Here is a 61,060-nt window from a genome sequence, read left to right as displayed (position 1 = left end):
AAATCACAAAAGGCAAAACGTTAAAACGATTAACTTAATGAGTAACCAGGTGATTAATCTCGTCCTCGCTCTCGCCACGCCGAGTTAATAGAGCAAACCTTGCACCAACATTTAGACTGTATCCACTGCTGGATGAATGGTTGCCTCCGCAATAAACATGCCACCGTCGGCACATGGTTGGCCCAACGTTAGCGCAACGTTCACACGTGGGTGGGTGGGTGTGTAAGTGAATGAATGTGTGGCTGAGTGGGTGAGCAACTGGGTGCGGGTTCCGACTGAACGAGTGACTCGATGGATGACTGGGTGGGTGAATTTCTGAGTGAGTGGCCGAGTGGGTGACTGACTGCGCGAGTGACTGGGTGGATGACTGGGCGGGTGAATTTCTGAGTGAGTGGCCGAGTGGGTGACTGACTGCGCGAGTGACTGGATGGATGACTGAGTGGGTGAATTTCTGAGTGAGTGGCCGAGTGGGTGACTGACTGCGCGAGTGACTGGATGGATGACTGGGTGGGTGAATTTCTGAGTGAGTGGCCGAGTGGGTGACTGACTGCGCGAGTGACTGGATGGATGACTGGGTGGGTGAATTTCTGAGTGAGTGGCCGAGTGGGTGACTGACTGCGCGAGTGACTGGGTGGATGACTGGGTGGGTGAATTTCTGAGTGAGTGGCCGAGTGGGTGACTGACTGCGCGAGTGACTGGATGGATGACTGACTGACTGACTGCGCGAGTGGGTACCCGCTGCCAGGACGTAGCCGCCTCACCTGGTTTCCGAAGACACCGATGGAACAGGCGGTGGAGACCTCCTTGGGGCCAAACCACACGGAGGCGAGTCGTGACGGCATGCCCAGGATGAACACCTGTGCCACCCCGCAGATGGACTGGGCCATCATGGTGATGCCAAACCCCAGGTGGTCGGGCCTCACGCTGGCCAGCTTCAGCCACGAGCCGCACGCGTTGAGCGCCGATCCGACGATGGCGATGACCCTCAGACCCTTGCTGTCGAGTAGCCACGTGACGGGGAAAATGAGTGGAATGTACACCACCATGTAGACCATGGACAACCAGTCGATGGAGCCCGTGGAGACGTCGTAGTAGCTGGAGAAGACGTGATTGAGGGTGCCGTACTCAATCCACTGGAAGGCGTTGGCCAACGAGTAGCTGCTGAAGAGCAGGACCAGGATCCATCGACGTGGCGAGAGTCCCGTCTCTAGCTGGACATCCGTGGGCCCGGCCGGGGTGATCTCGTCCGCGACCGGTCCGGGCAAGTGAGTGTCTCTCTCCGATGTCTCGTGGCTGCTGGCATCGTCGGTGAACTCTTGGCCCAGCTCGCGAGTGGCCTCGTTCGTGGTCATTGCCAAGAAGCTCTAGGCCACCTTTGGGAGGTGTCTTCTTAAATGTTCTTAAACGTTCCGGCGAAAAGGCAATAATTGCGCAAGTAAAAAAAATGTGTGATTTGTAACCCGCGAGATTTCTGTTCCTGACAGTCACGAGAATGTCCACATGGCCTGGCTACAACTTGACCGCTGCGTGTGTGTGTGTGTGTTTATATATATGGTTAAATACTTGGCAGGTCTAATAGTACAACTATAAATGTTTAATTATTTACGAGATGTACATTTTTTTCCCAATAAAACACGGACTGATAAGAAAGTCTTACGAGTTGCAGGGAGTACTTGCGCAAGAAACGTTACTTAACACGCGCGCACGACTGCTGCTCCAGGCGACTTACGCATGGCTTACATGACGTCAAAGACAAACATTCACACCTACCGGCCTTTAAATAACGTTTCGGGACAAGTTCCGTTAACGAGCAGCGCCTATGGAAGGTCGGGCACGGTGCGTCAAAGGGGCAATTGGCCACAGCATCACGCCCGGCCGCCTTTGTCTCCCTAGTGGCGATGTTTACACACCGCACCAGGTACTCATTGGAGACAGAGTCGCCCAGGAACGGTTTTAGATGATCGCTGTCGCTGGCTGAGAGGGAACGCAACTCGAGTCGCCGGGTTCGTAGCGCAGCGCGCTAACCGCTGCGCCACCGCTCCACGCGGGCAAGCGAGGGACAGAGACGCCCCTATCAATTAACAATGCCGACTAAGCATGAAGTACAGTCCGACGCGCACATGGGTTCTTAAAAATGTTAAATAACCACTTGCAGTATATACACACACAACACACACAAACGCGACTTTAAATTAGACCATCACACAAAAAAGTGCCCACCCCCCCCCCCGTATAGCCTTCACAGACTGTAGGGGCAAGTGCTGTTAGCGAGCACCTATGAAGGCCGGCACGGCACACGAGGGGGTGGGTGGCCAGCGCCACGCCCGACCGCCTTTGTCTCCCCAACAGCTAACCACTACACCACCGCTCCCCGCAAACCATCGCACACGCGCGCGCTCCACACACGACTGCGAACGACCTCAAACCGAAGACACAAACAGGGTCCAAGACTGATCTGGTTAAATATCTACTCGGGGTCGGGGGGGGGGCAATTTCCAACGTTGTCTTCTTCGCTCGCGTAACGTTTACCGCATTAACGAAGAGGGGGGGGGGGACATCAAAGTGCGCATCGAGTGGACGAAGCAGTTCCACCGTTCGGCTCCGTTTTCGTTTTAAAGGGACCCCTCTAACGCTTCCGCATCTTAACCCGAGTAAGGAACGCAGTGCACACCACACACACTACACACATACCCCACACACACTACACACACTACACACACACCGCCACATACACACTACACACACACTACACACACACCCCACACACACCACGCCACATACACACTACACACCACACACACACTACACACACACACACCACGCCACACACACACCACACACACCACGCCACATACACACTACACACACACCGCACACACACCACGCCACATACACACTACACACACACTACACACACACCCCACACACACCACGCCACATACACACTACACACGCCACATACACACTACACACACACCACGCCACATACACACTACACACACACTCCACACACACCACGCCACATACACACTACACACACACCGCACACACACCACGCCATATACACACTACACACACCCCACACACCCCACGCCACATACACACTACACACCACACACACACCACATACACACTACACACACACACTACACACACACACCACATACACACACCACGCCACATACACACACCACACATACACACCAACCACACACACCACATACACACTACACACACCACGCCACATACACACGACACACCACACACACACTACACACCACGCCACATACACACCACAAATACACACCAACCACACACACACACACCCCACGTCACATACACACCACATGCACACCACATACACACAGCACGCACACACACCACACCACACACTACACACACCACATACACACCACATGCACACACCAACCACACACACCAACCACACACACACTACACACACACCCCACACACACCACACACACACCACGCCACATACACACCACAGACGCACCACACACACACCCTACACCCCACACACACCCCACACCCCCCCCACACCGCACACACCGTCACACTCCGCGTGTCACACTCGCACGCCCCTTATCTCTCCACCACGCCGCGCGGAGGGAGCGGTGGCGCAGCGATGAGCGCGACATTGTGAGCTTTGCACCTCTGGTCCAAAAGGGGGACGACTGATGTGCGGCCATCGTAAAACGTCTCGTCGTTTGTAACAACAACGAAAAAGACGATTCATGTGCATACACAGGGTGCGTAAACGTTATACTCTTAGGTTTTTTCGGTAAAGTCACGTAGGTAAAAAATAATAATCATAGAAATAAAATAATAATAAATGAAAATAAATCAATTAAATCACGACGTTTCGGAGGCAACGCAAGTCTCCGTTTTTTTTAAAGCTTCTGAGAATTGGCAACAACACCACAATAAATGTGCCGCCTACGGTCCCTGGAGACCGCCTGGAGAAGATTCCAGGCAATGCGTTGACAGCGATGGCGAACGAGTGGAGCGATCAACATACATCTGTTACCATGTTCACGGTGTATGACTATCCGTTGATTTTCCATTATAAAAACGGGTCCCGCGTCAGTGTTAACACTTTTTTGAAGCACCCTGTACTACGACTTCACCCCTCTCCGCCCGCTCTCCGGCGGACTGAGCAGTAAACTTGCGCTCGAGAGAGACCGGCTCGAATACGCCAAGCGGCCGGTAACAATCCGAACTATTGAAGGCGTAAATTGACCCAAATTGTGAACGGCAGAGGGCACGTGGGTGTGACACAATCTGGCTGTTGACCGGACATCGATTCAAGCAAAAAGGCCAGAGGTGACACCGACTGTGTCGAAACCGGACCAAGAGATTCACACACGAGACAAAATCAGGCGTCGTGCGAGCGAGCGACGGTGGTGGTGGCGGTGGTGGGAAGGGAGCGGTGGTGGTGGTGATGGTGGTGGCGCTGATGGTGGTGGTGGCGGTGGTGGTGGGAAGGGAGCGGTGGTGGTGGTGATGGCGGTGGTGGTGGTGGCGGTGGTGGGAAGGGAGCGGTGGTGGTGGTGACGGTGGTGGTGGTGGCGGGATCTGAGAGCTGGAGACGGTGCAAGGAATGGGAACACGGATTGCGGGGCGATTTTGAAATCACGAACGCCCGAAAGGCGTGCTAAGCCGCGGATACGTAAAACCTCAAAGCCGCTGATACACAAAACTCCACACCACGGATATACAAAACCTCATACCACTGATACACAAAACTCCATACCACGGATACGCAAAACCCATACAGCTGATACAAATACACAAAACTCCATACCACGGATACACAAAACCTCATGCTGCTGATATGGATACACAAAACTCCATATCATGGATACACAAAACCTCATACCGCTGATACTGATACACAAAACTCCACACCACGGATATACAAAACCTCATGCTGCTGATACAGAAAACTCCCTTCCTGATGACGAACGCTTGTGTTGCGATCCAAACTTCGTAGTTTTTTTGTTATTTTATTTGAACCTATCTACGTGACTTTACCGAAAGACCCAAAGAATATCCATACCGCGGTTAGCAAATTGGTATGCCCAAGGAAAACAGTGCACTGCATTCGCAAATACCGCGGATGCTAAGAACGCGGTTGGCGAGGGGTTTTGTATTGTAATTAACGATGCATCGATTATCTGAGAGTTGTTCATAGACATCTTCATGTACCTTGCCGTCTGCTGCTCCACTTACAAGTTTCCTGGGCCCCACCATCATCATCATCCCTTCGAGAGGTGAAGTGTCCTGCTCAAGCCTGCCCCCCCCCCCGACTTCCATTACCAGTTTGATGTCATTACGCCGCGGGCGTTTGTCCGTAGCAAAAGCAAACAGAACCACAATTGCGTCGTTTCCACGTATAAATGAAAACATTGTTTTGGTGCTTCAGCACATTGGCTTTCAGATCAATGATAAACCAGATTTTTGTTTAGAACAAATAAACTACGTTCACATTTTAACCTTGGTCTCATGGCGTGGCTGTTAAAAGTTTTTTTTTCATTAGTTTCTTACTTACCCCTTCATTCACACATGTCAATGCATTATGTGACCAAGTGATAGTCCTTTATTAAGTCACTGATGGATGAATCCCTTTGCCCTGCTATGGGGGGTGGGGTGGAGTTGGGGGGCCGTTTGACCATATTTCACCATGCTGACGCCAGATAAGCATCCCTTCCGGCCATGACGCCACGACTGGGACAATGCACAATTATGCTTCATATACCCTCGGGATTTACCAGGGCGGACGCCGCGCGTGGACTGCGGTGGAGATGCTAACTACTTCGCCTGGTATACAGGAGGTCGTGGGTTCGATCCCGATCCTGACGCTTGTATATTTGGAGTTTGCGTGTCTCTCTCTCATCATCACGGTGGCTAGATGTTAACTACCTCGCCTGGTATACAGGAGGCCGTGGGTTTGATCCCGATCCTGACGCCTGCTGCATATTTGGAGTTTGCGTGATGGTCGCGTGGATTTTTCTCTGAGTCCTCCGGTTTTCCCCCTCCACATTACAAATCAACATAACGCCTTTAGATGATTTGGCTGCTATACATTTCCACGTGATGACAAGCCACTTCGTTGAGCTATCATTTGTGACAGCCGGGACGCTTTTGAAATAGAGCTACGAGGTCGCTCAGTGGGTGCCCTCTTATCTGGCAAAATAAAATAAAAAGTGTTCATGAGAGTTGAGAGAGAACCGCGAACCTCCGCAACAAACGGGGGCAAAAAATCCGCGACACCGCAGGGGCGTGGTCACCGCCCTGGTTGGAGATGGAATTCCTCGACACGCTCCGCGCAAGACGCAGCAATATAGAAGCTTCGAGCGTCGTCGTCGTCAATTTTCACCAACTTTAATCACTCTCTCAAAAAAAGAAAAAACAAACCCAAATACAATGTAAATCATTTGAGCGATTTTTGTCCTGTGAGTTAACGTGTCTCGTGTCATGCAATTCCTTTCAGTTTGTTAGTGACGATTCTAAACGGAAGCCCTCATCCCTAAATCACAATATTTCACTAACGTCTTAATATTACCGTAGGGGAGAGGGAGGGGACGGTGAGGTTTGGGGTGGGCGCAACAAAAATGAGAGCAAGCATCAGATTTATTCCTCAACCATCGCATTGGGAAAATTATCACAAACAACGCAGCTGAAAGTGAATCGCTCTCACCACCCACCCCCCTCCACCCCATTGTCGACAATGGAGGAGAGGGCACTGGGCATGGCAGAGCAAGCGTCTTGGAGGCGAACAGACACGTAGAAGGTTAAAGGTGCAGCCCGCCCTGCCAATGTCTTGCTCGCCACTGCAGACGGAGGGGCCTTCAACGGAGTTCGAGAGCTCCTCCAGAGGGTGTTCGGCCGCAATTCTTTCCAGCGGGGAGTACCCCCCGCACTTTACTCCAGGAGTATAACCCCGTGGGTCAGTACTCACACGCGGGTATACTCCTGGGCGGGCAGAAGCGCGCCGAGTGTAATTCGTGAGCAACCAAATGCCGTTGAAGCGAGACGGGAGTCAAACCGGCGAACTCTGAATTGCAAGTCCAACGTGCCAACAATGACATCGCAACCTCAAACACGACGTGCGTTTTAACCGTACGAATCGATAAAACTGCGGCGAGGTCCCGCAAAAAATGGCATGTTTACAATCCTGGCCAATCCGCGTGCTTCCCATTCTTATCGTCATGAAGCGCGCGGAATCATTTCTCACTTTTCCCCATCACGCTCCTCGTTTTCCCCTTTTAGGTTTGGACTCCGCGTAGCGGTTGAACGCGAGAGCCGTGCTACAATTTGGCCAAAAGCAAAAGTGTGCCGAATATTTTACGTATCGCTTCGCCGACGAGATGAAAGTGTTCAAGTTGGTGCCTCGTCGCATGAAGCCCTACGAGAGTCTAGACTCTAGAGGGCCGGGTCGGTATCACCCAGGGTGGGAAATTTCTACCCAGTGTCCACCATCGGCAGAAGGCGGCTTGTGCACACACTACGTGTTCCATGCAAAGACAAAGATCCCCCCTCGTGTAGCCTTAACAGACTGTAGGGGCAAGTGCTGTTAGCGAGCACCTATGAAGGCCTGAACGGTACACGAGGGGGTGGGTGGCCAGCACCACGCCCGGACTGCCTGTCTTCCCTCGTGGCGACGTTTACACACCGCACCAGGTACACATTTGAGGCCGAGTCGACCTAGGGGAGGCCCAGAACCGGTTCAAATAATCGTCACTGGTGTTGGCCGTGAGCGGGAATCGAACTCGGGTCGCCGGATTCATAGCGCGGCGCGCTAACCGCACACGTCCGAGGTATTCCGTAGAGATTTTCGCCGCGCTAGTTTCTTCCTTCCCAGATTTATATTCTCGAACATACACCGGTAACCACTTTTTTTTTCTTAAATGGCATGTTCCTCATAAAACAAGCTACCACCGTTGTCACCTTTGTCACACGCACATTTGTGATCTAGACATACAACGCTTCAAAAGACAGTCGTTCACCAATTGCCATCCTGGGTGGTACCGATAAAGCATCTGTAACGCCATGCTTTGAAGCGACCAAATGGTACAAAATTCTAATGCTCAATCGGATATATATTTTTTAAAGCCCTGCCCTTTTTTTTTTGGTTATTTAATTTTGTAACTACCAGTTTCAGACACGCGCAGCCAATGGCGGAGCCAGGACTTTCAGGAAGAGGGGGGGGGGCAACCCCTCCAGCAATGAAAAATGAGAGGAGTTGTTAGTAAGGACTTGTCCCTTGCTTTTTATTCGACGCGTGTGCGGCGATAACGCAGCCATTGATCGAGGGTCGAATTCGAACCGCGTTGTGTGATCGGCATCACGCTCGCTGAAGGTGAATGCCTTCAGGGAAGTCGTGAACTGTATACGCAACTGCGCACAATTCTTTGAGTCACTTATAACTGCTTTGCCGTTACTTATTGCCAATTATGGACTCAGACTATTGTCCTATCATCTCATAAGCATCCCTGGCACATAATATGCTACACAGTGGCAGTGGGGGTCGCAAAATGCCGATTTATTACTAATAAACCCCAATGATCCGATCGAAATTAGGGATTTCGATCGGATCATTGGGGGGGGCACGTGCCACCCCACCCCACCCCACTGGCTCCGCCAGTGCGCACAGCTGAAGTGTGAATCCCAACAACAACAACAACTCAACTTCCCCAACACTGCTGCAGTCCGAGAAAAACAACAGCACCAAAACGAGAAAAACATTGTAAGTGAACAACAGACGCGTTAAATTAATGTGCGGTGCGTGCAGTCCGACTCATCCCCCCACCGAGAACCGATGGATTCTGCCCAAAAATTCTAATTCCAAACGGGACGGAGGGGGTTGGTGGGCAAGAGACGAGTAAAAGTGCAGCTCTGCAAGTTGCTTTTCAACGCCACCGTTGACGGAAGGGCCTCCTCTCTCGTCCCTCTGCTGGAGCTTGCTCTTCTCAGGGCACTTGGTCTACTCTTCCCACGTTGACCAGCCGGTGAGAGCAAGAGGCGGGAGTTGCCCGCACTTTAACCCCACCCACGCGCGAGCTGCCCATACCCCGACTGCGGTGAACCCCATCCACACCGTTGCGGGGCGGACAGGCTCGAGAAACTTGCCACGCAGAGAGAATGAATCGAGTTGGCGACCTCAAGTCGTGGGTAGCCAAGCGAGAGAGAGAGAGGGACTGAGATAGAAACAGGACGGGTGGGGACACGTTCCAGATTTAAATATTGCAGACGGGCTCCGTGCTTTTCACACTCCCCCCTCCCCGACCCGTTGACATTTTCGAGGTAATAATCGCGCCGGGGAGAGCGACATCCTTCGATGCCCCGCAGCGCCACTCCGGGCAGGAACGGCACAAGCGTGGCGGAGTGCACGCGGCATCCCACTTGACGACGAATCCCAAAACGGACATTCTTTCGGGGGGAGGAGGAAGCGTCGAGACTTCGTATCCACGCCCTCTCTTTTACAGATTATTGCGAAATTTGGGAGAATCTCCCCACGAGATTGAATCCGATGAAACAAGCGCAGAAATCGGTACCTCCTGACGTAGTACAGATTGCTGTTGTTTTGTTACGCGGATGATACGAGCAAATTATTTGATAGCCCACTCGTTTCAAATGGTCATCACATAATTCACTGTTGGCCAAAACGGAGAGAAATTGGAACTGTTAAAGTGATGCCACCCCAGGTGGTGCTGACGAGCGAGACATCTGCTCTGGGTCATGGACCGATCGCTATGCTATCGAGTGATTAAACATTACACCAGTATTCCTACACCAACGTGGCAGAGCTATCACCTTACCATAATAATACACAATCGCTTGAGTTATAGTGCTCGGCTGGGCATAGCACATGCGTTAAATAGGCTGCTGTGGGGCTACGTAATAGGCTGTGCGGCAAAACCCAAAGTTGTACCGTACTGTGGTGCCATGCCCACTGCTCCACGCCTTCATCCTGCACTGCCCCCTTCGTGAAGCAAGGTCAAATAACCCCTACGAGGGCGTTGAAGGAGGCCTTCATCCAGCAGTGGACTGACAAGGGCTGTACACGTGTAACACGTGGTCAAATGGCCGAGCGAAACCCTGAAAAGCACCACCACCTTCCATGATTCGGGCAGAAACACCGGCTCGTGGTCGTGCGTGTGTGGAAATGCCCATGAGATAGATATTTTTTTCCTTTTAATAGTTTATCTACTTAATTGCTGCAATTTGACGCGTGGACCAGACATCACTTGGCAGGGAGAGATCTCAAGTGTTAGATCTGCGATCTCCACTTCCGTGGGCTATTCTCAGGTGACATGAGAGGGTCCTGACGCCGATAGCATACATCGGGATATCGTGGATTACGATTAACGATTTAACATTACCCAGTGATCAAATGGGTAAATTCTGCCTACATTTGCAAACCGAATACAGTTGGAAAATCATCTTTTTGTAATCATGCGGTGTCAATACGTATCAGTTAAAAATCTACCCAAACAATAAAAAAAAAATCTATATCCCTTTTATAATTAATATTGACAAGAGAGCAAGTGGCATTTGCCGACCTTCACATATCGCACCTATACCTTTGCCCAGTCGGATATGCGATGTCGTAATCCATTCCTCCCCCCTCAAATAGAGGTGGGCCAACAATTCCCGGATTTAAAAAAAATACCTTGACATTTGACAACTAAAATCTGCAATTTAAATTTTCTGGAAAAGGGAGAAACCTGAAAAAGCTCTCGAAGAAAAAGAAAAAAATTATATTTTTGGTGCAGCTGTTCAACAACAAAAAAAATAAAGATAGCAGCCAGAAGTGTAACGTGCCACCGTTCAAAATCGCCAATAAATTCGGAAAGATTACAGCAGCTTCAGCGACGCGGCAATGAGAGATAAAATACAGATCCATACTTTTCCCTCCACTCAGAAGCTCGTAGGTTGTGCGTACATTGCTCTTACAAAAGTTTTGAATCGCTTGAAAGTGTTCAACTAGGATAGCGGTTAAACAGACGGTAGTTCCTGCCGACTCGTAGGAGCGCGAAGCGAGACTGGGTGCGAGCGAATCGAACCAACGCCAAAGGGGGAAGCGCCAATTTATTTTTTTTAAGCTACGCAAGCGGCGGATTCCTTCAGTTAAAACTCGAGCCGACGCTCACGGCGCCGCGTGTCTTCGTCCGCGACGCAACACGTCGTGCGATCGGAGATTTTTCGAATACGTTTGAAGCGCAAGCAGAAGTTGCAGACGTGCCTGCTGTGTTTCAGACAAGCCAAAGCACGCTGCTCGGGTGCTATCTTAGTTTTCTCGCAAAAATCAAGTCATGGTGATGTGAAGAAAGGGGGGGGGGGGGGGGGAGTTGGATGGAAAAGCCAAATAGGGACGGAAAACTGGGAGTTTTGTTTGTTTGTTAAATACGAAAGGGGAGTGAACGAGAGGTCCATGAAAGGGGAAACAAAGCGAAACTGGGAAGTGGTTTCAATTGGAGGCTGTGGGATACAGGTTTTTGTTTTATCCTGCGGCTACGTGAATGGTTAAAAGATTAAACACGAGTGACAACGAACAAAGCGTTTTGTGGGAAAACAGAGCACGGATTAGCCACTTGGCCCGACAACACGGCTCAAGAGCTAGGTTCTTGTGGAGACCTCCGGTGCGCAATGGACCCATCGACCCCTTGCTCCCTGCCACCTCTGCAAGAGCGCAGATACGGACTAAGGGCCCGGGGGAGCATTGTCCACCAGACAGCCTGGTTTTCCAGCAGCCATAGCAAGCAGATGTGTATAGAGCCCTGTGTAAGTAAGTGCAGTAAGGGGGGCAAGGGGTGGGTTGGAAGGGGGAAGCAAGTGCACCTGTCACAGGCCAGACAAAATATTTTCCTGATTTAGGGCACAGTTTGTTCTAAATTCAAGTGTGCAGACGGGTGTGTGGGGGTGGAGGAGAGGCAAGCGAGAGTGGAGAGCGATAGGGGAGACTGGGACCAATGCGTGGAGAGGGTAGCGGTGATGGATGGGGTAGCAGAGAGGATTGTTGGAGAGCCCCAAATCTGGCGAGGCGCCCTGCCGACGGGCATCGTTAGATGTCGAGGAGCATGATGCGGGGATCTTCCACCGCTGCCTTGATCTTGCGCAGGAAAGTCACGGCCTCCCTGCCATCGATGAGCCGGTGGTCGTACGTGAGCGCCACGTACATCATCGGCCTGATTTCAACCTGCGCAGGACGGAAGGGGTGGATGGGGACAAACGCGCAGACGTAACGGCACAGGTCAGACGCGCGCGTGCACAGGTTGATGGGACGCGGTGGCGGCGCAAGCCTGTAATCCGGCACACGGTGACGGCAGCGAGGGTTGGTTGAACGCACAAATGTTGCGAACCTCCCTTCCCCATCGGTGGGCATCGAGGGAGGTGCCACACCCTGGCTTGCCATGAGAAGGCGGGTAGTGTGAAGTCCGAACTAGCACCATCTGTCCATGGAGTGTTGCCCTCTCGCATGCGTGGGTTTTCTCTGGGAGCACCGGCTACCTCCATCACGTATGAATGCTCATGAATTGGCCGAAAACGTCTCAATATACAGAGGACTGCAGAGCTCGGACAATCGTTGGTAGCACCGGCTCGCCGCCGCACTGCTGACTTTCCAGCTCGTCCCGTGGCTCCACGGCGATTGCGAGATGCAATTTGCAAGAAAGGACGATGCGGGTGATGGAGGGATACGGAGCGAGGTGGGCGGAGGAATGCGCGACGTTACCTTGCCGTTGATCGCCACAGGGCGGTCGTTGATGGCGTGCATGCCCAGGATGGCCGACTGCGGCGGGTTGATGATGGGCGTGCCGAAGAGCGAGCCGAACACGCCGCCGTTGCTGATGGTGAAGGTGCCGCCGTCCATGTCTTCGATGGCCAGCTCGTTCTTGCGCGCCTGCGCGATGTGGGCGCCGGGAGGACGAGAGAGAGAGAGAGAGAGAGTTCGCGGCCGGGCAAGATGCAACGCAACAGGCGGGGAGAGGGGGGCGGTGATGGTCGAGCTATAAGACGGTCCAAATTTTGGTCAAATGTGAAAATGTCATGCAAATTACGACTTGTTTGACGAGTGTTTAAACCGGGAAAGCCTCACCGAGTCTCAAGACCGTTTTTCAGGGAGGTTCCTGTCAATTCTTGCGCATGTTACCGCTGTGTGCGTAATCCCATTTGAGTCGTTTGCAGGGAATTTTTCAGCTTTGGGACATTTGGCCAATACCAGTTGCGATTGTGTGGTTTTTACTTTTATAATCTACGACGTTACGGTACAAGATCCGCGATAATCGTTTCGTCCTATTGCGGCGAGGGCATGGCCCACGGACGTGGGGCATCACAGAGCTCCCTCCGAGTTGCCTTCAAATGACCTCTGGTCCGCACAGTAGAGGGCTGCACACTTCCCCACCCACTCTGCATGCGACAGACTGCCGCATGACAGAAAAACCCAATAATTAAATTTATAGCGCTGGAGATTGGCCAAATTAGGCACACAGCCATATTAAATGCGATGGGTTTTTATGGTGTGCAGTTTTTTTACGACTGGGCTGAAACTATCATATCATTCGACTTTATAATGCGGTTTAATCACAAAACAGTCTACGTTAGTCTATGGGTCTTCTACGCGAGTCCACGGGTCTCTATGTGAGTCATTTGTGACCAGGCTAAGACTATCATATCAATAGACTTGAGGACTGGGTTTTAATCACAACTCGCTGCCTGGAATCAAACACGCAGGATCACACAGCCAACAGTCTCAGCTCAGCACTCTGACCTCAGAGCCACCCGGCCCACCTACATTCTTCATATGCTTTAGAAATATCCATTTATTATTACACAAGCTAAGCTTGCATACAGACTCTTATGCCGGCTTACGGAATTGCATTGGAATCTTTGTTAAGCCGACCGGCAAACGGGGTTAGGCCAATGACAATCACCGAGCCCTTTAGATTGTACAGAGGCCCACAGTCTCACGCAGACCAATAGAATGAAACATGGACTCGCAGACTCGTACACTCTCCACTCTCGTTCAAATCCCGGGTTCAACACCTTCTATGTTTCCCCTCTGCTGATAGCTAAATGCTTCTCTCTCTAAAAAAATAATAGTTCCACTTGACATGTAGGTTTTCGCAGCCAATATTACGATTCGTCGTTCATTTTCGGGTTCGGACACCGTTTGTTTGTGTAGAGCGTCATAAGACGCGGTCAAACGAAAAGTATTTTTTTATTTTACCAGGTAAAGCCCAGTGAGCGGTACAGCTCTTTTCAGAAGCAACCTGGCCACAAATGATAGCTCAATGGAGTGGCTTATCACATGGAAATGTATAGCAACCAAATTCTCTAAGAAAAGCACGTGGATTCTAAACGTGGAGGGAAAAACCAGAGGACCGGGAGAAAAATCCACGCGACCACGGGGAAAACATTCAAACTACAAATTTACAAGCGTCACAGGGTCGGTATCAAACCTACGACCCTCTGCATACCAGGTCGAGGGAGTTAACAATTTTCGCCACCGTGGCGATACACAAATGCACGGCGGGCACTGCGTCATACCTTTTCGCCCATCTCGAAGATGGCCCTCTCAATGTCGGCAAAGTTCATGGGGCCCACGTTCCTCAACACGGGCACCACCAGGCCCTGTCGGCAAAAAGTTCAACAACAATCGTCGCCCGAGCAATCAATTTCTGCACCTCCAGATTACATACGGTGCAAAAGAAGTTACACATATATATATATAAAATATACATTTGCAGGCAAGTGTATGCTTTAACCCCGCTTTGTCAGAGCAGGTACCATCTATTACACACACAGGACGTTCTGTTGCTATCTAGTGGCAACATCTGGAAGAAAAAAAACATTGGACACAAGGACTAACCAGGGACATGCCCCGATCATTAATTCGTTCCGAAAAACGACCAAAAATGAAACAAAGTTAATAGAATAAACTTTTAAAAAAGTGTCTCGCTGCGGGGTGATACACGGTTGAAGAGCGCAGTTGTGAAAGAGTTAATTAGTATTACACACGTTGTTACAAGTGTGATATGCAGCACTTTGGACCTGACACGTACGTTGATGGAAGATACAAAATTTTCCCCTTATTTATGCCAAAAACTCACAGAACTTTGGCTGTTTTCCCCACCAAATATTGACGCAAACAGGCCTTGAGCCACCACATAAATGACATCAATAGAGAGATTCACCGCACAACAGATTTTGGTTCTAAAAACCGGTCATGAGCAATTGTGAATACAAATCCCCTGTTGAAGGGAAACCTGGGTAATAAACTGATATAATGGACGGCATACCACATGAACAAATGGGTTACCGAGCATAATAGTACACGGTGGATTTCAAAAGGAGGGGTCAGTTAGAAAGCAAACAAGGAAAAAATTGTCCCCGAAACCGCCAAAGGACGCGTTGAGAAAGAGGAGCAACGTGAAGCGAGAGCTGGGACAGTGAAGATGAAAAGTCCAACGAAATCTTCATCGACATCGTCACCATGGGAGTACGCAAGAAACATTTTCACGTACAGTCCTTGGTCAATCCACTACTGGATGAAGGCCTCCTCCACACCGTTGTTAGTCGTAGGGGTTTGTTCGAGCATACCCAGGTACCACTAGCTTCGCCACTGATGTTGGCCGCGAGGGCTCGGAAACGAAATTAAGGTTGCTTGGTTCGAATTTGCGGTGAGCCAGTGACTGGGCCATCGGCTCCACTCCCAATTTAGTGCTCTGATATTTAAAACACTGTTATAACACTGAATTGAAATCTTGGCGACAGATAATAATCACTCGGACACAGCTCCGTCCAGGATAGGACGTTGACACGGTCAGCGACAGAGAACTCGCATACAAAAACGCTGTGCACGCGGTGTGTTGTTTCACCATCACGCTGTACCCCGGGGAATGCTGTGTGTGCCCACTGTGCCCCACGTTAGCTGTGTATTTCCTATGCGCTTTGAAGAAGGCCCATTGCCCAAAACGTCACCTGCTACATGTTTTGTCTTAGAGCCACACGGTGGTATTAACTAATACGTTTAACAAAAAATGTGTTCTTTGTGCTTGTGCACAACTACCAAAGCAGTATCACCAGAAAACTTGTGCATGTCCGGATCAGGTGCCAACACATATCTTGGGAATAGTTTTTTTTACGCACATGGTAGGAGACTTGGGAGTACCTGGAGAAAGCGCGTTGAAATATGATGACGTTGAAATATTCTAAATTATCTTTTTTTTTACTCGGTTGCCAAGCGCAGGGCCAGAAGGCCCACATTGCCAAGTGGCCAGCAATGAACAGTACCCTCAAAAGTGCAACAGAAAGAGTGCATACTTTTTTGAATCGAGCAAAGATATAAGCGTTTAGGGAGGCGGGGGGGGAAAGCAACAAATATGGTAAGAATTCCAGAGTGGAGCAGTACAAGAGAAAGAAGCAGAAAGAGAAGCGTTGTGGCCTATAGGGTGGTGAATGGGTGGGTGAGTGAGTTGTTGTGATGACATAACATGTGGGGAGTGAGTGGGTGAGCGAGAGAACGAGCCGTTGTGAGCTACAGTGTGGTGAGTGGGTGTATCGTTGTGACCTGCAGTGTGGAGAGTGAGTGAGTGAGTGTGTTATTGTGACCTGCAGTATGGTGAGTGAGCGTGTTATTGTGACCTGCAGTGTGGCGAGTGAGCGAGCGTGCGAGCGTATTGCTGTGACCTTCAGTGTGGCGAGTGGGTGGGTGTGCAGTGTGGTGGTTGAACGTGGTGTGGCTTAGTCTGGTACTCCCGAGTTCTCAACATGGGCTGACGATGAGCACGGTTGGCTACGTACGGGTGTACGAAAGAAGTTCAACGTACGTACGTACATGCGCACGACGGGAAAGTCGGCACGAAACGCGAGCACGCAAAAAACCACAGTTGTCGCTTTACCTTGGCGGTCGACACGGCGACGCTGATGTCGATGTAGTCCCGGTACACGATCTCTTTCGTCACGTCGTCGATCACTGAGGATGGGGGTGCACAGCGCACACACGCTCGCAGTCAGCGCCGCAGCGACGCGCTCGCACGTGCACGTCACCAGCACCTCGCGTTACGGCCCGGCGCTCGCTTTCTCTCCACGTGCGGATTGCGTGAAAATCAAACCCGCTTTTCCTGCCACACCGGGACAATTTGGTTCATTCACGAGGCGTTGCTTAGTCGACAAGCCCGAGGCGCATTTCTCTCGTTGATGTCCCTCCGTCATTCCGCCGCACACTTCGTCCGTCCCAACGTCCTCCCTCATTGGATATCATCTAGCGACGCCATTGCTTTCCTTCATCTCCGTCTCTCCCCCAAGAATCTTGCCTCGATCACCTCCTTCAGATCATTCTCCTGTCACTAACCACCAGGCCAATAACTTAGCTCATTCCCCTGTCACTAACCACTTGGTCAATCACCTCCTTCAGTTCATTCCCCTGTCACTAACCACTTGGCCAATCACCTCCTTCAGATCATATCCCTCTCGCTAACCACCAGACCAATCCAGATGTCCTTCCTCTCCCCGATGGATCGAGTGAGTCCACGTTCTTGTCATCCCACCAGGCGCCAGGATCCCCACCCCCCCCCCCCATGTTTGTTTTCCTAGCATTTGGGACGTTTCGATGGCCTTGGGTGGAGGAGAGTACCTCCGTTGACGACGGGTTGTTCCTGCAGGGCGAAGGCCACGGCCTTGACGAAGGGCGACATGAAGCCGAGCTTGAGGCCGTGCTTCTTGAGGAACACGTCCTTGTGCCGATTCCGCATCTCCATCACGTTGCTGCAAAGGGCGCGCCAAAAAATGATCGTCAGCGACGGTGAAATTATTATTAATTTTAATCGGAGAGGGAGAGAGAGACTGGTTCGGAGAAGTGGGAAACCACGCACATAGGTGAAGATAGCCAGTGGCAACAATCGCCAAGGCTCTGTGGGTCCCATATTGGAGAAATGCACGTTTGGAATTACACTGAGAAATATAAAGTTGAACACGAGGATTAGTGAACATGTGCAGATTAATGACATCACGATGGACGATGTGGCCAAGGATAACAACAGGGTGGGCAGCCAAGGAATGGAACGCGTCTTGAGAGGACATACGTGGAGGAGATGGAGCGATGAAATCAGCTTGTGTGCAGGTGTGAGGAGGACTGTTTCCGTTGCAGGATCACGAGAGGGGGTGGCGGAGCCCTGGGGAGGCCTTCATCCAGCAGTGGATGATGGCCCACCAGTACACGATAACAAATCTGTCAACCCATTCGGTTCACCCATATTCTTGTACAGGGAAATGGAGTCCAGGTCCATACGGCGTACAGTCATTTAAATACGGGCAAAAGATAATAATTGTTATGAAAAAAATTGTGTTTCTCCCTTGTGATGGGACTTTATAGGATGAACGTTGAGATTTATTAGGGCATGGTGTGACCAATAAGGTCTGAATTGGTCTGAAATAAGGTCGGGCACCAATAAAGAGTTGACAGCTAGGCAATAAAATTTTGCAATGCTAATTTTTGAGGAGTTGCATTCTAAGCGTTTCTTAAGCCATATTAAAAAACTGAAGCTTTAGTGCAAAGGTTCAGGAATTCCTGCCAAATTAAAGCTCAAATGCATAGCTTCAAGGATTCTTGGCTACGTTTCATGTATAAGGCAATCGTTGCAATTGGACTGGCCCAAATATGGTCACACACGAGACATGTCCTGGAAAGACGATGGTTACCCAAAAGACAGGAGAGGGGTCATTCCACCTCCCATGACAATCACGGAGAAGAGGATTACGCTGGGAAGCCAACACAGCCGTAGTCAGACGTGCGCTGGGAAGGTGTGGAAGACCCCACACTTTACCCCAGCGCATCACGACCTGCCAATCAACTTAATTGCGGTGCGCCCAATTGCAGTGCGGTGGCACGGCCCGGCGAGAGCGCGTTCGCCGCTTGGTGCAGAGGGTTCGCGGTGCGAATCCGGCAGGCCCGCCCTGGTGATCACCGCGGGTGCACTAACCGTAACGCGCGACGCACCGTCCGTTAAGGATCCCGTGACATCATTCGTAAGAGTGGGATGTTTGTGTGCCGGCGTCACGGTCCAATTTTTTTTGCTAAATTTGAAAAATTAACAGCAACTTAATTAACTGGGTAATAGCCACAGCAACATCAACCCCCTAGTAGCATACTTTGTACCGAAACGTCATGATTTGTTTTATTTAATTTCTACCTTCGTGACTTTACCGAAAGAACCAAAGAGTATGAGTATAGAGTTTGTACCGTACCTTTTGTTAATCCGCATGATAATAAGCGACTTCGCTGAGCTATTATTTGCGGTCTCTATAAAAGCGCTATGTAGCTCAGTGTGCCTTACCTGGTAAAATAAAAAAAACAGTTCAGCTATTTTTAAAAGTGCCTTCAGCTTCGGTGAGGCTTTCCTGGGTAAACAAGAATAATAATAAGCCCGCTTACAGAAACATGCAACGTTAGGCCAACGTTGGCATGTGGTTTGAAACGTCGGCCCAACGTTGCCCCAACATTGGCTTAACGTTCGAGACGTGGGGGCATCAGGCAGGTATTGAACAGGGCAAGGGCTACGCGCTCACCTCATGTCCACCTCGTTGAAGGTGGTGAGCATGGCGCAGGTGTTCTGCGCATCCTTGAGACGCTGGGCGATCCGCAACCGCATGCGGTTCATCTTCACCTGCGTGGGCGTGCAAACAGACCGGACCATCACGATCATCCACAAACACGGCGACTCTGCCTCCCCCCCCCTCCCTTCACCCCACAGAAAGAATTTCGGATTACACGTATCAATCGTCGCCCCAAATCGGCAGACTAGCGCCCACTTGCAGGCCGGTGCGAGTTCACCTGGTGTCACCAGGGACGTCTGCTGCCGGGGGTGCTCTTGGAAAGGTTGAGATGAAATGCACTCTTGATATGCCGTGTCATTTAAGCACCCCAAAAACGCAGAGATGTATGTTTCTTTGAGTTTGCGGTATTAAATGAAAATAAATGGTTTTGTCTTTTGTTTTTTGAGCCTCATCAGCAGCGTGCAGCCTGTTAAACAAATGCTGCCGTGTTGCCAGACTTCACGGATAAGAGCTCTCCGTGAACATCATGGGGCCCAGTCGTCCTGAACCAGAGGTGGAAATTCCACATTCCTCTGGTGGGGGCGAGTCTTACGACAGACTGCTGACTTTCCCACAAAGCGGTACTCCTTTAATCGACCCTGGGGGGGAATGGTGGTCCGAGCCAACCCCCAACTAGGATTTCAACTCTCAATCTTCCGACTGCGAGCAGCCCCCTCTTACTGCTGGCCAGATGGGGTCACCAGGCAAAACCTCGAATGACCCGACTAAACCCCGTCATCTCGTCAACGCTAGCCTCACATGTTCTTCCTGCAGCTCTCCGCTCTGTTGCCGGCTGCTTTGCATTACAGGATTAAGGGCCTCCCCGTTCGGAAACCACAAAACAAAAAAAGACAATCTCCACATGTTGTTGAGCAATCGGTGCCCTCCGTGCGCGCCAGCGGTCACCGCGATCGTTTTCCACCGTGCGCCTGGGGGGAGGGGAATGTCCTTACGCGGTGTTCCCCTCGCGTCGAGACAGCGCCGGCGCCCGACGGCACAGCCGCGGTCACTTGGACATCGGCCACTGTGGACACACGCAAGCACGCAGGAACATTTTAATCTCACGGTACCTTTACGTTCACGCCCGCCCCCGTCCCTCGCAACCGCGACAGTGATAAGACGGTTGGGCACGGGGCCATCACGGTACGGGTGGGCTTTTTTCCCTATTGGGTAATTTGCCGAGCCGAGACGGACGCCAAACCGCGGAAGGGCTGGCTCGGGGCCAAGCAGGGCCAGGTGGCGCATTCAGTGTGAAAATAATTGATCGTCAAATGAAACCACGACCATTATTTGGCACAATTAACTGAATATAGTTACCCTTGCAGATTGTAAACAGGCACTGGTAATCGAGCTATTACCCGCCACAAGGATACCGCGTCTCCCTTGTTGAGACGTGACGAACCGACACGGATTCAGGGTCGCGATGTTAAGATATCGTGGCGAACGGTGGCTGCAGGTGGTCACGCGAACCAACCGCACACGAATCGAATACAACCAACGGGAATGCACAATGCAATCGGTGCACTGGGGAGGCGGTGGGGGGTGGGTGGCGTAAGAGTCGATTCTAATCGATCGATGTTCATATCGTTGAATCCACACATCTGATCGCATCCTCCGATATCACACGGCAGAGGTGTTCGCTAATCTTGCCGTGTGTGCGGACTGAGAACACAACCGCAAGTTCTGTTGGCGGGACCGCAGCCACCGGAGAATCCTGAAATGTGGTATGTGAGCGAGGGCAGCCCGAGGGGGGGGAAAGTGGTGGGTGTGGAGGAGAGGGGGGCCTATGCAAGGTCACCGCGGTTACGGCAACAGTCAAAGTGACTCGGTGATCGCGGTGGATAAACAAGACCACGCTGACCCCGGTACTCCTCCGATCCCTCCACCGGCTCGCCAAACTAATCCCGGACGAATTTGAAGCACGAGTTTCACCGTCTCCACGGATCCTCACGCCTACCTCTGCCCTCTCGTCTCACTTCACTTTCCCTCTACGTGCTCTCCCAAATCTTCCCCTCTGATCTCACTCAATCATGTTTAAAAAAAAAAAAATCGACATGCGGAAAGGTTTGCGTTAGTTACGTGAGCGCGAGCAGTGCAGCGCGGTGTTGTTGCGGATGAATACCGGCGGAGCGAGGCGTAAGGCGGCCTGCGCCTTACGCAGCTTCACCAAGCCCGAGCTTTACCAGGATTAAGGTAAATTAAATGTTTTATAGCGTTACGTGATCCTTTTCATTATTGCATTACGTAACTGTTTGTTTTCTCTGCTTAGACCTATCTTTTCCCCCCATGTTTCTATTGCTAGTTTTATTCATTTTAACTTTATTTAATGAGTTATTTATTTAAAACAATTACACTTCGACTGCTTATGATCCCAGCCAACAGGGATTGGAGATGTCTAGGCCTAGAATAATGCACGGTAAACGAACGTTGGGAAGGGACTGCTTTCTGTTAACAATTAATATTAACATGTTCCGTGGTATTCATAAAAGATTGGATACAGTACATGTTCCACTAGCTTCATTATGGGTAGTGTTAGTGTAGATATTCGATCAAATGAAAGAATCACAGGAAGTGCAGAGCCTATGTACAGCGATACGATACAGGTCGCGATAGAAAACGGACGACAGCAAGATACAATACCGAGAGAAAACCCTAGTAATCGGGTAGGAGAGGCACAACTATTTCCGGCTATGGGATTCTATCGTTGATTTCCGACATCTGGAAAATTCAGGTTACAGATCGTTCTCGGAAACCTAACCCTTCCGTAACCCAGGGACTACCTGGACTCCACTCCACTTTCCCCTCCGCGACCAAGGCTTTCTGTCCAAGGCCCCCGGCCGACCATCACTCATTGGGAAGTTCGCTCATTCTCCTCTGCTGCTCCCATTGTCTAAAACCCCCCCTTCCCCACCCCCACACCAGGTCATCCGTGCTGTCGACTCCCTGCCACCGTTCAAGTCCAGGCTCAAAATCTCCCCTTGTTCCCTGTGGCTACGACCGACCGCCGCTCTCCAATCAACCCGCCCACCGTCTCTGTGCGGCGTCCCGAGACGCGGCCGATCGCTGACGCGATATAACTCCACACGGTGTTAAGACCGGCCCCGATATCTGCCCTCGTGACTCAAGTCACCACCTCCCCAGGGCCTGTTCCGATGCCACGTCCACGCCACCTGGTGGTGGAGCCACGCATGCCCACCAGCTCCAACCACGTGTCCACTGCTACGTCTCAGACGGTAAGGTAAAGGTGCAGCCCTTGGAATGTATAGCCTACTCTACTGCAGGGGAAAGGGTTTGCCCTGCTGGAGGAAGCTCTAGAGAGCCCCTCTAGAGGGCATTTGGCCTACTCTTCCACAGCTCATACTGACCTAATTCAGACAAAACTAATCATTAGCCTCATTGTTGGAGAAAGGTTTTTTTGTTACTTATATTCTCTCCAAAACAACACTCATGATTGTGTTGCGTTGTTTTCAAAATCTTCTGACCCGTATCTTTAAAAAGAGACAAGCCTATAAACAACCGACAGTTCACATCAGCATTGGCTCAAGCAAGCCCGACTGCTGGGGATACACCGAGTGTCGAAACTGGTCCGGAGTTGTGCTTGCACTTGGCCAATGCTTCGGGTATTATTGCTCTCCCACAAGGCTGTGTGGTTGACTGCAAGTGCAAAAACGTATTTAATCCTTTAAACGTGGCGGGGCCGATTATATGGAGATAAAACATCCGCTTAATTATTATGTTAATCGTCTGATTATTACAGATTCCTTATTATCCGGCTTGTAACGTTTTACCCCCCATCCTCCGCCAAAAGCTGACCCACCCATACTGGAGATCTGTGAAAAAGAGCTTCATAGCTCATCGGATTCCTCCAGTCTAAAATAAAGATTCGGATTCAAAACAATGATTGTTAACACGATAACTGTAGGCACGCTCCGCATCAAATCCCATTTAATCAGAATCACAACAAGCCCCATCTTAAAACGAACTTGCGCCGTCTCTAGCAAGTCGTACAATTCTAGATTTGAAGCTTTCGTGACTGCAAGGATTCATACTCTTAAGTTTTTTCGGTAAAGTCACGTAGGTAAAATAATAATAATAGAATAATAAATGATAATAACTCAAATTAACTCACGACGTTTCGGAGGCAACACAAGTCTCCGTCTTCAGGTGGGACCGTCACAGCCAAATTTACTGACGGTCCCACCTGAAGACGGAAACTCGTGTTGCCTCCGAAACGTCGTGATTTAATTGAGTTATTTTCATTTATTATTTTAATATTATTATTTTACCTACGTGACTTTACCGAAAAAACCTAAGAGTATATAGTCGTACAATTGTTCTTCCCTCTGGCGTCAGATCAGGACAACAACAACAACAAAAACCTGGCAAAAAAAGCGTGGCGAAAAAGACGACAAAACCGACGTTACCGGGTTTGGACTCCAGTGGCTTCTTGGGCACAGGTGGCACAGGTGGCATCGTGGTTGGGATGGGCCCAGCTCCTGCTGCGGCCTGTGGAGCAGCCGCCTCTGCTGCTGGTTTTGCGGCAGCAGGAGCTTGCGCGGCAGGCTTGGTGGCAGCAGCAGCAGCAGCTCCTGCCTCTGTGACGTGACAAAACGCAGCGATGCCTTGGCTTTCGTCGCTTTGCTCTTTCGGCCGTTTTCAATGATAGTCAAATTTCAAATTTTGTCCACGCGGCTTTCCTCTTTCATCCCCAAAGCTTACACGACGTTCGCGCCGCCACGCGCCGTCTTTTTCGTTCAGTCTTTGAATAGAAGTCGTTCAGTGAGCATCTCTTATATTTGTGTTTATTCGTGTGTCATTAATACTGTACTTATTTCTGTGATTATACTGTAAACATTTGTAGAATACTAGTGTTTACTTACGCAAGAAGAAACATATTTAAAGGTATAATTTTGTTTATTTATTTAGTTTTGTATATTTATGTTTTTTTTCTTTTATTTCTGTTTATTTAGGTTTCGCACGCATGTGTTATATAGTTACTGTAGCCATTTGCATGTATGTTTTTCGCCGGCCAATATAATTTTGCAAGCTAAATAAAGGCTCCGCTTGGACATTCGTCCATTTTTCACATTCGTCCATGCTCTGGTCCTTAACCAAACGAAAGTTGCAAAGTATTCCTGTATACACAAAAGGTCAGCCACCGGACAAAGGTTCGTTGAGGCTATACGGGGAACCTTTGTCGTGTGTGTTGTGGGGGAGCGGTGGCACAACGGTCAGCGCACCGCGCTACGAACCCGACGACCCGAGGTCCATTCCCGCTCATGAGCAATAACACTGGCGGATATTTTAACCCGTCCGTGGGCCAGAGGTCGCAAACGGGTTTTGATTCCTTACCCGTATCCGGCCGCACCAGGGTCGAAAACGGATACCCATACCCGTACCCTACCCGATACCCGGCTACCCGTATCCGGCCGGGTATCGGGTAGGGTACGGGTACCCGATTGCGATCTCTGGGATGAAGCCATGTTGCAGGCGCGGGTGGGTTGATTCTAGGAACTTGAATTGTGAGAAGAGACAAGACGTTGGGAAATGAGTGACAAACGTTGACTCACCAGTGACTCACGGCCTACCCGTACCCGGCCGCACCAGGGTCGCAAACGGCTACCCGTACCCGGCCGGGTACGGGTAGCCGGGTATCGGGTAGGGTACAGGTATCGGGTACCCGGTTGCGACCTCTGCCGTGGGCTCACCGAGGTCTACTAAGTCTTAAATGAGAGCATCTGCTGCGGTGGGTAAACATCAGCATTGGGGAGAAAAAGGTGGTGCCGGCCACTCACTGCCTCGTGTGCCGTGCCAACCTTTGTAGGTGTCGCTCGCTCGACCCAACAGTCTGTTAAAGGCTATACGGGGGATCTTTGTCTTTGTGTGTGTGTGTGTGTGCGCATCGTACCGGTGATCTTGAGTTTGAAGAGCGGGTTCCCAGCCTCCACCCTGCCCCCGTCCTCCACCAGCAGCTCCTGGATCACTCCACTTGTCGGGGCCGGCACTTGGATGGAAGTCTGCAAACCAGCGGCCAAGAGAGACAGATCAAATCAAGTTAGATCAAGAAGAGTTTAACACGTAGGCTTTAGCGGCCAATGTCATCCATAATACAGGTTTTTTGGGTTAGATCGCGTAAATATATAAATGTGACGTTAAACCCGCCACCACCCGGCACAGCCAATTTGTAAGGTTTGTCACGTAAACAGAACTTGCCAATTCGTCACTAGTACAGCACACTGGTGTGTTGGAGAGCAAAGCCGCAACATTTACAATCTGAGTACGACGCTTCACCAGTAATTACAACTAGCTTCATCAGGCGACAGCCAGATTTGTGGAGAAATCCTCCTGTTTCGTTCCTTAAATAGAGGGGTAGATGTGATGACATGACTTGTGAGCCCTTCTTGAGCGAAGTGGGTACCCATTTCCGTTTGGGCTATTTATATGGTAATCAACTTGCATTATGCAAGAATATTGTTCGTGTACCTCCTGTCGATGGAGTGCACTTTAATAGCAGTACCTCTATTGTCTGTTCAAAGGTAATCCCCATTGAAGTATGGTGACCTGTTTCGCCATGAATTTAAACAATGTATTATTTACACCATTGGAACCTCATTTGCCAGTAAAAAAATATGATAATTGTTTTTTACCCTTCTATCTGGCAACAAAACTGACACCTTTTTAACAAGGAGTCATGTTTGCATAGACCACAATACCTGCAGTCATAACTGTTTGGCGTCATCCGGTCCAACCCATGTGAGACTAGGCTCTAAGGAAAGCTGTCTCGGGTGTGGACCAATCAACTTCAAGGACAGTGCACATTATCAGAGTTATGTTTTTTGTTTGCATTATGACTGCAGGTATTGTGGTCTATGCAAGCATGACTCCTTGTAAAAAAGGTGTCAGTTTTGTTGCCAGATAGAAGGGTAAAAAAACTATTATCAATGTATTATTTTATAATTTGCTTCCAAGTAGGACTAAGCCTGTAGCTATCCGAACGGTTACAATTATTTTTATTTCTCTCAATTTCAATAGATTATCTAATTAGTCTTGGCCAGTAGAAACTAGTTTTGCACAGAACGTTATCGAAATCAATTGAGTGTCCTTGTTGGCACGCGCGTTCTGCCACTGCCGACGGAAACAGGAATGTCAACATGGAGGAGGAGCTTGGCACGGGAAGAGATGCTGCGAGCATGGCACGGGCAAGGACGGATGCCACTTATCTCACCTTGTCGGTTTCAATCTCGCACACAACTTCATCTTCCTTGACAAAGTCGCCCACGGCTGCAATGACAAATATCGCACGTCAATCTCGCGCGGCAAGGCGCGCGCACCACCCAAATAAACATACACGCATTGCGACGCCCCCCCCCCCAACGCAAATACCGCGTCACGCCTCGTAACCGATGCCTACGACCAAAAGCGCCCGGATTACGCCCGATCTCGTCAGGGCTCGGAAGACATCCAGGGTTGTTGACGCTGGACAATCGCTCGGATGGGTGACCACCAGCGCCACAAACGGGTACAAGGCGGTCGCTGGGTACGCGTTTGCCGGGCGGTGGTGGTGGTGGCGGCGGCTATGCAAGTGGCTTGTAATCCAGCACTGTGGAGGCAGTGAGGATTGGTGGATCGCTCGCACATGTTGCTAAACTCCCTTTTCCGTGGGCATCGAGGTGCCATACGCCAACTTCATAGAAGAAGGCAATGCGGTAAAAGTGTGGACTTTGCCTGTTCGTCTGAAAGGGATCGAATGCTTTTCCCCTCGCACGTGTGCGTTTTCTCGGGGCGCTCCGGTTTCCTCCCACATGTAAAAACACCCATTAATTTGCCGATAACACCCAAACATACACCGAGGACCGCAGAGCTTGGGCAATTGTTGGTGCCGGCCTAACCACCTGGGGCGTGGCTGCTACCTTCCCACTCGTCCACGGTTCCCCGGCGCCTCAAGAGTCGTTCTCTCCCTTCGAGAGCGTAACAAGTTTCGATCATTACTCGTAATTTTTTTTATATATAGGAGGGAACAAAAAAAAATGCGTCCAGCCGTACCTTTCTCCCACCTGACGTCGCCCTCTGTGACCGACTCCGCGAAGGCCGGCGTGTTAATCACACGGACCTCCTCGCCTGTTGAGATCAAACACACGAGAGAGACACACACCGCGCACTCACAAGGGGCACAGCGCCGCATATCCGACCGTCGCATCGCATCGGTGCCCGACCTATTAACCGTCCACAGCAACTGTCATTTTCCGTGCGCGTTCACGAATCCGACTTAATCGTTTTATGCAGCAAGGCGAATGTTGTGTTTAATTGCAATGAACAAAGACCAGCGAACTTACAGAAATACGCAGAGGTTTTGAAGCTCCGGACACTCCAGTTTTCCCACAATACACCTCTCTGCCTGCAGTGTCACAAGTGAGAAGATGGACATTCATTCATTTAACATTTACTTCCTATGAGTACATGATTTTGTAATTATGACGCTGGTTTACCCACGAACGTCTCATCGAGTCTTGCCAACTTTTCGCAGAAGGAGGTGATGTTGCTGCTGTGTGCGATCTCAATTGAGGACATGCTGCAGAGAGTTTTTCAGTATTGGGATGTTTTGGCCAACACCAGTTGCGTTGTTTTTTATTGCTATGGGAGGAAACCGGAAAACCCGGAAGAAACTCATGCAGCACAGAGAGAGAACATTCAAACTCCACACAGAAGGGCGCCCAAGTCTGTACTTGAACCTGGGTTCTTCTTACTGCGAGGCACAAATACTACCTCTACCCGCCACCATGCCACCCTACATGAGCGCCAACACGCAACGAAGCAAAAAATTATCTTCAAATGTTGATCTGCGATCATCGTCAGCGATGATCAATCCACTACTGGATGGAAGCCTTGACATGCTGTTGCCATCTCTCATGATCTGGCGATGCAATAACCCTCGGAGTGCTCACACACAAGACGATTTCATTGCTCCATCTCCTCAATGGACATCCTCTAGGAAGCGTTCCATCGCTTGGCTGCCACTCTGGTAGAGGGACTCCTACTTACAAACGAGTTAGGTTCCAGGTCTGTTCGCAAGTCGATTTGTTCGTAAGACCAACTTTACTCCTGTCGATTCCAAACGTGTTGTACGGCATGAACGCTAAACACGGGGAATGGCTTTAAACGTTGTATAATCTCATGTAGATGCCACTGGTTCTTCATGTGCTGCAGATGGAGATGCCACCGCCGCCATCTATTGCGCGACTTTTGAACTCGCGACTCTCTCTTCGAACAGGCAACTGGGGACATACGGACCAGGTTTGTCCGTATCTCTAAAAGTTCATGAGTCGAATGTTCGTAAGTAGAGGAGTCGCTGGACTATTCTTGATCGATGGCCATCATTCCTCGGAGCCATGAAGTGTCCCACCCAAGGCCACTTACTTTTGCTTTGCAGTCTGAATGAGGTCATTAACATTCCCCAATGCACCGTGTCCCCTCTTTCTGTCTCTCCGTAGAATTCCGAGTGTGTAGCTCTCAGCTTACACGTGCTTTGAAGAGGTGCACTTATAACCATCTTCCCCCCCCATACGTAATTTGGGAGCCGTGCCTTGTGTTCATGTATTGTCATGACTTACGGTTGAAGGTTTTCACTTGTCAACTGCTTTGGTGTAGATGACAATGTAGCTCCTGAAATACATATTGTAACATCATCATTATCACCATCCAGCATGGTCAATCCACTGCTGGATGAAGGCCTCCCGAAGCCACCGCAGTCTTTTGATGTAATAATCCGCACAGCACCTGCACACGAGATGATTTCATCGCTCCATCTCCGTGCTGTACGTAGCCTTCCACGAGTTACATTCCTTGGCTGCCACTCCGTTATTATTCTTGACCATCGAACCATCATCCCTTTGAGCCATGCCGTGTCCTGCCTAAGATCGCTTACATTTTATTCATACTCTTTGGTTCTTTCGGTAAAGTCACGTAGGTAGAAAAAATTATAGACCACGACGTTTCGATCGCAACAACAACCGACCGTCATCAGGTGAGAGATCAAAACGTCGTGATCTATTATTTTTCTACCTACGTGACTTTACCGAAAGAACCAAAAAGTATGGATTCCTGCAGTCATTTCATGTAATTAACCTGTATAAGTTTGTCCGTAACAAAATAACATTTTTACAGAAGTTTGAGTCTACACACACAAGTATAAAATAATCTTCCGTATGGCAATATACACACAAAAAATATTGTTTTAACCCATCAGCCTCCGATTAGCACGGTTGGCTCCGTACAATGCGAAGGAAGTTCAACATACGTGCAGCCTGTTGGCTTCCCAGACCGAAGTTATCGAGCAATGATTCTTTTTAAGCGAGCAAACTCTGCAAGGACCTTCGTCTCGAGACACGATGCCGATAGCTGGGATAGAATTGGGTGAAAATGACAAAAAATACACAAATGGCTTCGCAGGGTGCACGTGTGTCCCACCCCCCCACAGAAAGCTATTGTAGCTGACAACACAACCGGGCCTTACAAAGTAGCGCGACAATCGAGCAGGCTGGCAGGCCTGACGCTCGCACAGAATACTAATTTTAAATCTGCTTACGATGAGGTTTTCTGACCTCGGGGGCCTTTTAATTTTGCATCTCTCGTCACGGCAGAGTCAAGCTCATGGGGGTGCTTTCCCTCTCCCACTTAAATGCACGTGTCACAATCACACGCACTGTACACGAACATAAAACGCATCGATTCTTACGTGCGCAATTCAACACACGCATGCATCATGATGCTTAAGAGCCAATATCTTGTTTTTTTTATTTGAACTGTTTTGTCTTACGCACAATTACACCACTAAATATAGAAAAGTGTGATTATGACTCAGCCCATCATCCTTTCGAGGTCAGTTAAATGAGTACCACGTTGTGCAAAAGTCAACTGTGGTTGTCCTAAAGACTCGTCCCCGTCATAGGAATGTGGAAATTCCATCAGTGGCTGAGAACTGGAGAGTCGAAAAACACCACCTCCATTGCTCATTAGGGAGGCAAATCGCATAGACTTGCATTTTTAAATCCTTTATATTAAGTTCGCTTGCTTGCTTGCGTGCTTGCTTGCTTGCTTACGACCGTGCAAATCTTTCGGTCGTTTTTTAACCCACTTCTCGTGATCCAATCGAGCTGGCATTTTCCACACAGACTCGTTGTGCGAAACAATTAATGTTCGTGAAAATTTTTTTACAAAATTGTACACTTTTTAGGCAAAAAAAAATTATTTTACATTTATTCAAATACAACTCATTCATAGCTTTGGCTGAACGTCACAGTGTAGGAGCCCAGAGCGTAACCCCTCCACAGGCTGTGGCGGAGTAGCGCAGTTGGTAGCGCCCTCGCTTCCCATGCCAAAGGTCGCGGGATCGATCCCCGCGTCCTCCACAGGCGAATATATGTTTAAATCCTTTATATTAAGTTCGCTTGCTTGCTTAGGACCGTGAAAATCTTTCGCTCGTTTTTTAACCCACTTCCCGTGATCCAATCGAGCTGACATTTTCCACACAGACTCGTTGTGTGTGACAATTAATTTTCGTGAAAATTTTTTTCCAAAATTTTACACTGTTTAGGGAAAACAAATTAAATATTTAATTACCAATTACTTAATACTGGCAGACAATCATCTGACCCATAGGTGGCAGCCATCTCAAGCCAGAGGACGAGAGGACTCTAGCCGCCACGCATATAAAGGATTTATAGTGAAAAACTTTGTTTTTACTGGTTATACTTATTCAAAGTGTCATCAAACGTCGAGTTGCAAGTCTGGAACCATTCACATTGTGCAGAAAATCAAAGCCTGTTGACAATCCACCACTTGCTGGATCAATGTCCCCCCCAATACCGCATCAATCACAGGGGTCGTTAGAACGTACTTCACCACGAAGAGGACTCAAACAGTGTTTCAGTTATCACTCGCCACTGACGATAACCGTGGCCGGGATTCGAACTCAGGTCGCTGGGTTCAGCGCTCTGCCCACTGCGCCAATGTTCCAACCCTTCTCGTATCGAATTACCGCATTTAACTAACGATTCAGTGTCCGTCTCCCTCCATTCTAGCATCACCTTTGCTCGTCATTGCACGCGGATACGAGGACACAGGACGGACAAAACTAGCCATCGACGGCGCTACAGTTGGATGACCTTGCTGCTCATAACTCAAAGGGCCCACAGCCGCATGCTAACGACACATCGTGTGCCGACATGTCACGCTACCGTTGTTGCACAAGCGTCGCATGTGCAACGTATTAATGCCGCAATGTTACGTGGGCCGGCAGTACAGTACAAGGTAACACACGCAGAATTCTCAGGGTTAAAATCAATGTGCAGGTCCGCCGTTCGGACGTTCCCCATTAAAATGACTTTTGACCACTTTGGCATTGGTGTAACCGTCTGCATGCCCCTACAAGCGCTGTGAAATATCCGGGTATAAATACCAGCCCTGTGACCTGTTGTTGGTACCCCGCTTAGTCCTACCAACCATCTGTGTACCCTTACAAGCCCTGTCAAGTATGCGGGTACCACTACTAGCCCTGTCACCCGTACGTGTGCCCCTACCAGCATATTGGCTATATACTTTAACAATCCAGACTGTTTTAAATGTACTCATCTGTATATTGCAAAATTATAGTAATAAATAATCACTACATCCTAATTGCATTCACCTGTAATTACATGCTTTGATTATCAGATTTTGAATGTAGGTTTGATTTTTTTGGCTTCGTACAAAAGTCGGGAGAGCGTCCTCAGTGTCTAGCGACAAAGGTGAAGAGAACACCTAAGACAAGATGACGGGACGCTGTCAGGACAGACCTTGGAGGTCACTGCGTGTCAACTGCGTAGCAGCTGCGGTATCTAGCAGAGGTTAGAAAGCGTTGGCGAGGAGTGGTGGTAGTGGCGGTAGCATCAAGGGCTTTGGCGACGAAGACATCTCGATCTAACCTGATACAACCGTGCCATCGGTTGCTTCTGCGGCAGGCACACATCACGTGGCGTGCAATGCGGCCTCCTTATCGCATTAGCATTCCTGTACAGGTCTACGAACACGCGCATCGCCGGTTTGCACTGCCCGCATATTTCTATGGCAGAAGTACAAACGCGCGTTCATTGCTCTGTCCTTGATGCCAATGCTTTAGCGACGACCTCCCAGTAAAAGTGAAACGTTTTTGGCCAATGTCGATCCATCGTTGGTCCGACGATACCTGCCGACGTTGGCCCAGAGTTGAACATTTGCCGGGCTGTGACCGCGGAGTGGAACTTATACGATCGAGCACAGTCAACTGCTGACTGCCCATCAAAAGCATTGAATGGTGGCAAAAAAGCAGTCGATGCCGTTGCACAGCTAGAGAATTCAGACGTCAATTTATGTCACCTGATGCCACATGACACCAATGAAGGCAGAAAAGGAACATTAGTGGCATAATAAGTGACGCAATTTCCCGTGAGGTCATAATTTTGGATGAATCCGAAACAAAACACAAATCTAAGCTCGTCCATTATGTGCTAATGCTACCCAATTTTCAACATTTTATATTGGTCCCAAAGTCGTGAAGACATCTCAACCACATTTACACTACCGAATGCAAATATATGGACCACAGAGTAACACCTACGCCTGCTTGAATTGTTCACTGGCAGAATAATGGATTACTCACCAGGCTACTCCTGAAAACCGTCTCGTGGTTCACTCAGCAACCTCAACATGAACATATGGACGTTGCTGATTAACTCTCCGCCATACAGACGACGTGTTAATGTAAGTCTATGGGTCTTCTACGTCAGTCTATGGGCATCTATGCACATCTGTCGGTTTTAATACGAGTGTACGGGTCGCTATGCAAATCGATCAATCTCTCTGCAAATTAATATCTTAAACCGTGGATGAGATAGTTTACCGCTGTTCGCTTCGAACATTCGCTGACGGCATTGCAAATATCCGGCCAAGTGGCTCGACGGTTAAGTGAATGGCTCACAATTGAGAGGTTGCGAGTTCAAATCCTGGTTGCGGTTCGATTCCGCCCATCATTGTTAGGGGTTGATAAAGTAAGTGTCACTTGGTGGAGAAGTCAAGAGTGGCTATTCTATCCATAGACTCACTATCTCAGTGCTTTAAACGGATGTGCACCACCTCAATGCTCATTTGAGCAGGAAATCAGTTTTGACTTTTCGATTTCAGATATTCACCTGGCTACTCCTGAAGCCACCCAATGGCTCAATCGCCAACCTCACCATGAACATTTTCACAATGCTGCTCAACACAAACGTTCCAAATTATAAAGTTACCGACATATCACCAAATTTAGTTTAAGCACAGCAATCGTTTAAGCACAGCAATGGCAGACTAATACCCCGGGTCACACTAGCAAATTTAAGACTATCCTGGTCTTCAAAGTTTTCACCTAGTTAAACAAAATAACCTTGAAACTCCCCACCATACAAAAGACGACTGCACATACTAGGCCAGTGGTTCTTAACCTCGCATACCAAGAAGGTGCGTGCACCTCGGGTTAAGAATCGCTGTTCTAGGCCATCTGGAAACTGGGCGAGCTGGTACTGCCGCTTGGGAGATCCAGCAGTCCCTTACAATCTAAAAGTGGATGTTAGCCTTGATTTGAAGCTTTCGTGACTGTAGGAATCCATACTCTTTGGTTCTTTCAGTAACTTTACCAAAATAACCAAAGAGTATGGATGTTAGCCCTTGGGATACTGTTTAAATGCACTCCCAAACAAACAGCCGGGCCCAGCCAAAAAACAATCGCGACGTTATGGTGACCCTGCGACCAATCCAAATCATTGATGTCACCAAGCCCCGCCCCTCCTCTGACCTCCCGTCCAGCAGCAAACGTGGAAAAAATTAACCCGTAAAAACAAAGTTTTTCACTATAAATCCTTTATATGCGTGGCGGCTAGAGTCCTCTCGTCCTCTGGCTTGAGATGGCTGCCACCTATGGGTCAGATGATTGCCTGCCACCATTAAGCAATTGGTAACTAAATATTTTAAAAAAAATTCCTGAAAAATGTAAAGTTATGGAAACATTTTTTCACGAAAATACATTTTCACGCACAACGAGTCTGTGTGCAAAATGTCAGCTCGATTGGATCACGGGAAGTGGGTTAAAAAACGACCGAAAGATTTGCACGGTCGTAAGCGCGCAAGCAAGCAAGTTAACTTAATATAAAGGATTTAAAAAGAGGTTAGACTTATTTTCTTCCAACTATATTGGTTGTTATTTAGATTAGTTGAGTAATCGGACTGATAATTATCAGCAGAGGAATCTATTACTTAAATCAACAGTCTATGGGTGGCAGTAAATCATCAGACAGCCCAAGGGTGCCACAGTAAGAAGAACCTGGGCTCGATTCCTGACTGGGTGCACCTTTAGGACCTCCTCCTGCCTTGCGTTGTTTTTCTCATGACGTTATTAAGCGTTGACTAATTATCAGAAAGCAGGATCCTTTCCTGGGTAAACCAAGCACTTGCTATACAGTGCAGTACTTATTATAACAGACCCCTAATAATGTGTGATGTGAGCATGTAATCAGCTATTATGACGCATCTCAGGATCGAGTCTACTCGTAGGACAACCAATGTCAGACTTGCCTACAAAATGGCAATTTGAAACGTGGCACCACAAGCCACAACATGGCCGTAACGCGTCTTCGAGTGATGCCACGGAATCTTTAACGCCCATTGTGCAGCAGAAAGACGCGTGGCCCGTCACGGTTAACAGACGCCGCAGCATCATGGGACCTCCTTTGCCAGTAGAAAAATATACTAATAGGGTTTTTCCCCTTTTTTTCTGGCAACAAAAACCTTTTGGCGTCATCTGGTCGAACACCATATGAGACTAGGCTCTAAAGAAAGCTGTCTCTGGTGTGGACCAATCAGTTTCAAAGGCAATGCATAAATTATCAGAGAATTGTTTTTTGTTTGCATTTGACTGCGAGTATTGTGGTTAATGTAAGCATGATTCCTTGCAAAGGTGTCAGTTTTTGTTGCCAGAAAAAAGGGGAAAAACCCTATTAGTAGACGCCACAGGGGTGGCTGCGGTGGCTCCCTGACAACAGCGGAAAATGTTGTGGAAGATGATGCGCACAGTTGTGTTCATTTGATCAATACGACCGGCTTCACATTAGCAGACACTCAAGACTTGGGATGTAGTCAGGAACCACACCCCAATGACCACACCCTAAGGGGCACACACACACTCACTCACCCGAAGTAAGCAGACGTCTTGCAGGTCGATTACTGCTGGCCTGGTAGTGAGAAACAATAAGACAAAAAAAACACAGTGGAAAATATAAATGGATGGAAGAATTCACTTTTAGACCTTTGTAATATGCACAGAGTACAACATCGCACATCCGACCCCTCTCTGGGAAATGAAGCAGAGAATAAATGTGATATGTTGGTAATGTGAAAAGAAGCAGAGAAAATGGCAGTTTAAGTGTGCGCACCAATAGGTTCATGGACAAAACTAACGCGCAAACTGCTCTAAAAATACTAAATTGTGCTTCAGAAGTGAATGTACGCGAGATGTAAGAGAAGGCTGGATTTGCGAACATCTGTATAAAATGGTCAGTTATACCGTGCATACATACTGGGTTCAGGGAAGTTAATTGATCAGGGCGGATTTTGTGAAAAAGCTTTGTAGCTCATCGGATTCCTCCAGTATAAATACATTTTATGATTCGGATTTTGGATTTGCGACGTTGCACTGTAGTTCTTTAACAGAAGGTAGCTGTGATGAAAATATAAGTTAGGCCCTGTACGACTATTAGTCATAGTGCTGGCATTTTTAAGATGCTGGGTATGTGCCACACGTGATGTTCGTGTCCATATCCAGTACTGTACAGTATTCAAACAGAATAGACATCATTTGTTTAAAATCCCCTACAAACCGGACTGGAACGAGCGCAGAAACGAGTCAATGCCGGCAGAAACAAAGCAGAGTTATGCAGTACAGAAAGTTTCTTCCTCTGTCAAAGTACCAATCGTTTTATGGTCATATATGCATATCTACAATGTTTCCATGTGGATAATGTAATGGGTCGGCCCTTTATCGATCCACTGCTGGATGAAAGCCCCTGCCATGTATATTGGACATGGCGGGATGTTTGACCATACTTCGGCCCTGGAAACTCGCTGGGGCTGAATACACGGTATTAATAATAGGGTTGGCTCGTTGGCAAAGGGGTTAAGCGCACTGTGCCCATATCTCCGGTGACCCGAGTTCGATTCCCGGCCACCGCTACCATCACCGCCTAACCGACCAAGTACGGAGAAGGGCCTTCCCGCGTATCTTGAACTTCTTTCGCACCATACGCAGGCACAACCCTGCTAATAGCGTCGTCGTTCACGCAAAATCAATCGCCGAGGAGCCAAAGACAATCTAAAAGGCAGCAACAATTGCACCAAGCTCTGCGGTTCTCTCTATATGAAGATGTTTTCAGCCAATTAATGGGTGTTTATACATATGGGAGTAAAACCAGAGAGTATTGCACGCGTGAGTGCAGTGGGTAGACAAATGGCCTTGAAACATATTAACATCCTAATGCAGAAGGACCTTTACGAAATTCTTGAGACTACGTGAGGGCAATCTCATTCCTGGATAAGTAACATTATTACTTTTATGCGGGGCACTCTTGAATAGTGCATACATTGATATTATTAATAATAATAAATAATAGGCTTTACCCTTTGCGACAATGATACGGCTGTTAAGATATTATTATTATTGCAATGCAAGGCCACACTCATAAGATCAGTCCCGTGTCTCCTGGGTTGAATGACATCGATTCCAATGCAGGGGCCTACTTGAAAAACCTGTCCTCAAGATTTCCTCGTTCCAATGGTGTAAAAAAAACACATTAATTACCTCATCTGACAGGACAATAATGTGAGGTTAAATTCATCGCATTAACATACTGCAGGGGGCAAGTGCTGTTAGCGAGCACCTATGAAGGCCGGCACTGCACACGAGGGGGTGGGTGGACTGTACCACGCCCGACCGCCTTTGTCTCCCCAGTGGGGATGTTTTTACGCACCGCACCAGGTACTCATTTGAGCACGAGTCGACCTAGGAGAGGGCCCAGGACCGGTTCGGAGATAATCGTCACCGGTGTTGGACGTGAGCGGGAATCGAACTCGGGACGCCAGGTTCGTAGCGCTAACCGCTACACCACCGCTCCCCACACTTTATGACACCCGCACAGACGCACACACACAGACACACACAGACACACAACACACACAGACACACAACACACACAGACACACACAGACAGACACACAGACAGACACACACACACACAGACACACACACACAGACACACACAACCCTCACGCGTTTCACCATCACATCATTGACAAGTCCTCTGCATCGTGAACCACCACCACCACCACCAAACCACCACCACCAAACCACCACAACCACCACCACCACCAAACTACCACCACTACCATCACGGGCATCGCAATACAATAATGGAGACGCGACTGGCTAACAAATCCAAACGTCGGTAACAACTTACAGGCAAAGGGGACAACAACAACAAAACACCCACAACAACCGCAGCGAACCCCTGCGGTGACCTTTAAACCCCACGGCGTTAGCAGCAGCAGCTTCTTGTAACACAAAACACAAACACAGCTTGTAACACAAAACACAGCTTTGCCGCGTGACATGTGTGGGATTCACTCCGCTATCGATACACATTCTGATTCTAAGGCCCCGAGCTTTAAGCAAGTAACTGCAATCGCTACCCAAGATAAATTAAAACAAGGACACACACAGAGGCCTTGCTCGGACGGCTAAGCTAGACTGACCTTCCACTAAGGTTGAAGGGGTCAACCATCGCTTAAATTTTAAACAAAACGCCGCTCATGTCACTCACTCACTCACCACTCACTCACTCACCACCACTCACCACTCACCACCCATCAACAAACTCACCCCGAGGCCGGCGGGTGAGCCCCGGGCGAGGTGAATTCGGCCCAGGCTCCGTGGGAGGCGTCGGCCTGAAGCGAACATGGTGGCTGCCTGGCTGCAGAGTGAGAGAGGGAGGGAGAGAGGGGGGGTGGGAGGGGAGGGGGCGAGGGGGGGTGAGAGGGGAGGGGCGGAGGGGGAGGAGGGGCGGTGGAAGGGGGTGAGAGGGGAGGGGCGGAGGGGGGGGAGCGGAGGGGGAGGAGAGAGAGGAGGGGGCGGGGGCGGTGGGAGGGGAGGGGGTGAGGGGGATGAGAGGGGAGGGGGGTGAGAGGGGAGGGGGTGAGGGGGGTGAGAGGGGAGGGGCGGAGGGGGAGGAGGGGCGGTGGAAGGGGGTGAGAGGGGAGGGGCGGAGGGGGGGGAGCGGAGGGGGAGGAGAGAGAGGAGGGGGCGGGGGCGGTGGGAGGGGAGGGGGTGAGGGGGATGAGAGGGGAGGGGGGTGAGAGGGGAGGGGGTGAGGGGGGTGAGAGGGGAGGGGCGGAGGGGGAGGAGGGGGAGGAGGGGGCGGAGTCCGGGGCTCGCACGCCTCCTTCATACACCCACGTGGTGGTGATGGCGGTGGTGGTCATGATGATGATGGTGGTGATGATGATGGTGGTGGTAGTGATGATGGTGGTGGTAGTGATGATGGTGGTGGTAGTGATGATGGTGGTGGTAGTGATGATGGTGGTGGTAGTGATGATGGTGGTGGTAGTGATGATGGTGGTGGTAGTGATGATGGTGGTGATGATGATGGTGGCGATGGTAGTGATGATGGTGGTGATGATGGTGGCGATGGTGGTGGTGATGATGATGGTGGTGGTGATGATGGTGGTGGTGATGATGGTGGTGATGATGATGGTGGTGGTTATAGTGGCGGTGATGATGATTGTGGTGATGATTGTGGTGGTTATGGTGATGGTGGCGTTGGTGATGATGGTGGTGATGATTGTGGTGGTTATGGTGGTGGTGATGACGGTGGTGGTGAAGATGATTGTGGTGATGACGGTGGTGCTGATGGTGATGACGATGGTGATGATGATTATGATGGTGATGATGATTGTGGTGATGATTATGATGATGGTGATGATGATTGTGAGGAGCGTAGCGGTTCGCGCGCTATGCTACGAACCCGGCCACCCGAGTTCGATTCCCGCTCTCACGGCCACCAACACCACCAGTGACGATTATCTCTGAACCGGTGCTGGGCCCTCCCCTAGGTCGACTCAGCCTCAAATGAGCACCTGGTGCGGTGTGTAGTAAACCTCGCCACTGGGGGAGACAAAGGCGGCCGGGCGTGGTGCTGGCCACCCACCCCCTCGTGTGCCACAGTGGCAGCCTTCATCGGTGCTGCTACTTGCTAACAGCACTTGCCCCAACAGTCTGTCGAGGCTACACGGGGGAACTTTGTCTTTGGTCTCTGTAGAACCGCATGCGGCTCTTTAAGCTAAAGGGGCAAACTTCGTGACCCTTACTGATATGTAGATGATGAGGGACCACCTTTTCTCGTATTCACCACCACTTGCAAATGTGGCTCTTTGGAATTGTGAGTTTTGCTCACCGAATTCTAACACCACACACGCAAAATGTCTCACAGGGCGACATCTGGTCGAGACGGGAGAGGGCAACACTTTTCCACCGACTGTCCACGTGAGAGTTTGATGTGTTTGAAATACTGAGTTTGCTCACCGAATTCGAACACCACACACACAGAATGTCTCACAGGGCGACATCTGGTCGAGACGCAGCTAGTTTTTTTATTTTACTAGTCAATAGAACTTCATTTGTAACAGGTACAATCTTGATTTGAAGCTTTCGTGACTGCAGGAATCCATACTCTTTGGTTCTTTCGGTAAAGTCACGTAGGTAGAACAATAAAATAAATCACGACGTTTCGGGCGTAACACAAGCGTCCATCAGGTGGGAAAGGGAAGGACCTCTAAGCTTCCCCACCTGATGACGGACGCTCGTGTTGCGCCCGAAACGTCGTGATTAAAATTTTTTATACCTACGTGACTTTAACGAAAGAACAAAAGAACAGGTACAATGTTTGAAATCGGGAAAAGCCTGGAGCACTCACCCCTGGCAGCGGATCCAGATGCAGATTTCTAAAGCAAAACTCCATAGCCATGTGTAAAGTCACGTGTGTTTTCTGGCTCTCGGACATATGAAGATGTATGTTGGTAAGCGGCTTGTAGGGTCAGGAAGTTTGGCCACCCCTGGATTATACAACCGCGACAGGGCAAAACATACGGACCGAGCACAAGCAGCGGGTAAGAGTGCAGGATATTTATTTTAAAGGGTTCGGTGCAGAGGTCCACATAAATAAGTTCGAATCATTATAGTTGTTGCAGAGAATGTGAAACTTGAAGGGGAAGCAGCACAGGAGTTGCATATGAACACTTTGATGTAGCCATGTTGAACACAATTTCAGATGAGGACCGAGTGGGTCAAATTTGAGATGCAGAATCAAATTTATTCGAGTAATAACCCATTGAGAAATATCGCTCTTTTTCAAATGTGACTCAGCCAACAGACACGTTAACAAGAGATGCATGCTGGGACTTGAAACGTGCACAAGATAGCTCACTCCGGTTTCACGTCACATCGAAAAAGATCAAATAAAGACGCCTTCCCAGAATACAGTCACAGGTGCACAAAAATACTCAAGGGCAATACATAATAATCAGATGTAAAAATAATATGCACGTATAGCAAACTATTGTACATTAATCAGTGTGCTTATTTCTGGACCCAAGCAGCCTGGAACTTTGAATACTAGATTTATGATGAGTATCTGCACACCACTCCCAACAATTACATGATTATAGACATTTATCTTTTTTTTTTACCCAGAATTACCTCCCGTAGTCTCAGCCCTTTTATTTCAAGAGGGTCCTGCATTGGAATGTTTGACCGAATCCCTTAATAAGTGGCGTGTAGAAGTACCCAAACAAAACACACACGAGGGCAGGGCTTGACACTCAGAAATTTTAACACGTTAACAAGTACTCATTGATATACATCCATTTCCTACTACACCTACAATACCTGGCATTCCTAGGCAGTCTCGTATTCAAGTGCGAATCAGAATCAACCTTGCTTGGCTTCCGAGATCAGGCAAGATCGAAAGCGTTGAGGATGATTTGGTCGTAGATTATGACTGGTCACATTTAGGGGAACACGATTTGATTCGAGAAGCTAGGGTGGTATCAATGTACACACTCTCCCAATTTATATTGATATTACTGCATATAGATAAAAACTAATTAAAAATGTATACACACAATTGCATGTATCAGTACCCTAAAAATAATAGTTTTTGAAATGTCACATGCATATTGAATATCTTGTACTGCTGCAGATGCAAAACATGCGTCTACACGTCACTTGAGTCACTTGTAACAGACACTCTTGCAAAGTGATGAGCAAAATGCTTCCAATACTTGAACGCCAATATGCTGCGTGCATTTTCACTGATTAACGCGACACTGCAGAGCCGAACCGCACCATCAGAAGGCCTTTTTTCGCCTCTCCCTGGACACGACCTCTCCTCCTTTATTCAGGTACAAGAGGCCAATCAGCATGGCCACAAGTGACGAACCTAGGGGGACAAGCCAGACAGATGTCAGCTGTATTCATGCTAAGTGTGTGTTTTTTAGGTCACGTGTGAGCCATGCATAACTTGCAACTTTAAAGCCATTTCGGGGATTCTGCCATGGTGTATGCAAAGTTTGGCACACTGAACTTGTCGGTACAACTTTCTTAAACACGCCCTCCTCCTCTGTCCAAGCAGAAGTATGAATGGGTTCACCACAGCATCGGCAGGTTGCGTGTGGTGGGATAAAGCGATGGCATTTTCATCACTTCCCAGATGTCTGGCCAGTCAAATATCGATTTAAAGCTTTCGTGACTGCAGGGATTCATCTTCTCGGTTCTTTCGGTAAAATCACGCAGAATGGAAATAATAAAATAATAAAAATAAAACATAAAATAATATATTATCTTTTATTATGTTTTATAAAATAATAAAAATAAAACATAATAAAATTATATATAATATATAATTGTTTTATTTTTATTATTTTATTATTTCCATTCTGCGTGACTTTACCGAAAGAACCAAGAAGAAGTAAAATATCATGGAGGCACAATAGAGCCACTTTTAGTGATGGCCCTTCAGCCAGCAGTGGCATGAGCAAGCAATTACTCACTCAGGATGTCAAATGGCTCTTCACCCTAATGCACAGACTTTTAATGCTTGCCTTGTACACTCATTCAGCAAACATTGCAAGGCTTATTCAGTGATTGGAGAGTTGCAGCGTATTTTACTTTGAGCTAAACGACCCCTTGCTTATTATACGTGAGCGATAAAAGTAGTTAGTGTGCGGGAACTCAACGGATTTTTGCAGCATCACAAGATCGCGAGAGATGGCAAAAAATTTGCTTGGTGAGGCCTACACGACTGATGATGATGGTAAAGAACAGACTTTGGTGTTGAGATCGTACCGGCCACAATCAGCGGGGCAGCCAAGCCTACGGTGAGCAGCGCTGTGTTGTACACAAATGCTTCTGACAGGAAGTGGCCCAGAGCTAGCACAAATGTGCTCAGGCACACGAGGTAAAGCCTTTTGGGAAAGAAACAAGGAACAACGCAACGTGCAGATGTTAAAACCGCGCAAGTGCAATGCAAAGTGTGCATTGACTCCGACTTGCCTTATCTAGTCAGTTTCATTTCCAGCAATGACAGTAAAATGCTTGTATATGTAAATGTTTAAAGTGTAATTCACCTGATTTAAATCTTTCGTGACTGCAGGGATTTATATTCTTGGTTCTTTCGGTAAAGTCACGTAGAAGGGAAAAAATAAAATAACAAAAATATCAAACATAAAAATTCTCACGACGCTTCGACTGCAACACAGTCGAAACGTCATGAGAATTTTATTGCGTTATATTTGTGTTAATATTTTTTTTCCCTTCTACGTGACTTTACAGTAAGAACCAAGAATATGTAATTCACCTGTATTACTTAAGCGTTATTCAATATTTTGTTATTTAATCTATAATCGTTATATTTGAAATCTATTTAAAATATTGTGTAGTTAAAATTGCATGATGTAACCCATGTCGCCCTTGCAAAAGAGGCAATTATGTTCCATGTGGCTCAATGGGTTTATGCCATTTCCTGGTGATTAAATAAAGGATACAAATATGAGAAACACACTTAAGTCAGTTCAAGTATGGTCATCTGGATTAGGCCATGTGTTGGGCATATCTTCTCTCCCAATTTTGCCATTAACTTTTTTATTTTACCAGGTAAGGCCCACTGAGCTATATAGCTCGTTTTTAAATTATAGCTCAAAGTGGCTTATCATGTGGAAATATATAGTTGCCAAATACTCTAAGCACATGTTTCTTAAGGTCGAGGAGGACCAGGCGAAAAATCTACGTGACCACGGGGAGAACATGCAAACACCAAATAAACAGGCGTCAAGGTTTGAGATCAAACCCACAACCAGGCGAGGGAGTTAACATCTCACCACAACGGCACCACACTATTACGGGCATCAGATTTATTTGGATACAACATTTAATCACAGACGTAATATCGTGGCAAAACATAACCTGCTCAGAAATGAACGCTCACTCACGATTTATTGGTGATGTCAATGGCGCAAGCTAGGCGGACGATCGAAGACAGCAACGTCCACACCCCGTATGCTCGTGCGTGCAACCCGTTCACTAGGTTGGGAGCAGCGGCAGACATAACAGCAGTGGCAGGAATATCAGGAGGTGTTTGAATATGGCAAGGGCAGTGTGGGAGGCATATTGAGACAGAGAACGTGATTAGCTGAGCCAAACCAGTGTAGGCTTTTTCGGTTGTGCTGTATAACTCTCATTTGCTTTTGGGTTGTAACCAGAGTTGTTCGGCACAATGTCTGACGTTTCGCTCCAGCTACCGGGAGCTTCTTGAGGACCGGCACTGCCCAGCCACGCTGGTCAGTGCCAGTTGATCAAAGTAGGGCGCAGACTTGGCAGGACAGTACAGTACGAAAATCGAATTTGCGGTCGTCTGCTGCCCACCACGTAGGCCTGCAGCCTCTGAAAACCTGCTGTAATAATTTCAACTTATAACGCCCACAGTCTCCACCCTCAAAGAGAACGACCCAATGATGCGATAAGCCAGACATGCGGGAAGGGAGCCACACCCGGTGAGCTGGTGGCAACAGTTGCCCAAGCTCTACAGTCCTCTCCATATTAAAGATGTTGTCCGCCAATTAATGAGCATTTACATGTGGGAGGAAACCGAAGCACACGGTGGAAACCCACGTGTGCGAGACGGAAACACTCTACCCTATGCAGACGGAACAGGTTGAATCCACATTTTGCTGTTCTGCCTTCTCCTGGCGAGCCAGGACATGACTCCATCTCGACACTCACGGGAGGGGAGATTCACAAAACATTTGTGCGATCCACCAATCTCCACCTCTGTGCAGGATTAGAGGTGTTGCACCACTATGCACAGCAGTCCTCAATCCAAGCACTAGCCAGGCCGAAATTGGTTTTCTGAAATCCAAAGAGATCGGATGCATTGGCGGGTGATTTAGTCACGCTGTATGAAAGGACAAGAAAGTGACAGAGTGGCCGTGGCATACCCATGTTGGGGCTTCCCGTGTAGAGGTGCGTGCTGAGAAAGCTGTGGTTGCGGAACGTCTGAATCGTGTTGCCGAAGGCCATGAGCGCCACGATGAGAAGCCACGCCCGCAGGACAGACAGCACGCGACCTGGTCCCTCCCCGGCCATGATGCCTCAGCTCTTCGCACGCGGTCTCTGAGGGCACACACAAAAGAGCCGGGGTGGTGACACGGCCCAGCGGTAGCCCGTACGCCACTTGCCGCAGAACTTCTTGGTTTGAATCCGACAGCCCGCTCTGGTTACAACTGCGGGTATAAATAACGTCCGCTTCACAAGTGGACGTAAAAAAAATCTCCTGACGTCGTTCGGAACAAATAGGCCCATTGTGTTCCGGCGTAACGCTCCGAATGTGAAATATTGCAAGTTACTCAATTGGGATTACACATTGCAACCATCGCTCGCTGCTGGCAGACTCTGTCCGTCGGTGAAACATAGCACCTTCGTGACGATGCAAATACCAAATATACAAAATTATTATTAATCAGGTCATAACCCATCGGAGAGGAAAAAACAGTTAGATCGGTTCACCAGCCGTGAAAATCTGGGATGTGAGCAGGGCTAAGAGAAAGACATGGCTGATGGGGAAAGAGTCACCAGTGCAACATGTACATACACAGGAAATTAGTCAATCCACTGCTGAATTACTGCACAAAAATCCATCACATTACATTTCGTTCAACTCTTCACTTGGTTTAATTCGAGTTCTGAGAATATATTGGTTCGACTGTCATGCGGCGAACATTAACGTAGAGCGGGTGCTGCTCTCTACACTGTACTTCGTTGAATCAAGTGTCACTTGAAGGTAGCTGTGGGATATCCACTTCCGCGGGGCGTTTTCAAACACGGGGAGGGGGGGGGGGTAGAGCACTGCTCTCCAAGATTTCCAAATTAATTATTTGTCTCGGGACATGGCGCTGATAATCACAATCCGAATATAATTGGGGGGAAAATATAAACTGTGATAATGATATCATTACGGAGAGGAGGCATGCATTTATATGTTTACAAAAATGTCACCTTTATTTGACAATTACCGGTAATAATTCTTCTAGTAATAATAATAGGGTTTTCCCCCTTTTTTCTGGCAACAAAACTGACACCTTTTTTACAAGGAGTCATGTCTGCATTAACCACAATACTTGCAGTCAAATGCAAGCAAAAACACACACTATGATAATATATGATGCATTGTCCTTGAAACTGATTGGTCCACACCAAGGGACGGCTTTCTTTTGAGCCTCGACCCAATTGGTGCTCGACCAGAGGACGTCGAAAGCCAGTTGTACTGAATTTTATAATTTAAAAAAATACAAATAAAGGGCCCTCCACTGGAGGCAGCATCTCGCTAATAAATCAACCCGTAAAAACAAAGTTTTTCACTATAAATCCTTTATATGCGTGGCGGCTAGAGTCCTCTCGTCCTCTGGCTTGAGATGGCTGCCACCTATGGGTCAGATGATTGCCTGCCACCATTAAGCAATTGGTAATTAAATATAAAAAAAAATTTACCTAAAAAGTGTGGAGAACAGGTCTGTCTCCTCGACAGACCTGTTCTCCACCTAAGGACGGCTGCTTGCGTTGTGGCCGAAACGTCGTGAGAATTATTTTATTGTTTTATTGTTTTATTATTTCCAGTCTACGTGACTTTACCGAAAGAACCAAGAAGATGAATCCCTCCAGTGACGAAAGCTTTAAATCGAAATTTTATATTAACGTGTTTAAGCAAACGGACTATCGAACTCATCTGAAAGGCCAATGTAGATCAATTATTATCGAGGCATCACCACCCCCACCACGTTTCCTATGCGTACATTGTCAGTAGACCCCTCCATGCGTACGGACTGAATGTATGCCCCTCTACCACTCCGCTTGCCTGTCAACCCATTCACAATGCTGGGTGGGACAATAGGTGGAACAAGTCACGGGCGTGCTGCAACCACCATCGCCTTTCAGCACCGTCTCCTCCCACCTACCAGAGGTCGCAACCGGGTACCCGATACCCGTACCCTACCCGATACCCGGCTACCCGTACCCGGCCGGGTACGGGTAGCCGTTTGCGACCCTTGTGCGGCCGGGTACGGGTACGGGTAGGCCGTGAGTCACTGGTGAGTCACCGTTTGTCACTCATTTCCCAACGTCTTGTCTCTTTACACAATTCAAGTTCCTAGAATCAACCCACCCGCGCCTGCAACATGGCTTCATCCCAGAGGTCGCAATCAGGTACCCGATACCCGTACCTTACCCGTACCCGGCCGAGTACGGGTAGAGTACGGGTACGGCCGGGTACGGGTACCCGTTTGCGACCCTGGTGCGGCCGGGTACGGGTAAGGAATCAAAACCCGTTTGCGACCTCTGGCACCAAACCCATCACGCGATCACGAATTGTTCAGCAACAATGTTGTACGGTACCTCTGCGTTCCCGTTCCGGCCGGAGTGGGCCCCCGAGGTGATTGAAGAAGGAGGAGGAGGGTGAGGGATGTGAGAGATGGAGGAGGAGGATGGAGGAGGAGGAGGGAACGATGGTCTCATCCGCCCCTTCAGTGGGTGGCGTGGCCGCCCCACGCCAATAGTGGGGCAGCCTTCGTCAGCCGCCGCGTTGTCAATAAAGTTATACAAAACCAAAGACAAAGATCCCCCGGGTAGCCTTCGCAGGTTGGGGGGGGCAAGTGCTGTTAGCGAGTCGCTAGGGGGTGCAGTGGCCAGCGACCACGCCCGACCGCCTTTGTCTTCCCGGTGCTGATGTTTATAGGGGCCGTCCATAAATGACGTCACGCGATTTTTGACGAGTTTTGACCCCCACCCCCCCTTCGTCACACGGCGTCACAAAAAGTCAGACCCCCCCCCCCTCAAATATGACGTCACAAAGCTCTGCACCCCCCCCCCCCCCAAAAAAAAACATGCTTCAAATCGCTTTAAACTATTTTCATTGTAGTGCGTATTTAATATGGCGCTGCACTCTGATGTTGTAGGAGAAAACATTTCTTTAAAAGTCTATTTAGTTACGCGTTGTCTATATTTATCTAAAATTGCGCATTTTGATGTGACGTCACATTTCTCACCCCCCCTTCGTCACAAATGTCTGACCCCCCCCCCAAGGTGCGTGACGTCATTTATGGACGGCCCCTAAAACCTAATTCAATTGTTTCATATCCTCTACTGTATTACACCCGCAAGCCTCTTAACGTTATGGGCAACAGGGGGCAGTGTAACACCAATGTATAAAGTTGTGTACACTGCAGTGGTGAAGTATGGTCAATTAACCCCTAAACCGACATGGCGTGTGGAGGAGGCCTTTATCCAGCAGTGGATTAACACACGTCTGTGCTGCCAATGTTTGTGTTACATTACGTCACATCATCGCATTGCCGATTACATTATAGTCTATTGCATGTCATGGTTTAAGTTTCAATGTTATACTGGTAGGAACCTCCTGGTTACACCAGCCCACAGGGGATTATTGTGTCCGTCGTGCAGGGAGGGGCTGGGTGGGGAGAGGAGGGTGGGGAGTGGCTGGGTGGGGAGGGGCTGGGTGGGGAGGGGCTGGGCTAGGTGGAGGGAGCTGGTAGGAACGTTGGGTTGCTCGGTCAATGGCCAGGGTCAACGGCGGCGTGGTGTATTCCGCAAATATGCCCCACTGTGAGGGCGGGCACAAGCCGGCGTGAGTAGGTTAAACGTTGAGTTTTATAAGGGCACCACGGGGTGACCAGCCCCTCCCCACCCAGCCCCACCCCTCCCACCCCCCACCCAGCCTCACCCTCCCCACCCTCCCCACCCAACCCCTCCCCGCCCTCCCCACCCAGCCCCTCCCCACCCTCCCCTCCCCACCCAGCTCCTCCCTCCCCACCAAGCCCCTCCCTGCACGACGGACACAATAATCCCCATGTGGGCTGGTGTAACCAGGAGGTTCCTTCCAGTATGATTACAATCTGTAACAGCGCATTTTGTCTTCAGAAAACGCAAAAGCCCATGAAGTTCTTTAAGAACTGCATTGGGTTAACCTGCCTTAGGCCATCGTGAAAATATATTTTATTTTAAGCAAATGTGATCTACTGACAGGCACCAATGATATCGTGGGATCTTTTTTGCCAGTATCAAAGTATGAAAAATAAGAATAGCTTTCACCCTTTCTGGCAATACAACAGCAGATGTTATGATGTTCACACGCCAAATAGATCACTTTGACACCAATGAGACAATTTCTGACCGGTTTAGTCCCTATTAATACAGCATAGCTCAGTGGGCCTTACCTGGTAAAATAAATATGATTATTTTAATTACCTCGTCTGGTGAAATAAAAAAAGTTATTTGTCTAATAGTCAGTTATTTAAATTACCTCGCCTGGTAAAATAAAATAAAAAAAATTGCGAATAGTTAAATGTTAAATTAACTTACCTGGTAAAAAAATAATAATAATGCATAGTTAAATGTTAAATAACCTGACCTGGTAAAATACAATAAAGTGAATAGTGCAATGTTAAATGACCTAACCTGGTGGAAAAAAAAATGTGTTAGTGAATATTAAAATGTTACATAACATGACCTGGTAAAATAAAACAAAAAGTCAGTGAACAATAAAATGTGAAATAACCCGACCTGGTAAAATAAAATCAAAATAGTTATTGTACAGTTAAATGACCTTATCTGCAAACAAAAAATAAAAAACAATGAGTGAACATTTAAATGTTAAATAACCTGACCTGGTAAAATAAATAAATAAATAAAAGTTAGAGAACAATTGAAATGACCTTACCTGGTAAAATAAATTTTTTAAAAAAACTTAGTGAATATTTAAATGTTAAATGCCCTCAACCTCACGCAAGATGGCGTGGCGGAGCTTCACTTTGGCGGTCGAGGACGCGAGCTCCGAGCCCCGCCTCGTCGTGCGGGCAACGCCTCCACCTCGCCCGCCTCTCCCCCATCTCCTCCCTCCCTTCCTTCCACCACCTTTGCTCTTCCTCCTCCTCCTCCATCACCCAACCCTCTCGCCTCCTCTTTCCTTCCATCCATCCACCACCTGTGCTTTCCCCCCTCCATCATCACCAAATTCCTCACGCCACCCACCCCCCCATCTCATCCCTCCCTTCCCATCCACCACATTTTGCTCTTCCTCCTCCATCATCACCATCCGTCCTCTCCGCTCCACTTTCGATCCGCTTGCAACCCAGAACAACCTCCCCCAAGTCCTCGCGAATGCCGAACACGCGAGTCAGTCGCGAAATCTTCGGCGAGACCGCCGAAGGTCTCGCCGTAGAGCGCTTCACGCTCCGCGCTGCCGACGGAGGACTCGTGGTCAAGGTGCTGAGCCTCGGGGGGATCCTCCAGGGCCTGGAGGTGCCGGGCAAGGTGGGCCCTCCCGTGGACGTGGTGCTGGGGTTCCCCTCCATACACGGTGAGGGATGCACGAGGCCTACCAACGGTGGTGTTGGTGGTGGCGGTGGTGGTGTTGGTGGTGGCGGTGGTGTTGGTGGTGGCGGTGGTGGTGGTGTTGGTGGTGGCGGTGGTGGTGGTGGTGTTGGTGGTGTTGGTGGTGGCGGTGGTGGTGGTGGTGGTGGTGGTGTTGGTGGTGGCGGTGGTGGTGGTGTTGGTGGTGGTGTTGGTGGTGGCGGTGGTGGTGTTGGTGGTGGCGGTGGTGGTGGTGTTGGTGGTGGCGGTGGTGGTGGTGGCTTCCATCCACGCGGGGTGTTTTTTTTAAGTGCGCTTTGCTTTGACCGTGGCCTTGAAAGTGAAGGGTGGTTTTTTTTTATGTGTGTATAAAATAGACGACGTTCAGGGCAATGGGCCTCCTTGAGGAGGGCGTAAGTATTCTAGAAAACTGTGGCCTTGAAGGTTTAAGAGTGTGAAATAGACGTTCAGTGAAATGGGCCTTCCTGAGGAGGGCATTGAATTCAAGAACATTGGCCTTGAAAGTGAAGGGTGTTTTTTTAAATGTGTGTGAGTAGACGACGTTCAAGGCAATGGGCCTCCTTGAGGAGCGCATACGTATTCGAGAACACTGTGGCCTTGAAGGTTTAAGGGTGTGAAATAGACGTTCAGTGCAATGGGCCTTCCTGAGGAGGGCATTGAATTCAAGGACACTGGCATTGAAAATGAAGGGTGTGTGTATATATGTGTATGAAATAGGCGACGTTCAGGGCCATGGGCCTTCTTGAGGAGGGCATACGAACTCAAGACACACTGTGGCCTTGAAAGGAAATGATTTCGTATGAAATAAGCAACGTTCAATGGCAATGGGCCTTCCTCTCTTCACAGCCCTCGAATTGGCACGTCTCATGGTCTTAGCCTTGCTTAAACCACCAAACTCAAAGGAGATGCGAAGCGTGTGGTCATCCCTTACGAAATAAGTGGTCAAGCGCTCAGGTTTGGCTGGCTTTTGTGGAGGACATGTCATAAACGAACTCTAAACTAAAACATATTGAATGCTAAAAAGATTGAATGACGATGTGGATATGCTGTCGTCTCTATCGTACATTCTACTAAATAGCTTTCATCTTAAGAATATAGATAGAACTTATACTGCGTCTTGTATACTCGCACCTTGAGCTGCTTTGTTTGTTTTCTTGATACTGTTCAAATGTATACATTATAAATGCATACAGCATAGATTGTAAGTTTTACATGTACGTGTCATAACGTGTCTGCTATGTATGTTTAAAGTCTATTTTACCAGGTAAGGCCCACCACTGAGCTATATAGCTCTTATTTCAGAAGCTATCACAAATGATAGCTCAACTAAGTGGCTTATCGTGTGGAAATTTATAGCGGACAAATACTCTACGTTTCTAAATTGACACCGCCAACAGCATCGCTGCGAATGCGATGGTCCATCCTGAGGGACTTTCCAGGTAAAATACTTAAATCAGTGTTATTCACTAATTTTTATAGTTGGTGGGGGGGCACTTTCGCCGATAAGACATCATCAGTGTGTGAGGGCCACCACACATTAGGAACCATTGTTGGGTTTTGACGGCAACACGATGATGATGGGGGTGTTTTCACATTTGTGTATTGTCGGGGGCGGCACTAAAGTCCACCTGGTGCCGCCACTAGCCCGCGGGCCTTGCAATGAAGAACACTGACTTCAATGAAAAATCATTTTAAAAAGCGAGGTCACGCTACAGGCTGAATTGGATGTACGATTAGCACAGTTGGCTAAGTATGGTGTGAAAGAAGTTCAACATACTGTACCCGAATGTTGCAGGATACCTGGAGAAGCACCCATACTTTGGCGCCGTGGTGGGTCGGGTCGCAAATAGGATTGCGGCCGGTCGGTTTGCGGTGGACGGGAAGGATTACACCCTCGCCATCAACAATGGCCCCAACAGCCTACACGGTGGCATCGTCGGCTTTGACAAGGCAAGCGAGGGGATATGCCGTCTTCGGCAGTTAGTTCCTTTCGGGGTCTAGCTCTCCGACGTGTTTTACGGGTTGGTTGCCGCCGTGTTGTGTCCGGCACGTCTTGACGTTTCCCTCCGCGTGTTGGGAAGCCTCTTTGGAAGTTGAACTGTGCTAGAAGAAGCTCCCCCAGCTCGTGGATTGAGAAACACGCTGATCGTCGTGCGTAAGAAACACGCGTTATTAAACCCGAAAACACAACGGAGAGCGGGAACGGCGCCGCTCCCAAAGCCTGCACAGTGATTGCTTTCTTCTCTGCCCATATGCACATTATATTTACACGTTATTTAAAAAAAAATCATTCGCACAAAATAGCAAATGCTGAATATCAACATTTCAACAGTATGTGTTATACATTTAATGTTATAGTAATCTGGGTTTGGCTGGGCCACCAGAACTGGGCATTTGCCTGGTAAACCAGTCGTGGATTCGAGGCACTTTATACTCTAGTCTACTTAAATGATTGGACAGCTGATTTAATAGAGGTTTAAGTAATGCTAAGTGTGAAGAGGTGGCTGAATTAACAACTGAGCTAACATTGCTGAGATGCGGAGTTGGACTCTGAGTTTCAGCCAGCCGTGACTAAACAAGTGTGGCGGTTTTATTGGAGGAAGTTGCGTTGCAGTGGTTAGCACTCTGGTTTTATATATCCAGTGACCTCGGTTTAATTCCTTGCCTTATCTAACATCAGATTTTAGTGATATCTGAACTGGTCCCGGGCCACCCCCTATTTTTCACAAAGCCGCGTTAACCGTTGCGGTTGAACCATGATCAAACAACTCCCATGACAAACACTGGACTCGGGCCTCCCCATGCTGTGCAGATCGTGGGGGTTTATTTGACCCAAGGCACATCGCGCTGGTACGTGTGGACTGATAAAGGAGGTGGGTGTAGATGTTACAGCTTAGTACAACAAAATCGATATTCCTGTACTGCTGACAGTGTGGCCAATATTGGTATTTTTCCATAATAGTTTTTTTTGGGTTAGATCGTGTAAATATATAAATGTGTCGTTAAAACCCGCCATCACCCGATACAGCCAACTAGTAAGGGTTGTCACGTAAACAGAACATGCCAATTTGTCACTAGTACAGCACACCGGTGTGTTGAAGAGCCAAGCCACAGCATTTACAATCTGGCATGTTCTGTTTACGTGACAACCCTGACTAGTTGGCTGTGTCGGGTGGTGGCGGGTTTGAACGACACACATATTTACGCGATCTAACCGAAAAAAAACCTCTTATGGTTGATATTGGCCGCGAAAGCCTACGTGTTCAACGTTGGTATTTCTATCCGAGAGTTTGTGTCAAACAACGGAAGACGCACAAAACCAGACTGCGGAGCCTCGTACCATCCCCCTCTCCTCTGCCGGTGCGGTGCATCCACAGGCCGTGTGGTTGGCAGAGCAGCTGGAGGACGGAGTGCGTCTCACACACACGAGTCCCGACGGGGACGAGGGATACCCCGGCGCCCTGAGCGCCACCGTCACGTACCGCTTGGTGGACAACAAGCTGTCCATCAACTACCGAGCCACGACCACGCGCACCACGCCCATCAACCTCACCAACCATGCCTACTTCAATCTGGCTGGGCAGGTGACCTCACTGACGCGAATGGCGTGGCGCTGACACACACATAAACGGCACTGTACAGTTTGGCCCAAATGCATATTCTATATATATTCATTGGCGGCAGTTGAAAGTTGGGAATGCCTTATCTGCCTGCCCTCTGTCCACCCAGCATTATAAATGGGTGCCCCACAGAATGTTATGTGGTTGGCTAAAGTGTGGGTATGCTCACCTTGTTACATACAAGGTGTCTGGCCAGTGTGGAAGAGTAGGCCAAAGTAATCTCTCGGGCAGCTCTGGAGCTCCCTGTCGTGGTGGCCCTTCTGCCAGCAGTGGCATGAACAAGATAATTGTCGGGGTGCGTGTTTTAGTGTTAACGTTAAATATGCGCAGCTGCATAAAGTGAAAATCACACTTCTGATCTTTTTGTATGTATGTTGAAATTCTTTCGCGCCGTACGTAGCCAACCATGCTAATCGGCTTAGGGGTCAGAGTATTGACCCAGCACTATGGAGATGTTAGATGCAGTGCTGGGTTGCTACCCATGATTCAAATGGATTTTAATATTTTTATTTTCCCAGTCTGGTTACCAGCAAATTACAAACATAAACCATCACATTCTCTCTGGTTTTTAACGTAATGCAAGCTCTTGTCTATATTTTAAAAAATTCTAACTCTTATTAATATCCATTTGATGGCCGGATGATGAACAATTCCCTATGGAGCAGAGGGTATGTTAACAAATGAAAGAACGTGCAAAATCTGTACAATGTGATCTAAAGAAAGGGCAAATGAGCAAAACATTTCTTAGTACCATATGGTTTAACACCTTTTATTGGCCTATGGTTTTTGCAGGGCTCGCCTGATATATACGACCACGAGGTCACGATTATGGCTGAAGAATATTTACCTGTGGACGACAACGTCATCCCCACTGGTAAGCACACAGATTAACCCAAGTGCGCCACTAGTGTAAAGTTCAGATTTTTGTCTCGGCGAACGTTAATTTTCTTTCCGATTTTTTTTTTTTTTTTAGTGCCCAGTGTCCCCCATTGCCACCGTTATTGCTTTACAATGAGTTTTTATACAAAATGAGCAGTCAAGATGGGAATTATACCCTAAATGCGGTCTGGAACATGCATCACAAGCTATTTTGATGTGGTAAAGCCACGGACCTTGCCGAATGTCCCCTGGCTCGCCAAGACGAGCAGACGATAATAAAAGCATCTGTTACTCCAAGCTTTGCATATTTCCTGAACTTGTTTGTTTCCTCTGGAAGGCGAGGTGGCGGCGGTAAAGGACACGCCCTTTGACCTTCGCTCTCCCGTGATTCTGCGGGATCGGCTGCCACAGCTTCCCGGTGATGGCTTTGACCACAACTTCTGCTTGAGCCAGAGCGGGGAGCGACAGACATGCGCCAGGTGAACGAAGTCTTCATTTGGAGAAAATGTATCAAAATGTTGGCCAAAGTTTGGCGAATTACCCAACGTTAAATTCGTAGGGCCCTTGCGATGTTGTTATCCAACCATGTCAAAGCGCTTTACAAGAATTAAAAATGGTACATTAGTATTGGCCGATGGGGAAAAGGGATGGGATTTGAGTGTTGGGAGAGGGGAAGGGATGGCAAGGAAGGGTGATAGGAGCAGGGGAGGGGCGAGGTTAGGAAGGACGGGAATGGCTAAGGACAGGCAGTAGTAGAGAGATACACGATTGAAAAAAAATATCTTAAGGGAGGAATGAAAAATGGTCAGTGAAGTTGCACGTTTGATGTGGATTGGGAGTTTATTCCAATGGAGGGGAGCCAGGAGGGAAACGGAGCGGAAACATGACTGAGTACACGGAGGTGGGGTGGGGTGTGAGCTTCTTTCTCACCGTACATCGCCAACCGTGCTAATGGGGGAGGACAACAAACAAAACGCAAAAAACAGTTTGCGTGCATTTTGTGTCGCTGTCACGCTCTTCGCCTGTTGAAACTGCTGTGACATGGGGTGTTTTCTCAGGGCTTGCCATGCAGGCAGGGGGTGTGTGATGACGGTGGAGACCACGCAGCCCGGTGTGCAGTTTTACACGGCCAACTTCCTGGACGGCTCCCTCCAAGGGAAGGACGGTTGTACCTACCCCCGCCACTCGGCCTTCTGCCTCGAGACACAGAACTGGCCCGACGCAGTCAATAAGGTGAGCTGGGTACTCGGCCGGGAGAAGGGTTCCCTTCCCTTTTGGTCTCCGGCTTCGTATTTCATAATCGGAATCATTATTTAGACTGGGGGAATCCTATGAGCTGTAAAGCTCTTTTTTTCACAGATGTCCAGGAGGGGCGGGTAAGAACGTTACAACAACAAACGCAATATAAAAACACGATAGTGCTAAGTACAAGAAAGGTAAACAAATCACCCAAACACGTACAAACACAAAACTAAACCATTCCCATCCTACCAGGCACAGCCCGCTGAGGAATTAAATTATTTTTCAAAAGCGACCTGGACATAAATGATAGCTCAACAACATGGCTCATCATTTGGACATTTATAGCCGCAAAATAAACTAAACGGCCTCAACGCATGCTTCTAAATGTGGAGGGAAAACCCAGAGGACCCGGAGTAAGAATCCACGTGGCCACGGGGAGAACATCCAAACTCCAAACATAATGCTTTTAAGGCCACTGTGGCACACCCGCCTGTACCCCGGATCCTCTTGGCCCCGATATTTCAAAAATTCAGGGATGGAGGGGGGTGGGCTCAGATGGTTACAACAACAAACAATACAAACACACGATAGGAGTGGAAGGTATAGGAAAGGTAAGCAGATCAATAAAAAAAATCTGCAAATAATACGAAACAATTTTATTTTTTTATCTTACCAGGTAAAGCCCACGGAACTACGTAGCCCTCTTTCAAAGGTGGCCTAGCCATAAATAATAGCGCAACAAACAATTGGCAAGTCGCTTTTGGTGGGGGGGGGGGTAAGGCTTTTGGCATTCCCTCTTCCAACATGTCTGGGCAGTGTGGAAAATTCGGCCGAAAAGTCCTCGAGGCAGGCCCTCTAGAGCTCCCTCCAGTGGAGGCCCTTCCACCAGCAGTGGTGGAAGCAAGCAATGTGCAGGGCTGAACCTTCGCAAACACCTTAAGGGTCCAACGACGCACGAACTGGATTGAGCTCCGATTTAAAGCTTTCGTGACTGCAGGGATTCATCTTCTTGGTTGGTTTCCCTTCTACGTGACTTTACCGAAAGAACCAAGAATATTCTGGGGAACGTTAAACCCTTGATTCTTGCGTGCACGCAAAGTCGCAAATTGCGTTCCGCGAGCTCAATCCATCTTCTTGGTTCTTTCGGTAAAGTCACGTAGAAGGGAAATAATAAAATATTAAAAATAAAACATAAAGACAGTTTTCTCGAAAGACCTGTTCTTCACCTGAGGGACGGCTGCTCGCGTTGCGGCCGAAACGTCGTGAGAATTATTTTATTATGTTTTATTTTTATTATTTTATTATTTCCCTTCTACGTGACTTTACCGAAAGAACCAAGAAGATGGATTGAGCTCGCGGAACGCAATTTGGGACTTTGCGTGCGAGTAAGAATCAAGGGTTTAACGTTCCCCAGAATATTCTTGGTTCTTTCGGTAAAGTCACGTAGAAGGGAAACCAACCAAGCATACGAATCCTTGCAGTCACGAAAGCTTTAAATCAAAAGTTCCCCAGAATCTTTAAAAACGAGTCCATAGCAGCGGTTAAATTTCGATTTAAAGCTTTCGTGACTGCAGGGATTCATCTTCTTGGTTCTTTCGGTAAAGTCACTTAGAAGGGAAGTAATAAAATAATAAAAAATTATTTTATATTCTTTTATTATGTTTTATTATTGTATTATTTTATTACTTCCCTTCTACGTGACTTTACCGAAAGAACCAAGAAGATGAGTCCATAGTATTTTACCATGCGTCGCCACAAGTAACATTTCATGGAATCGTCTGGGAGGGGAAATGCCTATGTTGTTGTTGCGAGATGTTTCTAGGATCTAATTGGTCGTGTGTGCGCGTTTCGTTTTGTTGTCTCTACAGCCCAACTTCCCCAATGCCCTGCTGAGACCAGGAGAGGAATACAACCACACCACGTGGTTCACATTCACAGTCTCACCATAACCACCCAAGAAACAAGCACCTTAATTAGTGCAATCCTGTCACATAACAATGCACAGAATATCTCTTATAATAAAAACATGTAATTGCGTATGAACTTAAGAAAATTAATTGTTAAAAGTGTAACATTTTGTAAATGTATTGCTCCGTAAAATAAATATCACGTGACAATTGCATGCCGCTTTGCTGTGAATTTAACTTGGCTCCCAATACAAATGCTGAATCAAATTAAAAATCGCATTCGCCATCTTACACATCTTACCTGGACTCCCTCTTATCTCTACTCGCCTCCACACACTCTCCTGTCATCTCATTATACTTCCCTTCATGCACTCTCCTACCTCTCATCTCACTACTCACCTCCACACACCCTCCTATCTCTGATCGCTTCTATTTCCCATCATGCACTCTCGCACCACTCATAACCATTCTCCACGCACTGTCAATTTAATCTGCTCCACTCTGCGCATGCATCCTATATCTCTCATCTCACTCCCCCTTCATGCACTCTCCTACCTCTCATCTCACCCGTTACAAGTTCTCTGCTTCAGCAACCGAGACCAACTCTAAAAGCGGTCCAGTCAATGTTTACCCATCCAAGCACTGTCAACAAATCCCCTGCTTAGCTTCCAAAATCTGTGGGATCAGGAGCATTATGGGTTATTTAGTCATAGACAAAATGCACTATATAAATTGGTAAGAGAGATGCATCATGGTTAAAAAGCTGGCCTGTTGACTAGCAACGGATAAATGGGACCCATTGTTATGATGTACACAATCTCATGCGTTCCTGTTGAACATTATTGGTGAAGGAATAATATAAACATTCCATTCTAGGTCTCCGCATAGATGAAAATGCGTTTTAGCCCATCAGCTTAGCAGCCAATATCCATCGAGCATCGTTTGCTTAAGCAAGCTCACTCAGTTGTCATAATTGTTAAACAAATGCAGCTTTATAATGTTGGTCTGGAAAGAAAATCGGCCAATAGAATGAGTTTTTTTATTTATACGTGGAGACAGAACGAAGTTCTGCTCATGTGCAGTGTTATGTGGGAGTCTCTTTTTGGGCGAGGACATTCACGCAAAATCCTGTCTTTATGCTTTTCTGTAGAACTACACAGGAAGAACAAAAACACTTTCGCTCCCTGGAAAAACTCACAGGATGTGCAAGCACAGCCCTTTCGTCAATCCACAGCTGGATGAAAGCCTCCCCACACCTTGTGGTTCATGCGGGTGATTTTACCACGCATCCATGACCTTGTTTCACAGGGCACCATGTGTACATTTTTTAAGCACGTGTACAATTCTACAAGACACTCAACAACATACTCATTGTGCGTACGAATGCATTTACGTTGAACGTCTTTCGCCCCGTAGCGTAGCCAACCGTGCTAATCGCGGGGGAAGGACAGCAAACTAAACACAAAAAGCAGCTCTAAAGAATTGAGTTTTCAATCGAGATGATTTAAAAGTGCATATAGCTCCAGTGGCTTCCGAATATCCGAAGGAAGACTCGTTCCAGACAGCCGCAGAAGCGCATTCTGAAACCGCCGAGCGATGCGGTGACCACCGTCTTTATTGAATGGCCAACCAAAAGCCGCTGCGAGGATTGCCGGAATTTCCCGTGATGATGAATAGTTGGATTACCTGCCACCAACCTATTTCTACATTTTCATATCCAACTTGCCCAACATCGAATTATTACGTGAACGGTTAAATGTGCAATATTATTTTTAATTGGTCTTGCGCCTCTTTTAGAAATAGGTTTTCGGTAATGAATCCAACGATTCATCATCAACTCTTCTGCGGCATACACAAGGTGGCTTGCGACCACTCCATTGCGTGATGTTATGAATCCATTTCAGTCCATCGTCCTATTGCTCCTCTCTTCAGTCTGCAAATTGCCGACAGTTTTTCTGTAGAATTGTACGCAAAATAAATTGTCCACAACATCAACAGATTCTTCCGATATGCAATTAATTCGCACCCCATGAAAACTGTAGCCTGATGGTCTTCAAAAGAAATATCCCACACTGTTCTTTGATTATAAAGTAATCTTATCGGCAAAAAATATCTTAGCATTTGGATGATATGCATTCAATGAATACCTGTGCAATTTTAACCAACGTAAAACTTCCTTGGAAATTATTTCGGGAAAGTAACGTCTAGCTCAGCGTTATAAATGTCTGATTTACGCAGAGCCAATTTCTGATAATAGAAAAAAAACTGCTTCGAGTACGAAGTTTTCTTCTTCTTAGTGTTAAATACCCACTGTGAAAACTAGGAAACAAATAAAATGTATCTCAACATCCCTTCAACTGTGCTATGAAAAGATCATGAATCGTATTCACCAAGGACACAAGAGAAAACTCAAACACTCATTTTCAACGTATAGAATTACAGTATATTTAAAAAAAAAACAATCAATAAACCACTACTTTTGCAAATTAAAAAAAAACTCTTTGCAAGTTACACGTATGGTACGATTAATCTCAATTGGACCACCGAAAGGATACACAAACACACGAGTCGGAAAGAGGCATGGGTAGTTTAAATAACAGGAGCAAAAACCGAATTGACCGTACGGCATCACAATTTGGCAGATACGCCAACGCCTTCAACGACATTTCACAGAGCAGCTCCATCCATTCCACCGCACAGGAAGACTATGATCC

At 48.2% G+C, this 61,060-nt stretch overlaps 4 protein-coding genes across 5 annotated transcripts in view; 1 reads left to right on the top strand and 3 right to left on the bottom strand.

Moving 5' to 3' along the window:
• Positions 1 to 2,224, bottom strand: part of LOC144734669 (choline/ethanolamine transporter flvcr2a-like) — a 22,363-nt gene extending 20,139 nt beyond the window's left edge. Inside the window, exon 1 of the mRNA XM_078616959.1 lies at positions 762 to 2,224. Within this exon, the coding sequence (XP_078473085.1) occupies positions 762 to 1,352 (591 nt within the window). The 5' untranslated portion in view covers positions 1,353 to 2,224. The remainder of the gene's footprint in view (positions 1 to 761) is intronic.
• A 4,165-nt stretch (positions 2,225 to 6,389) lies between these two features.
• On the bottom strand, positions 6,390 to 38,706 carry DLST (dihydrolipoamide S-succinyltransferase). Of its 2 annotated transcripts, none has more exons than XM_078616960.1 (15): positions 38,591 to 38,706; positions 35,852 to 35,891; positions 29,226 to 29,277; positions 27,951 to 28,012; positions 27,661 to 27,735; positions 26,843 to 26,898; positions 25,526 to 25,634; positions 24,042 to 24,212; positions 20,571 to 20,641; positions 19,591 to 19,688; positions 17,660 to 17,790; positions 16,926 to 16,999; positions 14,572 to 14,655; positions 12,758 to 12,925; positions 6,390 to 12,223 (listed from the first exon to the last, which is right to left on the bottom strand). In XM_078616960.1, exons 1-15 carry the CDS (start codon positions 38,666 to 38,668, stop codon positions 12,089 to 12,091), a joined length of 1,404 nt encoding a protein of 467 aa, XP_078473086.1. In that variant the 5' UTR covers positions 38,669 to 38,706; the 3' UTR covers positions 6,390 to 12,088. The 2 variants fall into 2 exon arrangements, with proteins under 2 accessions (XP_078473086.1, XP_078473087.1); XM_078616961.1 differs by having other exon boundaries at positions 24,042 to 24,206.
• Positions 38,707 to 40,873: 2,167 nt separating this feature from the next.
• On the bottom strand, positions 40,874 to 47,863 carry ERG28 (ergosterol biosynthesis 28 homolog). The gene is made up of 5 exons (XM_078616850.1): positions 47,705 to 47,863; positions 45,256 to 45,430; positions 44,251 to 44,341; positions 43,109 to 43,227; positions 40,874 to 42,203 (listed from the first exon to the last, which is right to left on the bottom strand). Exons 2-5 carry the CDS (start codon positions 45,401 to 45,403, stop codon positions 42,112 to 42,114), a joined length of 450 nt encoding a protein of 149 aa, XP_078472976.1. The 5' UTR covers positions 45,404 to 45,430; positions 47,705 to 47,863; the 3' UTR covers positions 40,874 to 42,111.
• A 2,314-nt stretch (positions 47,864 to 50,177) lies between these two features.
• GALM (galactose mutarotase) lies at positions 50,178 to 58,559 on the top strand. Its single transcript, XM_078616991.1, has 7 exons — positions 50,178 to 50,684; positions 52,494 to 52,648; positions 54,076 to 54,282; positions 55,111 to 55,192; positions 55,535 to 55,676; positions 56,256 to 56,430; positions 58,308 to 58,559. The coding sequence occupies exons 1-7, from the start codon at positions 50,486 to 50,488 to the stop codon at positions 58,386 to 58,388; spliced, it is 1,041 nt and encodes a 346-aa protein (XP_078473117.1). The 5' UTR covers positions 50,178 to 50,485; the 3' UTR covers positions 58,389 to 58,559.
• Positions 58,560 to 61,060: the final 2,501 nt, after the last annotated feature.

This window comes from Lampetra planeri, chromosome 52, assembly GCF_965212315.1.
Source record: "Lampetra planeri chromosome 52, kcLamPlan1.2.h2, whole genome shotgun sequence".
NCBI lineage: Eukaryota > Metazoa > Chordata > Hyperoartia > Petromyzontiformes > Petromyzontidae > Lampetra > Lampetra planeri.
Note: the sequence above shows the minus strand (reverse complement) of the source record. Positions and strands in the feature narration are given on the sequence as shown.

What these genes read in the sequence shown, in the direction of transcription:
- ERG28 (XM_078616850.1), bottom strand. Translation starts at nt 45,403, where the DNA reads ATGGCCGGGGAGGGACCAGGTCGCGTGCTGTCTGTCCTGCGGGCGTGG. An exon ending in CACGGGAAGCCCCAACATGG is followed by an intron (nt 44,342 to 45,255) that starts GTATGCCACGGC and finishes CTCCCAACCTAG; the next exon opens with TGAACGGGTTGCACGCACGA. An exon ending in TGCCCCGCTGATTGTGGCCG is followed by an intron (nt 42,204 to 43,108) that starts GTACGATCTCAA and finishes TTGTCCCCCTAG; the next exon opens with GTTCGTCACTTGTGGCCATG.
- DLST (XM_078616960.1), bottom strand. Translation starts at nt 38,668, where the DNA reads ATGTTCGCTTCAGGCCGACGCCTCCCACGGAGCCTGGGCCGAATTCAC. An exon ending in TTCAACGAGGTGGACATGAG is followed by an intron (nt 17,791 to 19,590) that starts GTGAGCGCGTAG and finishes CGCCCTTTGCAG; the next exon opens with CAACGTGATGGAGATGCGGA. An exon ending in TCGCCGTGTCGACCGCCAAG is followed by an intron (nt 14,656 to 16,925) that starts GTAAAGCGACAA and finishes TTTTGCCGACAG; the next exon opens with GGCCTGGTGGTGCCCGTGTT.
- GALM (XM_078616991.1), top strand. Translation starts at nt 50,486, where the DNA reads ATGCCGAACACGCGAGTCAGTCGCGAAATCTTCGGCGAGACCGCCGAA. An exon ending in GCATCGTCGGCTTTGACAAG is followed by an intron (nt 52,649 to 54,075) that starts GCAAGCGAGGGG and finishes GTGCATCCACAG; the next exon opens with GCCGTGTGGTTGGCAGAGCA. An exon ending in ACTTCAATCTGGCTGGGCAG is followed by an intron (nt 54,283 to 55,110) that starts GTGACCTCACTG and finishes TGGTTTTTGCAG; the next exon opens with GGCTCGCCTGATATATACGA.